This window comes from Nyctereutes procyonoides, unplaced genomic scaffold (genome assembly GCF_905146905.1).
Source record: "Nyctereutes procyonoides isolate TBG_1078 unplaced genomic scaffold, NYPRO_anot_genome, whole genome shotgun sequence".
NCBI classification, from domain to species: Eukaryota; Metazoa; Chordata; class Mammalia; order Carnivora; family Canidae; genus Nyctereutes; species Nyctereutes procyonoides.
This window is the reverse complement of record NW_026575125.1, coordinates 100,164,624-100,236,712: the sequence shown is the minus strand read 5'-3', so window position 1 is coordinate 100,236,712 and position 72,089 is coordinate 100,164,624. Positions and strand designations below refer to the sequence as shown.

At 41.5% G+C, this 72,089-nt stretch overlaps 1 protein-coding gene across 2 annotated transcripts; it reads right to left on the bottom strand.

The window, feature by feature from the left end:
- Positions 1-41,932: 41,932 nt before the first annotated feature.
- On the bottom strand, positions 41,933-71,816 carry ARHGAP36 (Rho GTPase activating protein 36). 2 transcript variants are annotated; one of them, XM_055338836.1, is made up of 12 exons: positions 71,759-71,816; positions 48,483-48,641; positions 47,223-47,288; positions 46,467-46,702; positions 46,021-46,213; positions 45,757-45,812; positions 45,470-45,620; positions 44,866-45,014; positions 44,473-44,649; positions 44,115-44,212; positions 43,872-43,978; positions 41,933-42,090 (listed from the first exon to the last, which is right to left on the bottom strand). In XM_055338836.1, the coding sequence occupies exons 1-12, from the start codon at positions 71,814-71,816 to the stop codon at positions 41,933-41,935; spliced, it is 1,608 nt and encodes a 535-aa protein (XP_055194811.1). The 2 variants fall into 2 exon arrangements, with proteins under 2 accessions (XP_055194811.1, XP_055194810.1); XM_055338835.1 differs by lacking the exon at positions 71,759-71,816 and having other exon boundaries at positions 48,483-48,735.
- Positions 71,817-72,089: the final 273 nt, after the last annotated feature.

The window sequence follows — 72,089 nt, the reverse complement described above, 5'->3', positions numbered from 1 at the left end:
AGGAGGAAACACACTCCCTGTGAGTTCCTTCAATAGTATCCAGATCTGTACAGAGGAGGACAAAATTAAAGAAGCCTTGGAAATATGTGAGCAAAGGCATTTCAAATTCTGATTGGATGCAACTCCTTCAGGGATTTAGCCTGTGTTCAGGGTACTCAGTTTGTGACCATTTTCATAGGCTCAGTATATGGCCAGGGTCTAGAGGACCATTGAATCAGACAACCCCCATATTATTCTATAATCTTTTCTCCCAGAAAGCCAACCTTGAGAAGGCAAGAGACAGATAAATCTACAGTTGTGACTGCTCCTTGACTTATCCAATTATCCACAAGTACAAGTACTCTTCACTGTCACACTGCTAGTCTATCTTATCTCTCTGGTTATCAGTGTCTTCCTCATCCTCCTCATCTGCCTTAATCAACTGCACAGTCGTCTGCATGTTTTCCTTAGCAATCTCTCCTTCCTGGTCACTTGCTACTGCAATAGCAGCAGCTCACACATACTAGTCAATGGCCTGACTTTTATGCTGACTCCCTTGTGACCCACTACTTTCCCCAGATAATAAATTCCCCTTCCTTCAGCATCATGGAGAGCTCCCACCTGGATGTCATGACCTATATCTGGGCTATAACCATCTTTTATGCTCTATGTTACCCACTTATGTAGACAGTTTCTGCATGGGCTGGTAGCCAGCTACTAGATGACAGCAAACACTTTCATATCCATCATGACTCTACTGTGCCTCCAATGTCTCCAACTATTTTTTTTATAAATTAATTTTTATTGGTGTTCAATTTACCAACATACAGAATAACACCCAGTGCTCATCCCGTCAAGTGTCCCCCTCCGTGCCCGTCACCCATTCACCCCCACCCCCCGCCCTCCTCCCCTTCCACCACCCCTAGTTCATTTCCCAGAGTTAGAAGTCTTTATGTTCTGTGTCCCTTTCTGATATCTCCCACACATTTCTTCTCCCTTCCCTTATATTCCCCTTCACTATTATTCATATTCCCCAAATGAGTGAGAACATACACTGTCCTTCTCCGATTGACTTACTTCACTCAGCATAATACCCTCCAGTTCCATCCATGTTGAAGCAAATGGTGGGTATTTGTCGTTTCTAATGGCTGAGTAATATTCCATTGTATACATAAACCACATCTTCTTTATCCATTCATCTTTCGATGGGCACCGAGGCTCCTTCCACAGTTTGGCTATTGTGGACATGGCTGCTAGAAACATCGGGGTGCAGGTGCCCCGGCGTTTCATTGCATCTGAATCTTCGGGGTAAATCCCTAACAGTGCAATTGCTGGGTCGTAGGGCAGGTCTATTTTTAATTCTTTAAGGAACCTCCACACAGTTTTCCAGAGTGGCTGCACCAGTTCACATTCCCACCAACAGTGTAAGAGTGTTCCCTTTTCTCCGCATCCTCTCCAACATTTGTTGTTTCCTGCCTTTAATTAATTTTCCCCATTCTCACTGGTGTGAGGACACATAGACCAATGGAACAGAATAGAGAACCCAGAAATGGACCCTGAACTTTATGGTCAACTAATATTCGACAAAGGAGGAAAGACGATCCACTGGAAGAAAGACAGTCTCTTCAATAAATGGTGCTGGGAAAATTGGTCATCCACATGCAGAAGAATGAAACTAGACCACTCTCTTGCACCATACACAAAGATAAACTCAAAATGGATGAAAGATTTAAATGTGAGACAAGACTCCATCAAAATCCTAGAGGAGAACACAGGCAACACCCTTTTTGAACTTGGCCACAGTAACTTCTTGCAAGATACATCCACGAAGGCTAAAGAAACAAAAGCAAAAATGAACTATTGGGACTTCATCAAGATAAGAAGCTTTTGCACAGCAAAGGATACAGTCAACAAAACTCAAGGACAACCTACAGAATGGGAGAAGATATTTGCAAATAACATATCAGATAAAGGGCTAGTTTCCAAAATCTATAAAGAACTTCTTAAACTCAACACCAAAGAAACAAACAATCCAATCATGAAATGGGCAAAAGACATGAAGAGAAATCTCACAGAGGAAGACATAGACATGGCCAACATGCACATGAGAAAATGCTCTGCATCACTTGCCATCAGGGAAATACAAATCAAAACCACAATGAGATACCACCTCCAACTATTTCATCTATAAGATCCACACTACTAAATCTGGCATTCTCTTATGCCAGCTTCAGTGGACTGGTGCTGGTAGGCAGCAGTACCATGAGACTGCTTTGGCCCTTTAGCTTCATCTTCACCTCTTGATTGCCTCCTTGTCCTTCACTGTGCACCTTGCCATTTCAAAGTCCTTTCCATCTATGGCTCCCATTTTGTTCTGGCGGCCATCGTCTTGGGCACAGCCATATCTATATACCGAAAACTTCATTCACAGGTGTTCCAAGATGAAAGCAAGCTCATTGCTATCTTCTTTGGCATCATTATGTACATGCTCTACACCATCATCTATAGCCTCCAGAAAGTAAGTAGGGGAAAGTAACTTAGATTCATGGACCAAGACTTACTGCATGACATATATGTACATCTGGGGAACCAAGCATCAAATAATTCATTTCTATACAAATAGATACCTATAACTTCTAAGTATCATGCCAAATGACTTCAGATATGGTCCTAGCTCTTAAGGGAGTTGCAACCTGGTTGGGGTAGTGGAGAAAAGATAAGGAACAAAAATATAAGAGCAAAAATATAAGCAAGACATAGTAATGCTGCAAAAGGTCTAAGTCAAGACCATGGCATCCTGAAAAGGATGAGAGAGTTCACTTCACATTGTTTAGATGGGTTCATATTATTAAGCTTTGTGATGGAGGTGGCAACATCTGAACTTCCATTTTGCGTATGAGGAGAGTTTAGATGTGGGAAAATAAAGCAATGGGGAGAGCATCCCAGGCAAATGTAACAGGAGAATGAGGATGGTAAAGAGAATGATACAGAAATGGGGAGAGATCCTCTATGATTGGAGGGAAAGTAATGTGAAGATGAGTGAGAGAAGAGGATGGAGAATTTGGCACTTAATCCCAGAAAGGAATTATCATTTTGGGGGCTCTAGAGTCAGGCTTCCTGGATTCCAATCCTAGTTCTGCCTTACAGCTGTGCAACCTTAAGCAAATTGTGTGATCTTCTTGCGCCTCTGTTCATTAACCATAAAATGGGGGAAATAATAGCACTTACACTTCATAGGGTTATTTTGAGGATTAAAAAAAGGTTAAACCATGGTAAGTTGCTGGAACAATGTAAGTACTCACCAAATGTTGGTTATTATCATTGTTATCCTTGGTTTCCCACTGGAGTAAGAAGTTCTTCAAGTACTCCCCATTTCTGATTTGCTTCTATTTACACTTACAAATTGTTTTGGACACATACTATGAGATCAACCCATGTTTGAAGCATCGTTGTATATATAAGTGATGGAATGAGTGAATGAGGAATGAATGAATTAATTGCACTGTGAATCTTTTATATTAGAGTCCCCAATGTATGATTTGTTATAAAGTCAAGATTCCTCCATGCAGCACGTACTTCTAGATATCTATATGTCATCTTATGCTGCCTTTGGACGTCTGCATTTTCATTTGTCCAGCCTTTGGAGGGTGGTATGAGGGCTAAATATGTCAAGTTTGATCTATAGTAGGGACAGAGACACTAAGCACACCAAAGCAGGCAGAGTAAGGATATTCTGGGAGATATGCACATACTGTTGACAGTTGATAACAGGGACCACTTTCCGATGATTCTCTCTAACAGAGCCACCGGCATGCTAGAGCTCAGAGCTATTTGTGTCAGCACTGTGCCTGCTATGCCTCCAGCCTCTAATTTTCTCAGTACTTGGCAGGCAATAGGGGATCAATAAATGTTTGTTGAATTGATTTCAGTTACAGATCCACTCCTCCACCACTCATACCATTCTCTGTTGCAGTCTCTATCTCCTCTCAGCCTGCCCCCTGCCCCATTTATATATTCATTCATTCAACAAATACTACCTATCTACTGAGAGCCAGGCCCTCTGCTAGGTTTTGACAAACATTACTGTACTGGAAATTACCTTCTCATTCTGATTCTAGTCTCATTCTGTCTGTCTTACTTTCTCTCTCATTCTCTTGATTTCTTATATTATTGCTCTGATTTTATATCTGCTTTTATCCTCTCCCAGTTTCTCTATCTCCCTCTACCCCAGTCAGTAACTGACTAACCCACCTCAGTGCTGCTCTGCCCTCACATCCGGAGATCCTAGCCCCTTATTCCCTCTCTGAGATCCACCTAGTTCCCAGAGACAACTCCATTCCTGGAAAACTTGGCATAGACATCCTAACATCAGGTCTGCCCAATGAGTTATCCCCTGTATCACCAGTGAGGGGTCCTAGCTGGTTATGTGCTCTGTATGTGAAAGCCAGACTAGGCATGTTCAAGATGAGACCTCCCTAAAGCCCTTCCTCAAGATCATCACTTAAAATTCTAGGATCTCTAAGGAGTTGTGAGAAAATTCCAGAAAGGTTCTTCCTACTCCCATTCTTCACTCATGCCTCAGACATGGCCTATCTGACTTGCAGCCTCCTATTTTGTGTTCCCTTGTGCTTCGGGGAGGTGCTCAAATTAATCCATTCACAGTCCTACTCAACCCAAATTTTGTAAGTACTTACTTATCTCAAGGTTTTTTTTCCTATGCAATAAATAATTTAATCCTTAACCCCATGAGGTATTTATATTGTCCCCATTTACCAATGAGGAAATCTAGGTTCAGGGAGATGGCACAACTAGCCTAAGGTCCTACGGTTAATAAGTGGCAGAGCAGATTCAGAAATGTGAATCTTCTCCTTACTAAGTTTCTCTCCTTTCCAACCCCTACCCATCAGTGGGCAGTACATTATGAAACTAAGTAACAGGCACACAGTGATTAGTGGCTGAAGAAACAATGTCAGCTTTTATATAGACCTAATTTGCATTTACAAATACCAATCTGACATCTATTGAATGTCTCACAAAAATCTCAAATTCAGAGGCACTTGGGTGGCTCAGTGGTTGAGCATCTGCCTTTGGCTTGGTCATGATCCTGGGGTCCTGGGATTGAGTCCTGCATCAGGCTCTCCCCATGGAGTCTGCTTCTGCCTATGTCTCTGCCTCTCTGTGTCTCTCATGAATAAATAAATAAAATAATATCAAACTCATATGTCCCAAACTGAATTCAACATCTTCCTGACTACTCCTACTTCCCTATGCTCAAACCAGTTCTCCTCTCCCCTGTTATTGTCCCTGGTATTAGTTAATGGCACCACCATCTACCAAGTTGTCTGAGCCGGAATCATGCCAAGGAGGTCTCCTGTGCCCTTCTCTTTCCCTATTCACTTCCACTCCACCCCCATGCCTAATCCTGATGATTTTATTTCCATAATGCCTTGCTAAATGATGACCCTATTTCTACATCCTGTCAGGACTGTAATTTAAAGCCTCATTACTTTTTGCCTTTACTTTTGCAAAAATCACCACTTGTTATTTCTTTCAAGTCTCTTATTGGTTTCTTCTCATTAATCCAAATGTTTAATATTGGAGCACCTCAGAGCTCAATCCATAGACCATGTCTCTATCTTCAGTTACTCCCTTGGGATCTCATCCAGTCTCATCATGCTAAATGTCCTCTATGTGTCACCAACTCCCTAATTATTAGCACTAGAATGGATATTTCCTCTAAATTACAGATCCATGTATCCAACTGTCCATTGGATACTTGGTTGGCTAAAAACATCTTAAACTTAGCATTCCCTAAACCAAACTCCAGATCTTCCATAAAGATTAAGCTTATTCCAATCTTAGGCTTCCTCATTTTGGTAAATGGTGACTCCATTCTTCCTGTTGCTTAGGCCTTTCTGATCCAAGGACATAGCAAGCATACTCTTGCCAAAGAGCCTTGCTATCTTCTCCATCTGAAACATTTTTCCACTGAATACATATTTGACTCTAGGTCTTTGCTTGAATGACATCTTAGGATAGATGACTTCCCTGACCACTCTATTAAGATAGCAGAACCTCTTCTCCATCACTCGTTATCCCCTTATTCTGCTTTTCTCTTCTAACACATTTATTATTACTTAACAAATAACATGTTTATTTACTTTTTTGGTTTATAATCTATCCTAGCTCTCTAGAATGCAAGCTCTACAAGGGCAGAGAATTTGTCCTGTTCACTGCTATATCCAAAGCACTTGGTAGGATTCCTGAACATTGTAGGTGCTCGATGAAAATTTTCTAAATTAATGGATAAATGATATAAATAAAGTAATGCTTGTATTAATAACTCTATGTATACCCTGCATTGCATTTTTGGCCTCCAATCAGTAGCTTATGTTGTTCCATCTGCCTAGAATACCCATGGAAATCTTACTTACTATCCTATGTTCCACCTCACATATTGCTTCTTCTATAAAGCTCTATCCAATTCCCCTCTTCATAAGGGAGAATCAATCTTCCCCTTAAGTACCCTAGCATATAGCTCTCTACAGCACTCATCACTTTCTGCCTTAAATTGGCGTTATCTATGTATAAGGCTGATCCCACAACAAAACATTGAGCTTCTTAAGGTATGGTATTCCCTGAAGTGTCTAGGATAGTGCTTGGAATATTGTTAAATTGAATGGAAAGGAACTAAATGCTTATTATCAAAGTAGACAACTCCAATTAAGGATAATTAGCCTTGATAATGGCAGGGTTACCAACAACTCAATTAATGAACTCTAATTGCTCTTCCCAGACATGCTATTCAGCTTTGGGCTGCAACATTTTGGATCTCTTCATTGTTAACTTTCAGTCTGGGAGTTAATGCTGCTGCTTAGGCAGTGCTTTCTATGCTCCCTCCTCAGAGCTATGGGTATAAGCAATAGGAAGCCCAGGGAAGCATATCTTTCCTATTATACTGGGGGAGGCTCCCTGATGCATACTGATGCCCTTCTCTTCAGCTGAGGGCTACAATGGACAATGTTTCCCTAGTCAGACTGGGAGCTGTCTAGAGTAAGGAGACCATTGTTTCTCCATTGCCATGAGAATACACCAGAGTAACAACAGTTTCTTCCAACAGATGATCCTCCTCAGAGTGAAGATCATCTGCTAAAAGTTGAAGACCTCTTAAAATAAAGAAATTTTGTCTCCCCTGTTTAATTGGAGCTCTATCATGCAAGGGACTGAATGGTTTATATGGGGAAAAACATATTTTGATGATCTCAACCAGTCTCATGGCTTTAAATATCAATCTCATGGCTCTAAATATTATCTATATGCTAAAGACTTCTAATTAGCATCTCCTTTCCAATATCTCTCTTCCAAGCTCCAGACTCCTATACCCACCCATCTAATCTCTCTATTGGATTATTAAAAAGAGCTTCTAATTGATCTCCCTGCTTCCATTCTTGCCACCTACCTAACTGTCCCTTCTCAACAAAGCAGACAGAATGATCTTTTAAAAATATAAATCAGGGATCCCTGGGTGGTGCAGCAGTTTGGCGCCTGCCTTTGGCCCAGGGCGCGATCCTGGAGACCTGGGATCGAATCCCACATCGGGCTCCTGGTGCATGGAGCCTGCTTCTCCCTCTGCCTATGTCTCTGCCTCTCTCTCTCTCTCTGTGACTATCATAAATAAATAAATTTAAAATATATATATATATATATATAAATCAGATCATGACATTCTTTTGTTCAAAGCACTTCTTTGGATCTAAATAGTTTTGCATTGTGGTAGAATACATAATAACATAAAATTTATCATTAGACATATTTAGCACATTCACATTAATCATTACCACTATCTAGTTATAGAACATTTTCATCATTCTCAAAGAAAACCCCATATCCATTAAATATTCACTTATATGCTCTAACCACCCCTTGGCAATCACTAATCTGCTCTCTGTGCCTATGGATTTACCTAGTCTAAATATTTCATATAAATGGAACCATATAATATGTAGCCTCTTGTGTTGGGCTTCTTTCACCTAGCATGATGCTTTCAAGGTTCATCCATATTGTAGCATGGATCAATACTTCATTCCTTTTTTATGGCTGAATAACATTCCATTGACTGGCTATACCATATTTGTTTATCCAGTCATCTGTTTAAGTTGTTTCTACTTTTTGGCCTTTAAAAAAAAAGATTTTATTTATTCATGAGAAACAGAGGGAGAAGGGGGAGGGAGAGAGAAGCAGGCGCTATGCAGGGAGCCTGATGTGGGACTTGATCCCGGGACTCCAGGATCACTCCCTGGGCTGAAGGCAGGCTCTAAACCACTGAGCCACCCAGGGATCCCCACTTTTTGGCCTTTTAAATAATGCTTCCATGAATATTCATATATAAACATCTGTTTGAGTCTCTGTTTCCAATTATTTTGAGTATATACTTAGGAATAGAATTGTTAAATCATATGGCAATTCTATATTTAACTTGTTGAGGAAATGACATATTTTGCTTACATATCATCTTACTTCTCTAGGTAAAATTGTAACCCTAGTCCTACCCCAGCACTCCTTATCCCCTCTTTCCTGCTATATGTGTCCCTGCAGTCTGCTAAGGCTGCCATAGACTGAGTAGATTAAACAACCAAAATTTCTGGAGGGTAGAAGTCTGAGATCACACAAGGTTTATTTCTTCTGGAGCCTCTCCCCTTGGCTTATAGATGGTCATCTTCCTCCTGTGTTTTCACATCACTTTCCCTTTGTATGTGTTTGTGTCCAAATTTCTTCTTATAAAGACACCTACCATATTGAATTAGGGAGGGCCTACCCCAATGGCCTGAATTTAATTACCTTTTTGAAGACCCTGTCTCCAAATAAAACCATATTCTGAGGCACTTGGGGTTGGGACTTCAACATATGAATTGAGTAGGGGGACACAATTATGTTCATAACAACAGCTTTATATTTTCCTTAGCACTTATTCCTGTCCGACATACTATATATTTTACTTGTATATTAAATGTATTCTTTATTGTCTTTCTCCTACACTCATATGTAAGCTCAGTTATATCAACCACATCTATTTTCCTGACAACATATCCCCAGTGCCTTGAACAATGCCTGGAACACAGTAGGTTCCCAATAGGTATTTTGGGATGAAGGAATATTACCTTCATCAGATTGGAGAATCCTGAAGACTGGAACTCACTAGAAATGAAAACTATCTCTCATCATCCAGGCTTTTCCTCATGGTCAGGAACCATATCTTCTCCTGACTAAGCTGTGATTCTTCTCTCATTAAATACCAAAAGTAGTGTTTTGCTTTATATGAAATCATTCATTGCAAGTCCAATGCTAAAAGAAAAAAATCAATGCCTAGTGAATAAATTCTCTTTAATGTGAGTCATGTTAACAAAACTACAGATTTATGACCCAGCCATCTACCCTCCCTACTTTGATATTGGGCTTTTGATGTTAATTTGATTCATTTATCTCTTACCAAAGTACAAAACTGCTGAGCAAAGGAACTTTTTGGTGCCATGGAAAATGTATTAAATAAAAACTAAATAAAAAATGAGTCCTGGCTCCCCATTTGTCCCTAATTTTTTTGTTCAACCCTGGCCACACCTCTTCCCCTTCAAGGGACTCCATTTCCTCACATTAAAAATGAGACGACAGGAAAAAATTATTCTATGTTCCCAATCTTACCAAATGCCACCATCGTTTACTCAATTGCTTAAACCAAAATTCTTATTATAATCCTGGATTTGTCTCTTCCTCATCCTTTATATTCAATCCATCTACAAGCTCTGTCTTGTCCTATCCGTTCTGTCTCCTAAATATATCTTCTGTCAGATATATACTCTTCATTTCCACTACTACTACCCTAAGGTAAGCCAACATCATCTCCACCTGGACTACTGCAATAATCTCTTATCTTGGTGTACCTATTTGAGTCTTTTTAAATAGTATATCTGGTTTTTTTTAAGTTTCTATTTAAATTACAGTTAGCATAAAGTGTAATATCAGTTTCAGGTGTACAATATAGTGATTCAACAGTTCCATACATCACCCTGGTGCTCATCACAAGTGCACTCCTTAATCCCCATTGCTTATTTCACCCATCCCCCACCTACCTCCCTTCTGGTAACCGTCAGTTTGTTTTCTATAGTTAAGAGTCTGTTTTGTGGTTTGCCTATCTCTCTCTCTTTTTTTCTCCTTTGCTTGTTTTTTTTTTTTGTTTCTTAAATTCCACATATGAGTGAAATCATATGGTATTTGTCTTTCTCTGACTGACTTATTTTGCTCAGTATAATACTCTCTAGCCCATCCACATTGTTGCAAATGGCAAGATTTCATTCATCTAACTATGTTATTCTCCTATTTAAAACCAATAGACTCCCCTCATTATTCTCAGGATAAAGGTCTATAACCTGGTGTCTAAAACTTTTATAACCTGGTCTCTGCCGAACCCATTCACTTGATCTCCAGCCTCATTCCTCATTTTCAATCTTTAAGTATTCTTCACATTGGGATATTACTTGCTCCAGATTCTTAACCTAGATGTGAACCTTGTCTACAATCCCCACCAGCTATACACTCAGATTCTTCCCCTTCATCAAACCACTCTCACTCATCTGACAAGACTCACCTCAGGTGATTTCTCAGGCAGGAATTTTCCCCTTTATCCCCACTTTGAACAAATTGTCTCTCATTTGTGCTTCCACAAAGTTTTGCCTCCACTTATAACAACATTATATCATTGTATTGTAATTATCTATTTAGCCACCATTCTCCTCCATGTGACAATGAACTCCTTGATAGCAAGAGTAATATCTTATTCATCTTGATATCTCCAGTGCTAAGACCCAGTTTCTCACAACTAGTAAATACTCAGAAGCTGAGTTGAAAATGAAGCGAAAGTTCCTTTCTAGGATAAGTTGGAAAGAGTCATGAACCAAGTCATAAAACTTGTTCAGGGGTGCCTGGGTAGCTCAGTTGGTTAAGCAACTGCCTTCAGCTCAAGTCATGATCACAGGGTCCTGAGATTGATCCCTGCGTCATCAGGCTCCCTGCTGAGCAGGGAGTCTGCTTCTCCCTTTCCTTCTGCCCCTCCCCACCCAACTCGTGCTCCCTCTCATGCTCTCTCTCTCTTTCAAATGAATAAATAAATAAAATCTTAAAAAAAAAAACACTTGTTCAAGTCCCTACTCAGTCTCCTACTAACTGTATGACTGAAGTGTATCTGTGTGAAATAGATGCTAACCAATAACATTTAATGAGCTTATACTATGTGCTAGGCACTGTGCTAAGTGCTTTACCTAGAAAAATCTCACTTAATTCTTGCAAACAACCCTCAAAAATAGTATTATTATTATGACTGTTTTAGAGATGAATAAAGAGACTTCATGATGGTAAGTGAACTGATTAAGGTCATAGAAGTTGAGATATGGAGTACTGTGGACTCTACAAAGAAGCAAGAAAGCACAAAATCTTCTTGCCTCTAGGTTGAGGACAGTGGTGAGGAGAGACAATAATAAATCATGACCTTCTCTGGGGAAGAGGGGGGCAGTGTACAACAGGCTTGAGGCCAGCAGCCCCTATACTGCAAGGAGAAACCTTGTTATCACTTCAAGGAAAGTGGTAGGGTGGGCAAAGGAAAGCAGGAATGAAGCTTTATATTCCCATTGGAGCTTATTTTGTGACCAACAGCTGTAGATATTGAGAGACAAGTAATCAGCTTCTAGCTTTGCCTCCTTTCTTTTTTTTCCCTTAAAAAGAGGTGTGTGTGTGTGTGTGTGTGTGTGTGTGTGTGTGTGTGTACATGTACTTGGGGGGTGGTTGAGTCTAATTAAGTAAAAAATACATACATGGAGCATGGTGGCATTATTTTTCTTTTATTAGCTACTGACTGCCTCTCTCCCTACCCCTTCTTTGGCTCCCTTGAGTGACTACATTTCTCAGGCACCCTGTTCTCCAAAGCCATAAGGGTCCCCCAAAGATAACATCTCTAGTTTGTCCTTCTTCTGAATGTCTCAGAGTTTCTAGGGGGAAAAAAGGGCCATTAACTCTAGGTCTTGGCATAGAGTCACAGGAAAAGTGTTCAACTGGCATCTGATTTGGATCTGAAACTATCTTGGAGGGTCATTCCTCATTGTACTCTAAGATGATGCTCTCAGACAGAGGGAAAATAATGGAGGGACTGGGTCATCTGATAATAAGAACTTATAGAATAAAATGCATTCTCTATAAAGCTGGAAAATTTATTTTTAAAATGGGCAGAGGAACCGAATAGCCATTTTTTTCAAAGAAGTCATGTAAAGAGACAATAGGCACATGAAAGCATGTTCAACATTACTATTCATCAGAAAAGTACAAATCAGAACCACGTTGAAATATCACCTCACGTATTATTCTGAGTGAAGTAAGTCAATTGGAGAAGGACAAACAGTGTATGTTCTCATTCATTTGGGGAATATAAATAATAGTGAAAGGGAATATAAGGGAAGGGAGAAGAAATGTGTGGGAAATAGCAGAAAGGGAGACAGAACATAAAGACTCCTAACTCTGGGAAACGAACTAGGGGTGGTGGAAGGGGAGGAGGGCGGGGGGTGGGGATGAGTGGGTGACGGGCACTGAGGGGGACACTTGATGGGATGAGCACTGGTTGTTATTCTGTATGTTGGTGAATTGAACACCAATAAAAAATTTATTTAAAAAAAGAAATATCACCTCACATCTATTAAAATGATCATTACCAAAAGACAAGAAATAACATGCATTGGCAAGGACACGAAGAAAAAAAAACTCTTGTGCACTGTTGCTGGGAATGTAAATTGGTGCAGCCACTTTGGAAAACAGCATGGAGTTTCCTCAAAAAAATAAAAACTAGACATAGAAGTGCATATATCTTTTCAAATTAGCACCAGTGTTTTCTTTGGATAAATACCCAATAGTGGAATATGCAAGCAACTCAAGCATCCATCAACAGGTGATTGGATAAAAAAATGTGGTGTGTATAAAGATACAGTGGAATATTGCTCAGCCACAAAAAAGGATGAGATCTTGCCATTTGTGACAATATGAGTGGACCCTGAGGGTATTATGCTAAATGAAATAAGTCAGAAAAGACACATTATTTTCACCTTTATGTGGAATCTAAAAAAACAAAACAAAACATGAATAAACAAACAAAAAGCAACAACATATCCATAAATACAGAGAATGAACTAATGGTTGCTAGAGGAGAAAGGCATGGAGGGATGGGCTAAGGGGGTAAAGGGGAGTGAGAAATATAGGCTTCCAATTATGGAATAAAAAATTCATGGGGAAAAAATAATTCATGGGGATAAAAGGTACAGCATAGGGAATATAGTTAATGGTATTGTGATGGTGTTGTATGGTGACAGTAGCTACACTTATGTAAGCAAACTGTAACATATAGACGTATTGAATCAATACATTGTAGACCTGAAACTAACGTAACATTATGTGTCAACTATACTTCAATAATATATTATATATAGTATATAATAAAAATAATAAGTAGAACTGACAATAATCTAGTAATTCCACTTCTGAGTATTTATCTCAAGAAGATGAAAATACTAACTCAAAAAGATAAGTCAGAAAGAGAAAGACAAATACTGTTTGATAAGACATATATGTGGAATCTAAAAAGCCAAATTTGTGAAAAAAGAGGGTAGGATGGTAGTTACCATGGGCCAGGAGGTGAGGGAATTGAGATGTTGGTCAAAGGGCACAAACCTGCATTTAGAAGATGAATAAGTTCTGGGGATCCAAGGCACAGCATTGTGGTTATAATTTACAATACCATATTATATATTTGAAAGTTGCTAAGAGACTAGATTTTAAATGTTCTCATTGCAAAAAAGAAATGATAATTATGTAACCTGATGGATGTGTTAGCTAATTCTACAGTGGTAATCATATTGCAATATGTAAGTGTACCAAATCAACATACTGTATACCTGAAAGTTACACAATGTTGCATGTCAATTATATCTCAATAATAAAATGAAATATTTATGGATATATGTATACACAGTGATTAAATTTACACAGTTATTTCTTTTTAGTCTGTAAGATGAGAACCCCTAGAAGCAATGTAACAATCAACAAGTATACCTAGCACCCAGATCCGGTTTCCTTTTTTTTTTTTTTTCTATTGTGCATGAGATTTATTTTTTTATTTTTTTTATATAAATTAATTTTTATTGGTGTTCAATTTACCAACATACAGAATAACACCCAGTGCTCATCCCGTCAAGTGTCCCCCTCAGTGCCCGTCACCCATTCACCCCCACCCCCCGCCCTCCTCCCCCTCCACCACCCCTAGTTCATTTCCCAGAGTTAGAAGTCTTTATGTTTTGTCTCCCTTTCTGATATTTCTCACACATTTCTTCTCCCTTCCCTTATATTCCCTTTCACTATTATTCATATTCCCCAAATGAATGAGAACATACACTGTTTGTCCTTCTCTGGTTACTGTGGCCAAGTTCAAAAAGGGTGTTGCCTGAGTTCTCCTCTGGGATTTTGATGGAATCTTGTCTCACATTTAGATCTTTCATCTATTTTGAGTTTATCTTTGTGTATGGTGCAAGAGAGTGGTCCAGTTTCATTCTTCTGCATGTGGATGTCCAATTTTCCCAGCACCATTTATTGAAGAGACTGTCTTTCTTCCAGTGGATCGTCTTTCCTCCTTTATCGTATATTAGTTGACCATAAAGTTCAGGGTCCACTTCTGGGTTCTCTATTCTGTTCTATTGATCTATATGTCTGTTTTTGTGCCAGTACCACACTGTCTTGATGAACACAGCTTTGTAGTACAACCTGAAATCTGGCATTGTGATGCCCCCAGATATGGTTTTCTTTTTTAAAATTCCCCTGGCTGTTTGGGGTCTTTTCTGATTCCACACAAATCTTAAAATAATTTGTTCTAAGCCTCTGAAGAAAGTCCATGGTATTTTGATAGGGATTGCATTATACGTGTAAATTGCCCTGGGTAACATTGACATTTTCACAATATTAATTCTGCCAATCCATGAGATCTGGTTTCTATTGCCGTTCTCTGATAAAAGAAACCAGGGCTTCTTGAAGAAATGGCTGATTCTAGCACTGGAGCAGGAATTGTACATGACTACTTTGGAATATCTTATAATATCAGAAATAAAAATGATAGTAAATAAAATGGGACTATGTGAAAGGAATACAGGAGCCAATTGAAATGGCTTCTAATGACCAAAGCTGGAACAATTTGAATAACAAAACAAATAAAACAGTACAAGTTTATAACCCAGAAACACAAAATAAATATCCATGAGTCCTTCCTGATATAAATAAATTACTAAATAAATAAATAAGGAAAAAAGGCAAATCTTGGGTGCAGAAAAATCCCAAATAATTTATACAGATTCTGCACCCTTAAGGAGGTAAAGGATGACTCCCCACTCCCTAAGTGTGGGCTACACATAGCGACTTTCTTACAAAGAGTACAATATGGAAAGAAAAAAATAGTAACTTTATAATAGAACCTGACAAACATTACTTCAAACCTAGTGATCTAGGTCGACATATATTGATAACATACTTTCGATACATTGTGATGAGAATGGCACTTTACCTCTGAGGTCTTCCTCCCCAAAACACATTACCCCAGTCTAATTATGAGGAAAAAAATGAAAAAATTGAAATCCATTGTACTGAATCCCTGACCAGTAATCCTTAAAACTGTCAAGGTCATCAAAAACTAGGGAAGTCTGAAAAGCTGTCAGAACCCAGAAGAGCCTAAAGAGATGTGGCATCTGAATGTAATGTGATATCCTGGATGGAATACTGTGGAACAGAAAAGAGACATTAGGAAAACCTGAGGAAATCTGGACAAAGTGGGGACTTAAATAATAAAGTACAAATATTGGTTCATTAATTATGAAAAATGTACCATACTAATTTAAGATGTTAATAATAGAGGAAAGTGGATGTGCAGTATGTAAGGACTCTGTACTATCTCTGCAATAATTCTGTAAATCTAAAACTGTTCTAACATTAAAAAGTTTATTTAAAACAAATTGACTACATATACATAGTCAAAGGGAGATAGTGTAAATATCTTACAATGTGATAAGGATATAACTGAGTTGTATCCTTGGAGCATAAAATAAGAGCAATTGAATTTGCAGTGGAACAGAAGAACCAGAGACAGTTTCATAGAAGAAGTGGCTTTCGAGCTGGGTTCATTTCATTCTTCCTTTTCCTTATTGCTAGAGATACAACAATGAGCAGTACAAACATGACCCCTGCTCTCTTGGGTTTTATATTCTAGTTAGGTGTAACTCAAATAAACATAAGCAAAAAATTAAAGTTGTCTTTAATTATGAAAAAAGAGGGATGGTGAAAACAAAGGAAACATTGCAAAGGCACAGAGGTGTAAAGGTACCTCGTGTGTTTAGGGACACAGAGTCTATCATGAGTGGTTCCTGCTATATAAGCAGGATTGGGACTAGGGTAAGCTGAATGAAACACCCAGGGCACAAAAATCCAAGGAGACATTCACTCTTAGATTTATGCCCTAGGTATCTCACCCTATTCCCACCTTTGAACACAAGGTTTGCAATGGGGTGTTGGGAGAAATTAGATCAAGAGACCAGACTGGAACCATATCATGTAAGGTCTTGTATGCATTAATAAAAAGTTGAGGCTTTAGTTGGTAGTTGGTGGGAAATCATAGGAGATTTTTAAGCTAAAATGAAAATGAGCCAAATCTGTGCTTTAGAAAGGTCATCTTACAAACTGTGGAAAAAATGAGTGAAGGCAGTGGAAAACAGGAGACTAGATGGACATTAAGAGGACAACTGGTTTTCTCTATATAGGACACTCATGTCTATTTTTGAGGGCCAAGAGAAAGAAGAGAGTAGGGAAGAAAGGATCCAAGAATTGAACCGAGTGAGCTCCACGAGGATAAGAACATTACTGTCTTATTCTCAATTGTAAATCCCAAAACCTTGGACAGTACATGGAAAGTAGGAATATTTTTAATAACTCTTTGTGAATAGATACATGAACAAGTGGAAAATATAGAATCAAGGTCCTTCAGGACCTAGAAGAGAAGAGATTTTAGGGCAGGAATTTGTCTTGTAAAGGAGAAGTACTTCTCCTTTTCTTGGGAGAAGAAGCTAACATGCAAGTGATAAATCTTCCAGGAAAGTTCCACTTTGAAGACAGTTGTGATGCCTGTGGTCTTCTTAGGGATTGTAGAGGACAGTAATAAGACTGAGGATTGCAAGACAGTAAGGCAAGGTATGCATGGTCATTGGTCAGTTGCAGGATGACTTGTAAGTAATGACCACTAAAAGACATTCATGGCCTACAAGGGTTTTCCATGGGCCAGGAAAGCTTCCAAGCTGTTGAACTGTGATTTTCACAGAAGCTAAAGCAACTATATCTATAAATCTCCAATATCACCCTCCTCATACACAGGAACCAGAACCTTCTTATGATGGTAAGGAATGCATTTCCCTGAGGATTGTTAATGCCAAGTTTGAATAAAAGCAATTCAATAGTGCAACTCAAAAAGTTACATATTCAGGGATGCCTGGGTGGCTTAGCGGTTGAGCATCTGCCTTTGGCTCAGGGCATGATCCCGGGTTTTGGGGATGGAGTCCCACATCAGGCTCCCTGAAAGGAGCCTGCTTCTCCCTCTGTTTCTGCCTCTTTCTGTGTGTCTGGTGAATAAATAAATATTTTTTAATTTAAAAATTTAAAAAAAGTTACCTATTCTATCCAAGGAAAATAACCAAACAGAACTAAAGAGCTACAGTGGGACTAACAATTTTAAAAAATAACTTCATTCTTACAGGAAAAAAATAGGCAGGCCAGATAACCTGGTATTCCCAAAGGATATATTGTTCTGTAAAGTCATCAAGGGTACTCAGATACTCTGGGATGAAACAACACTGGACAGACCAAAGGTTAGACTGAGGAGTTGGTTCTTGGATGGCATAGTCATGCCAAGCTATTAACTCAAACCCTTCTTGCCCTTTATAACTGTCGTGCACTGGAAAGTTGATGTCTGAAGCTGGTTATGAGTCATTTTGTAGATAGTGTCCAAAATACACCCTTCAAAAAAAACCCAAAATACACCCTTCAGCAGGATGTTAATAGATGTGCCATGAAAAATAGGTTCTATAGTCAAATGAATGTAGAAAATTCTGGGCTATATACAGTTAAACTCATGCTTTATTGCAGTGTGTTTTGAAACCTTTAACATAGTAAATGAGTACTATAATTACTCAAGAAGGGATAAAGTTTGCAGTGTTCCCAGTTACTTAACCTGGAATACCTGACTAGTGTTTCACAGACCACTATTTGGGATACATTGTTCTAAAGCATTATTTCTGTAATTCCATTTTTAAAATGCAAATAGAATACTTGGGAAAAAGTAATTTACTATTAGCACCCACTTACATATTTGATGGCAACATGTTCCTGGAGAGATAAATTATCAGAAATATACATTGATCTTAAGAAGTTCAGAGTCTACAAGTGGGACACAAGAAATAATAAAATATGCAATAAATATTATGTAAGAAATTACATATGCTGTAAAATGGTGTGGTGTTTTGGATGAGAATGGTGGCGGTGAAAATGGAAAGAAATAGACAGCTATGGGATATATCTTAGAGGCAAGATCAATAGGACTTAATAAAGGTTGAAGGATATAGGATGAAGGAAAGGAGAAAGTTAAAAAATGACCTGAAGGTGTTTGATTTTGCATCTACATGGATGGTGATGCCACTCATTGTGACGCAGAATGGAAAAAGAGTAGGTTATGGGAAGAGGAGTTTAACCTATGGGATTTCTAAAGACAAATATTCTCAAAATCATTTTACATGGCTATTATTACTCTCTCCGCTCTGCTACATGGTAAGGTGAAGAACCAGTTCTCATGAGAGATGTCACGTTAAAGATTCTGTCTAAATCATTTATCCACGGGGATCCCTGGGTGGCGCAGTGGTTTGGCGCCTGCCTTTGGCCCAGGGCGCGATCCTGGAGACCCGGGATCGAATCCCACGTCGGGCTCCCGGTGCATGGAGCCTGCTTCTCCCTCTTCCTATGTCTCTGCCTCTCTCTCTCTCTCTCTCTGTGTGTGACTATCATAAATAAAAATAAATAAATAAATAAATCATTTATCCTTTCACTTATTCCTATGGTAGTTTAATTGATTAACTGAAATACCAGACATAGCCTACAGCAGTTAGGATTTCATAGAACAGGGCTATTTCACAGAATAAGGTTGTTTCTGATCAAATATAGAAGATAACCAGATTATTAGATTAAGATTGTTAAAATTTATAAGATTTCAACATTAAAGGAGTTAAAACATAGCAAGTTGTATATAGTTTTAAACTTTTTCCATTTACTCAATCAAACAGTATTTATTAAAAAAAATTTTAAAAAACAGTATTTATTGTCTGTCTAGTAATTGCCAAGTTCGATATTGAATTATTCAAAGATGAACCAGTCAATACTCTTTATAGTAAATTGTTTGGTTTTGGGGTACGTGGGTGTCACAAAAATGTAAAATTAAGTCAAATAGTTTCAGAAGTTTTGTGATGGAAGGCCATATTGCACTTAATAAGAAAACAATGCTGGAAGTATTCCATATTAGTGGAGGGTGGGCAAAGAACTTGACACTTGAACTCATTCTTGCAGAATATAAATTTTCCAAGTAAACAAAAGGGTGAAATAGAATACAGATATGATGTTCCAGTAAAAAAGAACATACTGCAAAGACTTAGATATTTGAAATGTATCTTGCGGTAGTATGAAGCAATTTAAGGATTTTAAGAAGTAATAAGTCACATTTATGATTTATAAGGATAACCTTGGCAGTTACATGGAGGGCAAATTGTGAGAGTAAGATTCTTTCTGAGGGCAAGAAAGTCAGTTAAAATCTTCCAAAAGAGTTCAAACAGAAGATAATGGAGCAGAATCTGTGAGCTTGAGGAGATTGATCAGAGACATGTCAAAAAGGTAGAATCTAAGAAGCTATTGACTTTCTGTATGTGCAATGGATATCAAGAATGGAGTCTAGGGGTGCCTGAGTGGCTCAGTCTTTTAAGCATCTGGCTCTTGATTTTGGCTCAGGTCATGATCCAGGCCTGAATCAGGCTCCATGCTGGATATAGAGACGGCTTAAGATTTTCTCTCCCTCTCCCTCTGCCCCTCCTCACCACCTCTGACTATCTCTCTATCTCCCCCTCCCTCTCTCTCTCTCTAAAAAAAGAATGGAATCTAAAGATAATGCTCTTATTTTTTTCTACACAACTTAATGGTACTATTTTACTTATTTTTATCAACAAACATTTAAATTGAAAAGGAAATTTAGTAACATTATGATACAGTTCTGTGTCCACTTAGCTAGCTATAGTCCCCAATTATTCAAACACTTATCTAGATGTTGCTGTGAATGTATTTTGTAGATGTGATAAGCATGTATAATCAGTTGACTTGAAGTAAAGAAGAGTATCCTAAATATGAGTGGGCATAACTGAGTCCACTGAATGGCCACAAGAGCAGAAATGAGGTTTCTCTGAAGAAGATATTATACCTTTGGTCTGCAAATTCGGCTTGTGCTGAAGAGTTCCAGTCTGCCTGTCAGTCTGCCTTATAGATTGCAGACTTCCTAGCCCCCACATTCATACATATATGGTTCCTCTTCTCTAGTGGAACCCTGACTGATAAAGATATTTCTTGAAATAGATCTGATGACAGATGCAAAAGACCTTTATACTGAAACTTAAAATCATGTTTTGAAAAAAATTCTAAAGACATAAATAAATGGAGAGATAGACTATATTATGGGTCAAAAGACTAAATATTGTTAAGATGTAAAAATCTCTCTAATGAATATAGAGATTCAACACAATCTTAATGAAAATCCAATATGTTTTTGGAGAATTTACTAGATGATCCTAAAATTCATAAGGAAAAACAAAAGGGAAGAACAATGGAGATTTTGTAGAAGAGGAGCAAAGAAGATAAATTCACTACCAGAGAAGAATACCTATTATAAACAGATAGTAATTAAGAAAGTGTAAGTTTGGCAAAAGGATAAGCAAATTAATTAATGGAACAAAACTTAGAATCTAGAATCAGACACACACACATAAAAGCTGATCGTATTTATGAAAAGGAAACTCTGTAATACTTTGGAGAAAGAATGGTCTGTTTAGTAAATACTTCTAGGTCAAGTGAATATCCATATGAAAAAATATATTTTGGATAGAATTCCAGAATGATAATTTGAGAAGTACAGAGTATACTACCTCCAGGAAGGCAACCATTTAAATACTATAAATTATTTTTGGAAAAAAATTTTAAATCTCTGTAAATTTCATAAGTGCCTAAAGCAAATGGTGAAAAATCTAATCAAGAAAATCATCTAAATCTCAATAAGAACAATGGGAGTTTGTGGCATGTGAGCCTTGACATGTTTATATCTCCACCACTACCAGCTCAGTGGGATGGAAACTTTACTCCAGTCATCTGCAGTCAAGAACATGGGCTCCCTCTCCACCTAGCTCCCAGTCTATGACCAGTTTTATCCTGACAGGGGCTGACAACCAGCATCACTTAACAGCCCAAGCTCCATATTGCAGAAATTCTATTCTAGGTAGTTACAGTGAACCAGTCTTCATTCCCTCCACCAGGCTCTACTCATAGAATTGAAACTGTTTCAAACATGGAAGACAGAGTATGTTTGACCCTGAACAAACCTGACCCAACTTTCTAGAAGGTCAGAGGTTATACATTAAAAGGGTCAAGCAGAGAGCATCAGAGCCCTCTCTGTTTTGATGCTCAGAACTTTGAACTTTGTTCCTTGATCCCTTGCATTGGCACATAAGTTCTTCCCAGGAGAAAAGACAGGCAGAAGAACAAAAAGCTACACAGATCAGACTAAGGGGACCAACTATTTTGAAGAGTATAGGGAAGTTCAAGCACAAGGACATTGTTGAAAACAACTCAATCTTTACCAATGACCAATTAAGAGAAACCTGGTAGCTCTGTGATACCTACAACAACAAGCTAAAAGATAGACCAACTAGAAGTTTATTAAAGAAACCAGGAAAAGATATAAGAAGAGTCCCCATCAGGTCCTACAGCAAATAAGTTAGCTGTGGATTTTAGTAGATGCCCTTTATCAGATTGAAAAACTTGCCTTCTATTCACTGCTTGTCAAATGTTTTTTCAGCAACTATAGAAATGGTCATGTGATTTTATCCTTTATTCAATTAATATGCTGTATTATATTGGTTGATTTTTGCATGTTAAACAAAGCTAGAATTCCTGGAATAAATTTCACTTGATCAAAATGTATAATACTTTTTTTAAAATTTTTTTATTTATTTATGATAGTCACACACAGAGAGAGAGAGAGAGGCAGAGACATAGGCAGAGGGAGAAGCAGGCTCCATGCACCGGGAGCCCGACGTGGGATTCAATCCCGGGTCTCCAGGATCGTGCCCTGGGCCAAAGGCAGGCGCCAAACCGCTGCGCCACCCAGGGATCCCCAATACTTTTTCTATGTTACTGGATGCACTGCTACCATTTTGTTGAGGATTGTTGGTCTACATTCACAAGGAATATTGATCCATAGTTTTATTTTCTTATACTTTCTTTTTTAATTTAATTTTTATTTTTTTATAAATTCAATTTACCAACATATAGTATAAGACCCAGTGCTCATCCCATCAAGTGTTCTCCTCAGTGACCTTCACCCAGTTACCCCATTATTTTCTTATACTTTCTTTTTCTGGTTTTGGTATCAAGGTAATATTGATTTCAGATAATTAGTTGGGAGTGTCCTCTTCTATTTTTTGAAAGAGTTTATAAAGGATAATATTTAAAGTGTCCAGTTTTCAATAAAAAATTTCAAGGCATATAAAGAAACAAGAAATTACAGCTTACTTAAAAGGAAAAATTAAGAGAAGCTGTCCTTGAGGAAGCACAGACAAGAAACTTCCTAGACAAATATTTTATTTTATTATTTTATTTTATTTTATTTTTTTAGACAAATATTTTAAATCAAATGTATTAAATGTCACATTTAAAAATGGATAAACACTTAGAAAGAAGATCAGTAAGGAAGTAGTGTATTTGTACAACATTATAAACTAACTAGATACGTATAGAACACTGCATCCATCAAAAACAGAAAACACATTCTTTTCAAGTGCATGCAGAACATTTTATATGATAGGTCCTATGTTAGGCCATAAAACCAGGTTCAAAAATTTTTGAAGTTTGAAATCTTACAATGTGTCTTCTCTGGAAACAAGTAAATAAAGCTAGAAATCAATAACAGATGAAAGACTAGAAAATTCACAAATTCATGGAAATGAAATAACACACTCTTAGCCAGTTGGTCAAAGGACTAATCAAAACGGGAATTAGAAAACATTTTGAGATAAATGAATATAGCATACCATATACCATATAAAACATACCAAAACTTCTAGTAAGCAATCTTAGAAGAGAATGTTTAACTGCAAATGCCTACAATGAAAAGAAGTAGCTTATCGAAAGATAAATGGATAAAGAAGATGTGGTCTATGTATACAGTGGAATATTCCTCAGCCATTAGAAACGACAAATACCTACCATTTGCTTCAACATGGATGGAACTGGAGGGTATCATGCTGAGTGAAATAAGTCAATCAGAGAAGGACAAACATTATATGCTCTCATTCATTTGGGGAATATAAAAAATAGTGAAAGGGAATAAAGGGAAAGGAGAGAAAATGAGTGGGAAATATCAGAGAAGGAGACAGAACATGAGAGACTCCTAACTCTGGGAAACGAACAAGGGGTGGTGGAAAGGGAGGTGGGCGGGGGTTGGGGGTGACTGGGTGACGGGCACTGAGGGGGGCACTTGATGGTATGGCACTGGGTGTTATGCTATATGTTGGAAAATTGAACTTCAGTAAAAAAATAAAAAATAAATAAAAGAAGTAGCTTAAATAATTTAACTTTTCACTTTAAGGGACTAGAAAAATAAGTGAAAATTAAACAAAAGTTGGTAGAAGGAGATAATAAACATTAAAGAAGAGATAAGTTAAATAGAGAATATAAAAAGCAATATGTAACTCAACCAACACCTGGTATTTTGAAAACATCAACAAAATTAACAAAACTTTAGCTTGACTGAGAAAAAAAGGTACAGATGCAATCAGAAATGAAAGTGGGACATTACTAATCATATTACAGAAATAAAAGATTATAAGAAAATATTATGAACAACAGTAAACTAACAAATTAAATAACCTAGATAAAATGAGAAAATTTCTAGAAACACACAAACTACCAAGAGTGACTCAAGAAGATATAGAAAATCTGACCAAAGGAAACAATCAACAAAACTAAAAGGCAACCTTCAGAATGGGAAAAAGATATTTGCAAATGACTTGCTTGATAAAGTATCCAAAATCTATAAAGAACTTATCAAACTCAACACCCAAAAAACCAAATAATCCAGTTAAGAAATGGGCAGAAGACATAAATAGACATTTTCCAAAGATATCCAGAGGGCTAACAGACCATGAAAGGATGCTCAGCATTACTCATCATCAGGGAAATACAAATCAAATATCAAATCAAACGTGTGAGGTATCACCTCACATCTTTCAGAATGGCTAAATTTAACAACACAAGAAACAATAGGTATTGGTGAGGATGTAGAGAAAGAGGAACATTCTGGCAGTATTGGTGAGAATGCAAACTCATTCAGCCAATGTGGAAAGCAGTATGAAGTTTCCTAGAAAAGTTAAAAATAGAACTACCCTACAATACAGCAATTGCACTACTGGTATTTATCCAAAGGATACAAAAATACAGATTCAAAGGGCTGCATGAACCCTGATGTCTACAGCAGAATTATCAACAATAGCCAAAATATGAAGAGAGCCCAAATATCCATTGACTGATGAATAGATAAGGATGTTATATATGTTATTGATGTTAATGGAATATTATTTGGCCATCAAAAGAATGAAATCTTGCCATTTGCAATGACATGGGTGGAGCTAGGGTGTATTATGTTGAGCAAGTCAGATAGAGAAAGACAATTGCCAAGTGATTTCAGTCATAAGTGGTATTTAACAAACAAACCAGGGATCCCTGGGTGGCGCAGCGGTTTGGCGCCTGCCTTTGGCTCAGGGCGCGATCTGGGAGACCCTGGATCGAATCCCACGTCGGGCTCCCGGTGCATGGAGCCTGCTTATCCCTCTGCCTGTGTCTCTGCCTCTCTCTCTCTGTGTGTGTGTGTGTGTGACTATCATAAATAAATGTAAAAAAAAAAAACAAACAGATGAACAGAAGGAAGGGGAAGGGGGAAAAGAGAGAGGAAAACAAACCGTAAGAGTCTCTTAAAGATAGAGAACAAACTGAGGGTTGATAGAGGGAGGTGGGTAGGTGATGGGCTAGATGAATGATGGGTATAAAGGAGGGCACTTGTTGTGATGAGAACTGAGTGCTGTATATATGTGATGAATCACTGAATTCTACCCCAGAAACCAATATTGCTTTGTATGTTAACTAACTAGAATTTAAATAAAACTTTAAAAAGAAAAAAGTGGGGCACCTGGGTAGCCCAATTGATTAAATGTCTGCCTTCTGTTCAAGCCATGATCCCAGGGTCCTGGGATCAGACTCCCTCATCGTGCACCCTGCTCAGTGGGGAGTCTGTTTCTCCCTCTGCCTTTCTCCCCACTCATGCGCTTTCTCTCTCTCCCTCTCTCTCTCCCTCTCTCACTTTCTCTCTCACAAATAAATAAAATATTTTTGAAAAAGGAAATCTGAACACACCGACAACAAGTAAAGAGATTGAGTCAATAATCAAATATTTCTCTAAAAAAAGAAAACCCAGGACCAGATGGCTTTACTGATGAACAGTATGGGGGTTCTGCAAATAAAAATAAAAATAAAAATAAAAAATAGAAATATCATCCAGTAATTCCACTACTGAATATTTACCCAAAGGAAACAAAACACCAATTCAAAAAGACATATGAACCCTTATGTTTATTGCAGCATTATTTATAATAGCCAAGATACAGAAGGAATGTAAGTGTTCACTGATAGATGAATGGATTAAAAATATGATATATACACACAATGGGATATTACAAAATTATATTATTTTTGTTTATATTATATTTATTTATGTTATAAAAGCGTGATCTTGCCATTTGCAACAACATAGATGGATCTAGAGGGCATTATGCTAAGAAAATAAATCAGGCAAAGACAAATACTATATGACTTCACTTATATGTGAAATCTAAAAAACAAACCAAGTGAACAAACAAATAAACTAATAGAGACAGAATCATAAATACAGAGAACAAACTGGTGGTTGCCAGAGGGGAAGGGACTGGGGAATGATCAAAACAGGTGAAGTGGATTAAGAGGTACCAATGTCCAGTTATAAGATAAATAAGTCACAGGGATTAAAAGTACAGCATAGAGAATATGGTCAATGATATTGTAATAACATTGTATGATGATAGATGGTAATAACACTTACTGTGATGAGCACAGCATAATGTATAAAATTGTCAAATCACTGTGTCACACACCTGAAACTAATATAACATTGTACATCAAGTACAATTCAATTAGAAAATAATTCATTTGAAAAAATAAAGGAGAATCATTACCAATTTTTCTCAAACTATTCCAAAATATAGAATAATAAGACACACCCCTAACTTATTTTGTAAGACCAGCATTAGCCTGCTACCAAATGCAGACAAAGACATCACAATAAAATAAAACCACACACCAATACTCCTGATGAATATAGATGTAAAACTCCCTCAACAAAACACTGGTAAATTGAATCAGCCACATATTACAAAGATTAACACCAAGACAAAGTGGGATTTATCTGTAATGCAAGGGTGGTTTAACATATGAAAAACAGCCAATGTAATACAGTGCATTAATAGAATAAAGGAAGAAAATATATTATTTCAGTTGATGCAGAAAAGCACTTGGCAAAATCCAACATAAAGGTCAGTAGATCCTACATTTAGGATTACAATGTAAAAAATCACAAAAGACCATTGCTCCCACCCTATGAATGAGACCAAGCTACATGACATTAAAAAGTATGGTGTTTTCCCAATACCATCAGAAAGTTGAGGCTGCAAAATAACAAAAATGAACTATTTTCCAGAAAAAGATAAGCCATTCCTGAGAGACCCATGGCCATTTCATCCCTAGAAGAATGTCATGGATAGAGAAGTAAGATGAAATCTGCTGAACTTCTTAAGGAAACATTAAATATCTTATATTGATTGATGTGACATTTTAGATTCCCAAGGAGTTTCATTCAATAAGTTAATTTGTACCGATTCACCAACTACTTCCCAAAGTCTTCCTAAGTGCATGGAGGTAATAGAGCAAAATCTGATAACAGGGTTAAAGCTGACAGATATCCCACCCCAAGTTGTGTTGTGCAGGAGAACTGAGCAAAACTGTTACGAGAACTGCAGGTCTTCTATGAGTACAAGTCAGAGGCTGATGAAGGCTAATAATAGTTGAAAGACAACTCTTCACAACACTCCAAATCTTGAGCTAGTTAGTACAAGATAGCAGCTAAAGTAGTCCTCTAAAGACTGGGGGCAGAGCATTAATGTGATGTAACATCTTTTGAAACACAAAGAACTAGAGGCAGGACTGGAGAGCTAAGAAAACGTATCAAAGAACTGAGATGTTCTCCAAGCTCTGAAACAAAAAGAAATTCTCCATAGTTTTTAAAGTGGGCAGCATGTTGTAATGCACATAAAAAATATCTTCACAGTTCCATCTGTGCTCAGATCCTCTGCTCTCATATAAGGAAAGCCTGCACACAAATGTTTATAGCAGCTTTGTTCATAATTGTCAAAACTTGGAAGCAACCAAAATGCCCTTCATGAGGCAAATGAATAAACACACTGTAGTATATCCTTACTATGGAATAATGTTAAACAGTGTTAAAAAAGAAATGAGCTGTCAAGCCACAAAAAGACATGGAGGAAACTTAAATGCACATTACTAAGTGAAAGAAGCCAATCTGAAAAAGCTATATACTGTATGATTCCAAATATGTGACATTCTGAAAGGCAAATTTATGGAGACAGTGAAAAGACCAATAGTTGACAGGAGTTCTGTAGGAGGTAGGAAGGGATGAATAAGAGAAGCATTATAATGGGATTTTTAGGGCAATAAAACTATTATTATGTATGATATTATAATGATAAATACATGTCATTATATATTTGTCAAAATGCACATAATTTATAACAAAGAATAAACTATCATGAATTATGGACTTTATTTAATAATAACGTATCAATATTGGATCATCAATTGTAACAAATGTATCACAGTAATGCAAAATATTAAATATAGGGGAGTGGTGCCTGGGTGGCCCAGTCACTTGGGCCTCCCATTCTTGGTTTCAGCTGGGGTCATGATCTCGAGGTGGTGAGTTCAAGCCCTGAGTCAGGCTCCAAACTCAGCATGGAATTTGCTGAGGTTTCTCTCTCCCTCTCCCTCTGCCCCCCACCTCATCCTGCGCTTTCTCTCTCTCTCTCTCTCTCTCTCTATCTATCTATCTATCTATCTCTATCTCTGTCTCTATCTCTCTCTCTTTCACAAATAAATAAATCTTAAAAAAACAAATATAGAGGAAATGGGGAGTGGTTTGTGAGGTAAATGGAATGTCTATTTTTTTCCTATTTTTTTCTTGTAAACTTAAACTGCTAAAAAGAAGTCATAAAGACTATCAATTAAAAACATTTAAAATGCACTGAAAGTAGTTCTTAGAGGGAAAATTGAGAGGTATAAAATGTACAATGAAAAGAAGAAAAATATCAAATGAACAACCTAAGCTTCCACCTTCAGACACTGAAAAAAGAGGCAAATAAAAGGAAAAGATAAATAAAGATTGGGGCAGAAAGTAATTATTAATAGAAAAACAAAACCAAAGTGTTATATTTTTTGTAAAGATCAACAAAACTTACACACATTTAGGTAGAATGACCAAGATAAAAAGCTAGAAGGCTCAAATTACTAAAGAATAAGAGATGGGATTTACTACCTACCTTACAGAAATAAAAGGGTTTATAAGAGAATACCATGAACAGTGGTATGCTAAGAAACTAGATAAATAAGATGAACAAATATCTAGAAAAATACAAACTATTGAAAATGACACAATAAGAAATAGAAAATATATATAGACACATAAGAGTAAAGAGATTGAATTAGTGATCAATAACTTCATATAAATAAAAGCCCAAGACCAAATGGTATCACTGGTGAATGCCATCAAACTACTTTAAAGTTAAAATATATATATATTTTTTTTTAAAGAGCCAACAGCAGTCCTTTTCAAACTCTTCCAAAAAATGGAGAAGCATTTCTTTACAACTAATATTAAGACCAGTAGTATTATCATACCAAAACGATAAAAACACAGCATAAGAAAAGAAACTACAGACCAATATCCTCTATGAATGTGGGTAAAAATTCTTCAACAAAGTGCTAGCAAACTGAATCCAGAAACATATAAAAAATACACAACATTCGGTATAAGTTGGATTTATCCTAGAAATGCAAGCTTAGTTCAGATTCCAAAATTGAATCAATGCAATATACCATATTTACAGAATAAAAGACAAAAACCACACAGTCACCTCAATAGATGAACAAAAAGCATTAGACAAAATTCCACATTCGTTCAATGCTAACAGCATTAAGAAAAAACTAAGAACAGAAAGGAACTTCCTCAGCCTGATAAAGGATATCAACGAAAAACGCCAACTAAAACTTCACTTAATGGTAAAAGACTCTAAGTTTCATCCTAAGATCAGGAACAACACAGAATGTCCATTCTTACACATCTATACAACATTGTACTGAGATACAATCTAGGACAATTAGATAAGGAAATGAAATCAAATTCATCCGGATTAGAAAGTAAGAAGTAAAGCTATATATACTTGTAGATGACATAATATTATACATATGAAGCCCTACAAAATACACAAAAAAACTCTTGAAATGAATAAATTAGTTGTCAGATCACAAGCAAAAGATAAAAAATTCTATTTCAATTGTATTTCAATTACAATTTTCAATTGTATTGCACACAAATAATGAAAAATCTAATAATTAAATTAAGAAATAAGTTCCATCTACAATAGTGCCAAAAGTAAGAAAATATATAGGAATAAATTTTAACAAAATACATGCAAGACATAAGCTTTTTATTTATTTTTTTAATTTTTATTTATTTATGATAGTTACACACACACACACACACACACAGAGAGAGAGAGAGAGAGAGAGAGAGAGAGAGAGAGAGAGGCAGAGACATAGGCAGAGGGAGAAGCAGGCTCCATGCACCGGGAGCCCGATGTGGGATTCAATCCTGGGTCTCCAGGATCGCGCCCTGGGCCAAAGGCAGGTGCCAAACCGCTGTGCCACCCAGGGATCCCAAGACATAAGCTTTTTAAACTAGAAAACATTGCTGAAAAAATTAAAAGAAATCTAAATAAATGGAAAGATGTTCCATGTTCACAGATAAGAATACATAATTGTTATCAATATACAAATTCAACACAATCCCCATCAAAATTCAACTGGCTACTTTTTACAATTTTACAATCTCATCATAAAATTTAAATAGAAATGCAAGGAATCCAATACAGCCAAAACAATTTTGACAGAATAAAGTTGGACAACCCACAATTCCCACTTTCAAAGCATACTACAAAATTACACTAATTAAAAGAGTATGGTTCTTATATAAAGATAGACATATAAATCAATGAAAAAAATCAAAAGTCCAAAAATAAACTCTACACATATGGTCAATTGATTTTGATGAGGATTCCAAAACAAAGTAACAGACCTAGATAGTCTCTTAAAAAAATGCTACTGAAACAACCAAATATCCATGTGTAAAAGAATGAAATTAGGGGATCCCTGGGTGGCTCAGCGGTTTAGTGCCTGCCTTCAGCCCAGGGCGTGATCCTGGAGTCCCGGGATTGAGTCCCACAACAGGCTCCCTGAGTGGAGCCTGCTTCTCCCTCTGACTGGGTCTCTGCCTCTCTCTCTCTCTCTCTCTTTCTCTCTCTCTCTGTCTCTCTCTCTCTCTCTCTCTCTCTCTCTCTCTCTATATATATATATATATATATATATATATAATGAATAAATAAATAAAATATTTTTAAAAAGAATGAAATTAAACCACTACCTTACACCATACACAAAAATTAACTCAAATAGATCACATACATAAACATAAGTTAAAACTATGAAATTATTAGAAGAAAATTTAGGATTTAATTTTTATGGTTTTGGTGTTGACAAATGGTTTTTTTCCTGCTCTCTTATTTTATTATTTGTTTAATTTTCATTCCAGTACAGTTAACATACAGTGTTATATTAGTTTCAGGTGTACAATATAGTGGTTCAACAATTCTATACATTACTCAGTGCTCATCATGATAAATGTACTCTTAATCCCCATCAACAAGTGGTTTCTTTAATACAAAAATAAAGGGCAAGTAACAGAAGATAAAACAGACTTCATCAAAAACTAAAACCTTTTGTAGTGTGAAGTACATTATTATAGAAGTGAGAAGATAATTCACAAGTTGGGAAAAGCATATGAAAATTATATTTTTTAATAAATTTATTTTTTATTGGTGTTCAATTTGCCAACATACAGAATAGCACCCAGTGCTCATCCCGTCAAGTGCCCACCTCAGTGCCCGCCACCCAGTCACCCCCACCCCCCCACCTCCCCTTCCACCACCTCTAGTTCGTTTCCCAGAGTTAGGAGTCTTCCATGTTCTGTCTCCCTTTCTGAAATTTCCCACTTATGAAAATTATATTTTTGATAAATTACCTACATCTAGTATTTATAAAGAATAGTTATATGTCAATAATAAAAAGAGAAATAAAATAATATTAAAATATTCCATTGTATATATTCAACATCTTCTTTATCCATTTATGTGTCAATGAACATTTGGGCTCTTTCTATAATTTAGTTATTGTAGATAATACCATTATAAACATAGGGGTGCATGTATCCCTTTGAATCTCTATTTTTGTATCCTTTGGGTAAATATCTAGTAGTGCAATTGCTGGATTGTAGTGTAGTTCTAGTTTTAACTTTATGAGGATCCTTCGTACTGTTTTCCACAGTGGCTGCATCAGCTTGCATTCCCACTAATAGTGCAAGAGGGTTCCCCTTTCTCTGCATCTTAGCCAACATCTGTTGTTTCTTGTGTTGTTAAATTTAGCCATTCTGACAGTTGTGAGGTAACTTACTGTAGTTTTGATTTGTATTTCCCTGATGATAGTGATGTTGAGCATCTTTTCATGGTCTGTTAGCCACATGGATGTCTTCTTTGGATTAATGTCTATTCATGTCTTCTGCCCATTTCTTAACTGAACAATTGATTTTTTTGAGTGTTTGGTAAGTTTTTTTTTATAGATTTTGGATACTAACCCTTTATCAGGCATGTCATTTGCAAATATCTTCTCCCATTCTGAAGGTTGCTTTTTAGTTTTGTTGATTGTTTCTTTTTCTGTGCAAAAGCTTTTTACTATAACAAGGTCTCAATTGTTCATTTTTACTTTTGTTTCCCTTGCCTCTGGCAATTTGTTTAGTAAGAAGTTGCTATGACCCCATCAAAGAGGTTGCTGCCTGTGTTCTCTAGGATTTTGACATTTTCCTGTCTTGTATTTAGGTTTTTCATCCACTTTGTATTCATTCTTGTGTATGGTGGAAGGTGGTCTAGCTTCATTCTTCTACATGTGACTGTCCAGTTTTCCAACACCATTTGAAAGAAACCTTGCTATTTGCAACAATGTGGATGGAGCTAGAGTGTGTATTATGCTAAATGAAATAAGTCAATCAAAGAAAGACAAATATCATATGATTTCACTCATTTGTGGAATTTAAGAAACAAAACAGATGAACATAGGGAAAAGGGGAAAGAAGAAAGGCAAACCGTAAAATAGACTCTTAGCTATAGAGAACAAACTCAGGGTTGCCAAGGAGATAGAGAGGAAGTTGGATGGGAAGGTGGACTAAATGGGTGATGGGAATTAAAGAGGGACTTGTGATGAGCACTGGGTATTGAATGTGATGAATCCATAAATTCTACTCTTGAAACTAATATTGCACTGTATGTTGACTGGTTAGAATTTAAATAAAAACTTGAAATAAAAATATATTTATATATAAATAGGCAGACTTTAAATAGACATTTCTTTAAAGAATATACATAAATGGCAAATAAACACACGAAAAGATGCTCAGTATTGTGAGTCATTAAGGAAACATAAGTCAAAAGCACAATCAAATGTCATTTTGTACCTACCACGATGGTTGTAATTTAAAAAGACGAAAAACTAACAATATTGGCAAAAATATGAAGAAATTGGAAACCTCATACATTGCAGGTGGAATGGGAAAATGATGCAGCTACTTTGGAAAACAGTGTGACATTTCCTCAAAGTATTAAACATAGAGTTTCTATTTGAATCCCAAATTCCTCTCCTATGTATTTATCCCAGAGAAATAAAAACATATGTGCACACAAAAATTTGTACTTAAATGTTCATAGTATCATTATTCATAGCAGTCAAAAGTGGAAACAACTCAAATACCTGTTAGCTAATGAAGGGATAAATAAAGTGTGGTATGTCCATGATATAGAATACTTACTGCCAATAAAAAATGAATCTAGTACTTACATATAATCCAATATGGGTCAACCTTGAAAACATTATGTGAAGTAAAAGAATACAGTCACCAAACGACACATATTATGTGGTTCCCTTTATAGAAAACGTTTGCAATATGTAACTTTATAGAGGCAGAGCTTAAGTTAGTAATTAATTGCCAAGAGCTGAAGACTAAAGAGAATGGGGAGTGACTGCAAATGTGTTTAAGTTTTCTTTTAGCAGGGAGATAAATGTTGCAAATGTGAAGTGCTTACAGATAACTCTGACAGGCAAGACTATTGAAAACTAAAAATATATCTATAATACATAAAAAACTAAAAATATATATAATGCACATAAAATTGTAAAGTATATTATATATGTATATATAATATACATAATTCAGCCATAAAAAGGAAGGAAATCCTGCCATTTGCAACAACACGGTTGCACCTTGAAGGCATTAAGCTAAGTGAAATAACTCAGACAGAGAAAGACAAATACTGTATGATCTCACTTAGACATGGAATCTAAAAACATCAAACTCATAGAAACAGAGAGTAGAATTGTGGTTGCCAGAGCTGAGGGGTGGGAAATAGAGAGGTATTGGTCAAAGGATACAAACTTTCAAATATAAAATGAGTAATTTCCAGGGATCTAATGCACAGCATGATGATGACAGTTTATAATACTGTATTATGTACTTGAAATTTGCTATGAGAGTAGAGCTTTAATGTTCTCACCACCACCACCACATAACAATAAAATGGTAAGTATGTGACATACAGGATATGTGAACTAACCTTATTGCAGTAAACACTTTGCACTATATATGTATCAAGTTATCACATTGTAAACCTTAAACTTACACAATGTTATATGTCAATTATATCTCAATAAAGCTGGAGGGAAAATTACAGCAATCAAGAGAGATAGTACTGGGACACCTGGGTGGCTCAGCGGTTAAGCATCTGCCTTTGGCTCAGGGCGATCCTGGAATCCCGGGATCAGATGGAGTCCCTCATCCAGCTCCCTGCATGGAGCCTGCTAATCTCTCTGTCTCTCTCTCTCTCTCTCTCTGTGTGTGTGTCCCTCATGATTAAATAAACAAATCTAAAGAGAGAGAGAGATGGTACTGACATAAAAGTAAACAAATAGAGCATCAGACAGAGTAAAAAATGCAGAAATATACACAAAATGAATGATCAATTGATTTTGGACAAAGTCGTATAGGCAATTAAACAGCAAACAGTCTTTTCAATAAATGTTGCTAGAAAATGTGGATACATGTGGAAGAAAAAAATGAACTTCAATTCATACTTCACACTATATACAAAATCAACTCAAAATACATTGTAGACAGAAAAAGAAAAACTAAAAATATAATTTTTATTTTTTATTTTCTTAATATGTATCACATTGATTAGCATCACTAGACTTTGGAGAAATGCAAATCAAAACCAGAATGAGAAACAATTCATACCACTAGCAAAGCCGTAATCAAAAAGATGTAATAAAAATGGCTGGCAAGGATGTAAAGAAATGGGAACTTTCATGCATCACTGGTAAGAATGTAAAATAGTATGCTCACTTTAAAAAAAACTGACACTTTCTCAAAAATGTTAAAAGTAGGGGATCCCTGGGTGGCACAGCGGTTTGGCGCCTGCCTTTGGCCCAGGGCGCGATCCTGGAGACCCGGGATCGAGTCCCACATCGGGCTCCCTGCGTGGAGTCTGCTTCTCCCTCTGCCTGTGTCTCTGCCTCTCTGTCTCTCTCTGTGTGACTATCATGAATAAATAAAAATTTTAAAAAAAATTTAAAAAAATAAAAAAAATATTAAAAAAATGTTAAAAGTAGAGTTGCCATATGACCCAGAAACTCCATTCCTAGGTACAGTACCTAAGAAATAAAACTATATCTTCACACAAAAACTTGTACACAAGTTTTATAGCAGCATTATTTATGATAAGAAAAAGGGGAAACAACTCACGTGGCTTTCAACTGATTATTGGATGAATAAAACTAGAAAACTTCTGGAATAAACATACCAGAAAACAGGAGGGGGCCTGGGATGCAAAATTGAAGGACCTCTTTGCTCTCAGGGACCTGCACAACCTTGCAAGTGAGATCCTCCTTAAGTTTTGTGCCCAAGGCTCCTCATCTTCTCACTGTAATGTAGACTTTGGGAGAAATGCTTAGTGATTTGGGGACAGGCAAAAATTCTTACAAAGGACACTAAAAGTAAGATCCTAAGATTTTTTAACATTATCATCAGAACTTTGTTAAAATTAAAAAAAAAAAAACTTCTGCTCTTTGAAAGATTCTGTTAAGAGAATGAAAGAGAAGTCACAGACTGGAAAAAATAATAATCCAGAATGTATAAAGAACTTTCAGTTGTCTCAAAAATCTGAGTTAAAATGAGGCAGAAGATTTGGACAGATACATAAACAAAGGCTGAGGTAAAGTATGAAAAATGCTCAGTATAATTATTGAGTAGGTACATGCAAGTTAAATATGGTACATTCATATATAAAATGTTTTTTGGTATTAAAAAGGAATGAAGTACTGATGCATGTTATCATATAGATGAAACTTGAAAATGATATGCTACATGAAAGAAGCCACTCACAATATATCACACATTCTATGACTCCATTTCCATGCAATGTCTAGAATAGAAAAACCTGCAGAGATAGAAAGTAGTTTAGTGGTTGCCTAAGCTTGGGGAAAGGAAGGATAGAGAGTGACTGTTAATTGGTATATGGTTGCTTTTTGGAGTGGTGAATATAGGATTAAATTAGGCTATGGCAATGGTTGCACAACTCTGTGAATACAATTAAAAATATCGAATTGTAAACTCTAAATTATAAATTCTATAATATGGAAATTATATCTAAATAAATTTTTTAAATATCCAGGAGACTTGTACTCAGGATAAGATCACATAGATCTTTTTTACCCAAGCTCCTCCCTACTAAATACAACTATAAACCCTGGAAATAACTGCAGAGCAAACCAAAAAAGAATTCTGAAAGATGAAAGAGGAAGAGGCACTGGCTTGAAATCCCAGGACTGGAGAAACAGCACAATATCAAGACATCCTATGACCTCTCACCCAACAGAAAAAAGTGACCCACGCCTGCCATTTCCTGAATTCCAGCTTCATTTTAGCAACACAAGGTGGTCCAGGTAGGCTCATTGTTCCTCTAGATCTAGGTGCTCAAGTCCCACCTACAACAGGTGAGCCAGACAGCAGTACAAATCAACAGCAGAAAGATAACAGAAAACTTTCAAAACTTGGAAATGAAACTAAACTTCTAAATAATCCATGCGTCAAAGAGAAAGTCTCAAGGGAAATAAAAAAATATATTAAGCAGAATGAAAATACAACATATCAAAACTTGTGGTACCCTGTGAAAGTACTGAGGCTTACATTAGAAAAGAGAAGACAGTAATGTAAGTTCCTACCTAAAGACACAAAAGAAGAAGATAAAATAAAACCAGAATAAAGCAGAAGAGAGGATGTATTTGAGGTGAGTTAGACTCAAAGGGCTGTTATTTGATGGGAATGAGGTAGAAATGGAATATAAATGAGAGGAGAATTAGAGAAGGAGATGACCTGGGGCATGTGAAAGGATTGCTGAGTGGCCTGAGGAACCATCTCAGGTTGGAAATTCTACCTATTAGATACATCAATGTGTGGAGTGCTACTCCTTTCTCTCACAATGAGCCATTATTTGATTGCAGAGATCAGATTTACAGAGGATCTCAAACCTGAGAATAACTAGCACAGATGTGGTATTTGGAGGGAAATAGGTTGAAGATGTAGTCAGTTCAAAATCAGTATTCCTGGACAGAAGTAAAGAGGAAAGGAAGGGCCAGCTACTGGATATCTCAATGAAGCTAAATAGTAAATCATGTATGTCCTAGCCACTGTTAGGAGATTCCAGTCACAGTGGAGTTGAGTCTTCAGAAGTCCAGTCATTCCCAGTGGTGCCAAGTGGCTTGAAGTGCTAAGTATTGAAAGGACAGGGTGGTGAAGTCAGGGTGTGTGGGATGGGTCTTCCATGCAGATATTGTTGAGGTCCACCTAGGGTGAGGAAAGCATTTGGAGTATTGGGGAAGAGTGAGGCTTAGAGTATGGGCAAGAGTGAGGCTAATGCCCACATCTACTCACCACCCTCAGCTCAAACTCCCTGGTTAGCAGTCAGCCCTGGGGAGGAACGTAAGGAAAACAATAAGTTGGGGGGGGGACCTGGTTTCAGGGAAGGCCAGGAAGTAAAAGGATTGTTTTGAAACAATCTACTTTCCTGCTTATTATCTGGCTTGTGTGTGGTTTTTAAACTGAGCAGGGAGAGCCAGGCAAACTCTTCTGGGGACACATTTTATTATTTTGGTCCTGTAAAGTTTTGGGAATGGCAGTCAGAAGGTTTGTCTGAGTATTAATCCAGATCTCTGACCTCAAACATGTTGTTTCCCAATAGAAGCCCTTGTGTGACCATTTATATAAGGTGAGAGTTGGAATGGATGACCTGTACATTTCCCACTGGCTTTAATCTCTATGGGCCCTAGATTCAACCGCTAGGGTCCACCTGAGATAGCAGGTGTCTAACACATTGTCCTATCTACACAGAAAGGACCTATGAGGAAAGAACATGAAACTTGCTTGTTGAAAGTGCAAATCCCATCCAAAAAAATTCCCAAAGATATCACCATGCATCTTCTTGTCTAGAGGAAGAATTCTAAAATGGATGGCCTAGCACGATCTAGTGGTTAAACCTCTAGCTTTGGAGACTGGCTGTTTTCCACTAACCAGATATGTCATTTGGGCAGATTATTTGACCTCTCTGTATTTCATTTTTTTCAAGGAAAAAAACGAGGATTACAGTAACATGTATCTCATAGAGTTGCGAATATTAAAAAAAATGCATGTAAAGCTTCAAATCCAGTGGCAGACACTTTGGAAAAACTCAATATGTGTCAACTATCATTATAATAATGATTATAATTTTAAAAAATAAAAAATAATGATTATAATTATTATGGGAGGGACCCGATATTACATTTCTGCTCTCTGTAAAACTCTATGTGAGGAAATATCCTAAAGCAAAGTGTGCAAAAATAAATAATACACAACATTTCACCTTCTGAGGCCCTGTCCCTGATACGGGAAATTTCCAAGCATGTCATGAAGTCTTAAGGTTGGAAGTGTCATCAATCAAACAGCTACATGTTCTTCTCTTACCCCTAAAAATCATAGATTTTTCAGATGCTTTCAGGTTTTCATTTTTCACCAGTCCAAGTGGGGAATTGAGACCATCTAGCGATCTCTCCCTTTATTCCCCTCCTTTCCCCATTGGAGGCCCTCCTCTTAAGCTTCATTCCTTTTCTTACTTCTCCTTTGTCCCTCCTCAACCATTTATTCTATTTTAACTGTTCCATTCTCTTTATTCAATCACAGCCTTTCCCATCTTCCATTTTACTCCTTTTTACTCCCTCTTCCTCTTTATCCCATATCCCCCCTCCTCTTTATTCCATGTCCCCAGCCCATCACCTCTGCCTCTTTATTCCCCATCAGTCTTGCTTTTTATCCCCCATAAACCGCCTTTTGTCCCCATCACCTCCATCCTTTCATCTCACACACTTTCCCCTTCATATTCCATCACTTTCTCCTCCTTATTCCCCACCAACCCTCCCTTTTATCCCATATCCATCCTCCCCTATATTCCCCATTATCCCTCCCTTTTATCCCATGTCCCCTATTTATTCCATGTCCCCCACATCTCTGTTTATTCCCCATCACCACCTCTTTATTCCCCATCACCCCTTTTTATTCCCCATACCCCCTTTTGTCCCCATAACATCCACCCCATTATCCCACATCACCTCCTCCCCTTTATCCCACAACACCTTACCCCTCCAAACTCCATCAGCTCTGCCCCCTTATTTCCCATTATCTCTCCCTTTTATCCCATTTATTCTAACTCTTCCTTTCTCTGTATTTAATTAAGCCTCTTCCCTTGTCTTACATTTTACTCCTTTTAACTCATCACCCTCTTCCTCTTTATCTCATGCCCCTTCTTTATTGAATGTCAACCACCCTCCCCTTTATTCCCCATCACTGCCTTATTCCCCACCACCCCTGCTTTTTATTCCCCATAAACCCCCTTTTCCCATCACTTCCACCCCTTTATCACACATTACCCTTCCCCTTCATACCACATCACCTCCTCCCCTTTATTTCCCACCACCCCTCTCTTTATGCCATTTATTCTACTTTAACTCTTCCATTCTCTTTATTCAACTACAGGTCTTCCCATCTTCCATTTTATTTTTACTCCTCATCACCCTCTTCCTCTTTATTCCAAGTCACCCACCCCTCCCACTTATTCATCACCCCTGTTTTTATCCCCCATAACTTCCCTTTTGTCCCCATCATATCCATCCCTTTATCCCATATCACCCTTCCACTTCATACCCCATCACCTCTTCCTCTTTATTCCCCATCACTCCTCCCCTTTTGTTCCTATTACCTCCACTCCTTTATTCCACATCATTCTTCTCCTTTTTTTTAAAAGATTTTTTATTTATTTATTCATGATAGTCACACAGAGAGAGACAGAGAGGCAGAGACACAGGCAGAGGGAGAGCAGGCTCCACGCAGGGAGCCCGATGTGGGACTCGATCCCGGGTCTCCAGGATCGCGCCCCGGGCCAAAGGCAGGCGCCAAACCGCTGCGCCACCCAGGGATCCCTCATTCTTCTTCTTTATTCATTATCCTCTCCCCTTTATTCATGTCATGTCTCCCCATTATTCCCCATAACCCTCCTCTTTATTCCACATGTCCCCCTCTGCTTTTTCCCCCTCTGCTTTATTCCATTCCTTTCCATCCCTTTAATCCATGTCAATGTCACCCTCGCTCCTTTATTCCTCTTCCCTATCTCTCTTTCCCTTTCAGCTCGTTTCCCAACTCATCAGCACAATTTTCAAAATAAACACACACACACACACACACACACACACACACACACACACGGTAAGCCATGAATATGCTGCTGTCACAATACAGATGTTTATTAATGATTAAATGCCAGAGAAGTTTTAACAATCACAAATCTTCGAGCTCTGTGGTTGTTACCCATTGTGTGATCAATTTCTATCCCTCAATACAATACATTCTTCATTCTATGGACCTTAGCAGTTGTTACCCATCAATATCAGCTATAATTTTGGATGTCATACATAACCCATATCTGTGTGTTACCAGAGCATGTCCCGCAAATTTGTACCGTCCTGCATAGAGGAACTACAGAGACGATAGGTAAGAACATTTTAATCAGGTGACTTTAACTACTTGGAACTATGTGTTTCTACCTAACTAGCTGTTTTGCTGACAACAGGGTGTGAAATCCAGCTGTCTGTAAAACAGATCTAGGTAATAAAATCAAATTTTTCCTCTAACTTTTGATCCCAGAAGGCTAGTTAGGCTTATATTTGAGGTTTCCCTGTTAGCATGACCTGAGCAAAACTGCACAGAATTTTGGGAGTGGCTGTTGGATGAGCCATTGGTCTAAATAATTTGGAGGGGAGAAAATCCTGAGGTGGTGGAGTTGCTGCGGGGACACGGCTATGAGTTGGTGTGACATGGTTTAGCATTAATTGTCAGCTGTCAGTACAGCTGACCTAACGTCCTAGCATGCCTCTTGAGGGCCTTTCCAATTGAGCTCTCGGGAGGAAGGAAGGAAAGTCAGGAAAAACATGCAATTCCCTTTTGGGGTGAGGGAAAGCACCTCGAGATTTGTGAGCTTCTCTGGGACAAGGTGTTACCACAAATGTCACATCAATTAATTGAAGGGCTGCAGTGTGGGAAAGCCAAGATCAGGGGTAAAAGAGAAAGGCAAGGTAGCACCAGGGAGCCTGGGCATGACACAGAAACATCTCTGCTTTTACTAGCTAAGGGGACCAAACATCCCCAGTGAAAGGGCTGGCTGTGTGTTTGGAATTCTCAGCCTGACCCGAGCATCAGGTGGAAATCCTTCTTACCCTCAGATCTTTACCTTCAACAGTCTCCTCAATGTTTCCTGTGACATCCCAGGTCTACCCCCACCCTTTTCCCCTGTCCGGCACCTTATAGAAGGAAAAACATCTAAGGAAAGAAGTAGCCGATGCCAGTTTTGGCCTCCTTCTCCCGGGGCACACGGAGCAATGGGCGGTCTTGCTCCAGAATGGGGGGGTTACCCGCTCCTTCCTCATCGTCATGGGAACGGGCAGTGCCGGGAGGCACAGCTGGCTCCTCAGAGGAACCTGGAAAATAGTAACAATGTTAACTCCTTATATTTCTAGACTTCATACTTTGCATAGCACCCAAGGTACTAAGACCTAATTTTGCCCTTCAAATGCAATATGAGGCAAGAAGTTAGGATAGGAATGACTATCCCCATTTGACATGTTAAGAAGACTGCGACCTGACGGTAGAACATAGATCTCTAAATCTAAGCCCACTGTGGAAGGTGGTGGGGTAGGGCTGAGTTAGAGAACAGAAAGAGTGAGACAGATACCCCCTGCTCAGAGCAAAAGGACAATACCACCAGGAAGGTGGGGAAGAGGGAGGCCTCCTAACAACCACCACCACCCTACAACCAGCCTGACTAATTTCACTAAGCAAATGAGTAACAAAGCTGGAGCTGGAAGCTTACAGCACTTCATGGAGGGGAGAAAGCAGGTGTCGGTCATCAATGACTCTGGGGAGGACTTGTGGTCCATGACTTGGCCAGGCCGAGATTTGTTTTTAAGGAGGGTGGTATCTACAGGAAATTTAACATCTGCATCTTCTGTATGGAACTGGATTGCCTTGGGACGCCAAGCTTCTTTAGAGTCAAGATCTTTAGGCATCGGGACAACTTCCATATTCATGATTTCTTCAAGACTGACAGCCAGGTCTGGCTGAGGGTCTGGAATTGTGTTGAGAATGGAGACCTCTTCAGGCTCTGTAGCCAAATTGGTAACTTCATCCTCTTCAGAAGTGTTGGCTTGGTCTTTTTGAGAACTGGGAATTTCATTGTGGACTTTAGCATCTCCAGGCTCTGGAACCACATTAAGAACTGAGTTGTTTTCAAGATTGGGGTTTTCTTTAGAGTCTTGGATTCCACTGACATCAGAAGCTTCTTTGTGCCCTGGGATTTCTTCAGCATCTGAGGCTTCTTCACTGTTTGGGACTCCACTCATAGCTAAGGATTCTTCCTGGTCTTGAATTTCATCAAACTCAGTCACATCTTCAGGGCTTGTTACCACATGGAGAGCTGGGACCTCCTCAGGGATGGAGTCTTCTTCAGAGCCAGCAATTCCATTGATTTCTAGAGTTTCTTCCTGATCTAGAATTGTATCAGCATTTGAGGATTCATCATCATCTGGGATTTCATCAAGAGCTGGGACCTCTTCGAGATTAGGATCTTCTTCAGAACCTGGGTTTTCATCATTACCTGAAGCATCTACATGGTCTGGGATTTCATGGGTGTCTGGGGCTTCTTCATTGGTTGGGATTACATGGAGATAGGAAATTTCTGCAAGGTCAAGATTTTGGTTGTCTTCACAATCTGGTCCTTCTTCAGGGTCGGGATTTGGGTTTTCTCCAGGATTTGGGATTTCTTGCACATCGGGGGCTCCTTCAGGGTCTGGGACCATATCAAAATATGGTATTTCTTCAAAGTCTGGGATTTCAGTGAGTTCAGGAACTTCATCATCAGGGTCTAGAATACCTTCAAGGGGAGGAAGATCATCAAAAATCAGGGTATCATCATTGTCGTGGTCATCATCATCATCTTCTTCATCAAGCTCTGGGATGCCTTTGAGATGTGGGCCTTGAATCTCAAGGTCATTTGGGATCTCAAGACCTTGAACTTCCCCAAAGACTACTCCTTGATTGAGATACTCAAATACTAGCTCTTCGTGGACTGACACATCTTCCTCAGAGGACTCAACTTCCTCAAGGGACTCATCTTCAGCAAGGACCTGGCCTTCACCAAGGGATTGACCTTCAGCAAGGGCCTGATCTCCAGCAAGGGCCTGACCTCCAGCAGGGAACTGACCTTCATCAAAGGGCTTGCTCTGACCTAGGACAGCAGCCCGGGCTTCAGCAGAATTTTCCACTGGATCAGAAAGTAAAGCATCCTCTTCCATCTTTATGCGTGCACTCCTGGATGGGAATGAATTTGAAAAAGCGAGTCAGTTTTTATCCTTAGTTTGTCTAACATGATGGTGGTCTGGGATTAGAAGCCCCCATAGGAAATTCTGCACTAGGCTAAGCTTAAACAAACCAAGAAAACACTCACTGTATCTTCCTCAAATTCCTGCGTCTGATAAAGTCCAGGGCTTCAGGACTGGATTTCCACACACGCTTAGCAACCTGCTTCTGAATATGGGGAGGCACCTGAGAGTAAAATGAGCAATGTTAGCCTTTATTACATGACATTTTTATTTATTTTTAATTTTTTTACGTGGCATTTTTAAATTTACACTCATCCTTATCAGGACTGAAGGCACCATGACCAGCTAATGTAGGAGGAATTTCTGGGAGATTTGGTAGCTACCTTCTTTGGCTACCCTCAGGGATATATGTATAACTCTCCCTTGCCTTGAGAGTAGGAGAGAGATAGCTGTGAAATAAGTTTGTCCAAAAGTTCCATTTACCTGGAAGAGGATATCCCAGTTATCAATCATGGCACGGACCACATTGACAGAAGCAACATAATGGTCAATCCCCAGTCTTGTCTTCCTGGACTCCCTCTTGGCAAATCTCCCCTTCTTCAGGAGAGCAGATCCAAATACCAGAGCCAAATTGGTGGAAGTCATACGGTTGCCTGAAACCTATGAAAAGGAAAGCAGAAAGTGATTGCCTCTGAGGTGCTGATGGAAATAACACCAATATAAATGTCTCATTTTGTTCTTGTTTCCCTCTCCCACTGTCTCTGTCTGTCTGTCTCTCTCTCTCTCATATACTCCAACAATGTCCCCTACTACTCTCTCATTGCCCTTTTCCAGAGTTGGGATTTTTGTTGTTGTTGTTGTTGTTGTTGTTGTTACCAACTGTCCATCAATGCCAATGGAGTCCTCGCAGTTCTCAGTAATTTTATGCAGGGCCTTCAGAAGACGCTCCAGGGTGTCACTATGGCAGGGTGGCATCAGGTAAACCAGCAGTTGCAGAGCAGAAAGCTGATCCTGCGGCTTTAGAGCTAGAAGAAGGAAAATAGGGGCTAGCTCAGGGGGCTATCCTTGGCAGCAGCCAGATACCAAGAGAGATGTGATTATGCTTGAAAACTGAGGAAATCTATGGAGAAAGTACCCAGGCATCTTGTCTTTGCCCATTCCCAAAGCATTTGAACTCAGGAACTCTAAAAGTAAGAAAGTGCTCCCATCAAAATCAGACCCCTTCTATAGAACCTAGGTTCTTCTTTGCCCTAAGAGGACACGTGCAGCTTCAAGAAACTCTAGAGAAATTTCCAAACAATAGATTTACGATGGAATATTAAGAGATACAGAGAAAGTAACCTGGATATGTGTTTTCATCTTCTGATGTTTCTTCTGTTTTAGTTCCTTGGGGTCCTGCAGCCAGAGCTCTGTCCTGATACCCCTATATCCCCCCTACTACTTCCTTTCCTTGCCTAAGAAGGGAGAGCAGAACACTCACTTGCTGTCAGAAGGAAGGACATGTACAGATCATCTGGCAGCAGCGAGTCCTTCATGTCACGGAAAAACTCCTTGAGGAGTGCAGCCACATCATGCACATTCTGAGTGTCATCCAGCACTACATCCAGACCTTGATCAAATTCTTCACGGAGCTAGAAAGAAGAGAGAGAATACATGGACCCTCTGCCCTGTCCACCTCAGGCCCCCACCAGACATGAACCCCCCCCCACACACACACACCTGTTTTTCCTCACTCAAGGAACAGAAGTATAAACATAACCAATTTACCTCCCGCACTCTCTCCTCCGAGTATTCCAGAGTGAAAATCCCCACTGTGCTTAAGCCTGAAAGAAAAAAACAGGGGATGCTAAGTATCTCTGGTCCCCCTCTCCCTGGCATTTCCCTTCTCCCCAGCTGAATCCCAACCCCAACTGGTGGCAGGGGAAGGTTCCCATCCTGGAACCCATTTCTCTCCCCATTTCTAGAACACCATTCTTCCCCTTTAATTACCTGCTACCTTGATTTAACCATCATTTTTTTCGGTCCCCTTACCATGTTTTTCAATGAAGCTGCAGCAAGCCTCAACAACCTGAGGTATTTGTTTAGCAATCGGATTGAGGCTCATTTTCCTTTTGGATCCCAGAAGTCGCTGGCCAATTGGAAAGGAAATCTTGGAAAGTTGCAGGGTCTGCAGCAGCAGGGCCCCATCCTCCAGTTCAGCCAGGCTGTCCACAGATACTGCACCCTGTAGAGAAACCCAGACTGCCTTAAAAATGGGGGCGGGAGCAGGAGTGTCCCTTTGGACCTTCCTGGTGATTCGATCACATTCATAATAGGAGACATTCTCTCTGTGGCAAGCCAGTTACACCCCTCCAACATGTCCCGCTCAGCTTACCCTCCGTCTGAGGACACAGGCCTTGACCCTCCCATCCCACTCACCCACATCCCTGGATGCCTCAGGAAGGGCCACTGCCTGAACCCTGGAGTGTTTAACTCACTCGACGTCCACGGCGAGTAAACTCCCGGGGCAAGGAGGGCTCATCCTGTCTACGACTGAAAAAGCGCCTGATGCGGCCAAACATCCTTTGCACCACGTTTCCCCGACGACGGCCAGCAGCCTGACCGGTGGATTCTTCAATCTCCATCGCGGCTATTAGTTCAAGATGCTTGCGGCGGGTAAGCTCATTCACCAGCACCTCTTCCAGACGAATGCCAAATGTCTTAAGTGATACAGCTGGGGAGCCAAAGAGAGAAAGAATGAGAAACGTCAAGGCTCCACAGCGCTTAAATCAGGAGGAACTGCAGGGGCTGTGGCACTTCTCTCAGCAGCCGCCGGCAGCCAACCCCACCCCTCCAGACTCGCAGCACCCCTTCCCGGGGAGTGAGCCAAAAAAGACCCTGCAGTGGTTTGGCGAAAAGACTCTGCTCCAGTCAAACTACCCCGACGGAGCTCAGGGTCCCTGCCTTAAGTTCTGCCAGGGGATGACAGTCTCGAAGCAGTGAGGGCAGTTTCTTCTGGGAGATCCGTCTGAGGTGGATGCACGGGGAAGGCTTAGGCAAATCAGTTGAGACCGCCCTGTGCCTGTAGCCAGTGGGCCATTTCCTGAAATCATCCCCGACGGGGTTGGGAGGGGGAGTGACTCCAGAAGCAGTGGGCATCGCCCAGCCTCCAGTAACCAGGGACACAATGGCGGGGGGGGGGGGGAAGTGCAGCGTCCCATTTAGTTCCTACGAAAAGTAAGAGAGCCCCTCACCCCTCTGCTGTCCTCTCAGAATCAGGAACCACTTCTCAAAGGTGTTTGGATGGTCAATAGGTAGAGCTATGGGAAGAGAAAAGAAATGACACGCACACTGACACAAATTGGATTTAATCAATGTCGAAAACATCTCAACGTATTGATCCACAGGGAGGGGGATAGCAAACAGCTTAGTCCAGGATGCTGAAAGTGTTGTGTTTGCTCCCAGCCTCAGTTTCCCCGTTTGACAACGGGACCAAGCCTATCTACCACACCTGAGACTCCCAAGAATTTAACCAGATCAGATGATCGGAGGCGCGGCGTGAGCAGCGCACACCGTATCAAGTAGGGCAGTAACTCCACTGAAGGCTTAAAGCATCAATTGCTGGCTCCAAGGCGCCCGGACGGTGCAACAGGCTAGGGGAGGGGCTCCGCCTGCGGCTGCAAGTAGGGGTCGCCAAGTTCCTACCGGTGCGCTCGCGCCTGGGCTGCCGTCGGCTCCCAGCGGCGCAGTCCGAGAAGCGGCGACTCGTGCGGTCCCGACGCTCAGACCCCCCGCAGCCAGGTCTCCACGACCCTCGCTTCTCTACCTCAGGCCACGCCCTCTGAATGCGCCTGGCGAGCCCGCCACCCCCACACTTCTCACTGCCGCAGGGGCACCCCTCGACCCGCGCGCCCCCTCCCTCCCGCCTCCCCTGGGCGGCCGAGTCCGCTCGCACTCCCGGCCCCCGCACGCTCAGACCCCATCCAGGGTTCCGTGCAGCTCGCTCACCCGCAGCTGGCTGAGGTGGGCAGCGCTCGCAGCGCACCTCCCGCCGACGCTCCCGCTCCGGCTCCAGAGCCCGCACCGCCCTCCCGCTCCGTGCAGGGATTGGCGCGTGTCTCTCCCAACTGTCTCGCTATCTCCCTGGATTCCCCATCTCTTGAGCACGCCGTCTCTGCGTCCCGGTCCTTTCTCGGAGTGTCCCTCTCGCTCTGACTTGTTCGCGCACCGCACCTGGTGCGTCTGTCTCTTCACCTGCCCTCTGTCGACCTGTCTGTCCCTGCCATTCGCCTGTCTGACCACCCCTCCAGCCCCCAGGTTTTGACCCAACTCAACTAATCTTGACCTCCCCCACAATTCAGCAAATACCCTTCAACCCCCGCTTCCTCAGTTGTCCCGGCACCAAGGGACCTGAGCGGGAGCCTCTCCTACCCTCCTGGACCCCCCACTCGGCCCGTCCCGCCTGGGGGTCCGCTCGCCCGAAGGAGGGGACGCCACGTTCCGGGCCAGCTCACCTCTGTCAGGTTTGAATTCAGAGAGGAAATGTCTGGCCACGAGTTCGTGGTAAGCAGTCTCCTGCAGCTTCAGACGCTCCAGCTCCGACAGACTGTGTATTGATATCATCTTCGTCCTGCGGTCCGGATTGTGTCCTGGGGCTCCTCCCAGGACGTTTACTAAAAAAATAAAGGCGGACAATAACAGCAAAGGGGGCATGATTCTGGGGCACAGTGTCCTTGCTGCCTTCAGAAAAGGAATGCAGCCACCCATTCTGGAATCGGATGATTATCAAGGCTGCATCATCCAATTGTCACTGGACCTGGTGGAAGGAGCTATGGGGGGGAGGGTGGCAAAGGGGGAGGGAAAACTGGGAGGCGGCTTCACCCTCAAGCAGAGCTGCCTCTGGTTGCTTATTTAAAAAAAAAAAAAAAACTTAAAAAAAATCAGCCCTGAACCGACAGTCCAGAAAACAGAAAGCCCAATTAGGCAAAAGGAAAAAAGGGGGATAAAAAAGAAAAAGAAAAAAGAAGGAAAAAAGATTAAAAGAAAACCAACCAACCTTACTCATAATTTTAAAATGTACACTGAGACAAGAATAAGGTAATATTGTCCATCAATATTGATGGAGTTCATTTTTATTTTTTAATGATACTACTCTATGCTGTCCAGGTTGGATGAAATGGGCACATCCATCTAGGTTAGGAGCACTGAAAATTTGTACAACTCTTCCAGAAAGCAAACTGGACACATAAGTATGGAGCCAAATATCATCCCCAAGCCCTTTGACCCAGTAATTCCCTTCTAGGAATCTATCCTAATGAAATCTTCCTTCAGACAGGAAAAACTATATGTACATGAGCCATAACAGGAAAACATTTAAGGGAAAAAAGCTAGCCCAGCAACAAGACTAGTTATATAAATTATGGAATGATCACAGTCCGGAAAATTATGTAATCATTAAACTGATGTTTACAAAGAGCTTTTAAATAGCAAATACAAAATATAGAATTGTATCAATCATGATTACAACCATGTGAAGGAAAATATGCACAAAAATAAAAGAAATGCACCCCAATACAAACAGCATCTGTATTAAGTGGTAGGATTTTATTTGCCTTATGCCTTTTCTCTATTTACCAAAAATTGTACAACTTGATTATATTTTTTTTCATGAACAAAACATCAGTTTGTACCAAAACAAACAAACATCATGTCCAGGCCATTTCTAATGAGACTCCCTACACAGGATTGGTGATCAGAGTGAAGTCTTAGTGTATTGGCAAACCTGTTCTATATGTCCCTTCTCCATGGTACCCATCTCAGGCTCCTCTGGGGCTTCATAGGATCCCCCAGTGGGGGAATCTCTCTGGACCCCATGCAGTATTCTTTCCTGCACATCCTGGCCTCTGTTACTCATTTGCTCTTTCATTCATTTTTTAAAAAATCGATATGAACTGCCCACTTTGTGCCAGATACTAAAAATTCAAATATGAGCAAGATAATGCTACTCTTTTCATAAAGGATCTAACAGCGAAGTGAAGGAAATACGCAAGGCGAAAACAATTTACAAAACCTTGTGATAAGTCAATGGCCAAGATATAAACAAAGTACTGTGAGAGCAGAACATCTAAGTCAGCCCTGGGCGGGGGGTGTGTGGAGAAATGAATGTCCAGAGAGAGAATAGCTTGTGCAAAGGCAGAGAGATGGGAGAGAGGTTGTTATATTCTTAAAACTGTCCAAAGGGGATGGAAGGAGATAAATCTGCATAGGCAGGGATGAACTCAGGAATGGCCCTGTAAGCCATGTTATGGAGCTGAACCTTCTCCTGAAGGCAGTAGACGACTACTGCAGGGTTTTCAATAGAGAGTGACAGAGTCAGAGCTGCAGTTGGAAAAAGCACAGGAAGCAGTGAAAACTGGGGTTTGGGTAGAGTCTGAAGCAGGTAGATGAGCCAAGAGGCAAAGAGATGCTGATACTAGCCATACTAGCCATTGTCACTGGGGCTGGGGCAGGGAATGGATTTTATGGGTAAAACTGATGGAACTGATGGAACTTAGAGGAATTGTGATAAAAAGGAAAGAATTTAGGACAGCTCCAAAGGTTATGGTTTGGGGTGAGTGAGTGGATGCTGGTTCTTGACAGAGAAGATAATTTGGGGAACTAAACCTTTTGATAAGAAGGGAAATGGTCACATGTCATTTTTTTTCTGAGCTCCCATTTGCCATGGAGTTTTATGGTAACATTCTATATATTATAGTTGAGTGGGGGGAGAGGGCTTAAATCCCAAAGATCAGGTACATATATGGCTTTGACAAAGGAAAAGTAAGTAGGAGTTTATAATTCAATAATCTAATACATGATCTCTGTCCGAAACAAACACAAGCAAACCCACAGACCCACAAAAATCCCACCCTTCTTTTGTTTCCAAAATTTTCTTTGCCCACTTCCTTGATGGCCAAAGTCATGCATATCAGTAATAAATTCTTGCCAGAAAACTAAGGTGCAGTATGAGAAAAGACCGGGAGTCTTTCTATGGCTTCAGAACTGAGCTAGCAGGAAAATCCTTAACATGGATTTTTTTAAAGCTACTTTGACTGCAAAGCACCATCCCCTGGACCCAAGGTGAATGCCTAAGCCCAACTACTAAACTGCATCCACAAAACTGATCATTTTAACCAAAGATTATGCACAGAACCCACCTCAGTCCTAGACTAAGTCTCTAGCAAGCCCCCATTCACAATAGCAGGTCCATAACCTATTAGTCCAGGGTCTCATCCTGACACACACAGCCTAGTTCCGGCTGAATTTTTCTGACATTACTCTCCCTTTCCCTCTTTTCTTCCTTTTCCCCTTGCCCCAATCCAGACATTTATGTACCTGTTTTGGAGTTGCAGCTGCTTCTTTTTCCAAGGCTTCCCAGATCTGGTCATCCAAAGAGTAGGCTGGTTCTTTTACCCAAAATCAAGATGAAAATCGATCCCTCTCTTTCCCCAAAATAAGGTAAGAACAAACAAGAAAACCTCAAAACAACACCAGCCAAAAGAGAGAGAGAGAGAGAAAGAGAGAGAGAGAAGCCTTTGAGAGATGAGTCAGCCTCGATGCTTACAATTACGAAGGAAATCAAAGGCCTTAGAATAAACCGTTTGTCATTGCCTCCTGCTCAAAGATAGAGGGCTAAACTTAAGAGCAATCATATGCTGCAGTTGTACCAGTAAAACTGACACTGTCTTGCTTGCCTTCAAGTCTCCCAAGGCACCAGGAGAATACAGGACAGAGCAGAGTTAGGGAGGCCAGTGTGCCCAAACAGGAAACAGATGGAAAAGGTGTGGAGGAGGGCAAGTAAGCCAACTTCTATGCCACCACAAGACAGAGAGGCAGGTAGCAGGTTTGTAAGATCGGAATACTTGTATTTAGGCCTGGTTTTCCAAGCTTCTCATAGGGAACAAGGTGCCAAGAGACCTCTGGCTCCAAAGTGTCTTCCATTTCCCCCTTCAGCATGGGGCTGGCCTGAAGTGACCACAACACCAAAAAATACACAAGCAGAAAGGGGAAAAGCAGGACCTATCAAGCAGGACCTATCAGTTTCAGCCTAGAATTGAAGACATTTGCAAAAATAATATCCTAAGACAAATATCTCTGGAGTTACAGCTAGGTAGAACCAAGTGCAAAGCCAAGCTTTACCATTTGTTACCTGTGTGACCTCAGGAAAATCAGTTGAATTCCCTGAGCCTCAGGGACTTCCTCTATAAAATGGGGAAATGATGCAATACCCACTTCAGCAGTTGTGTGAGAATTAAATGAATAATGTATGTGTGATATTTAGCATTGGTTTTTAATAAACATGTTGATCTTGAAGGTTCTTTGCAAAGGGCCCGAGTTTACCAGAAAATATCATGTTTCAAAAGTAATTATATACAATTAGAATTTGTATCAATGCATACAACATCTTACTCTGTTCAAGCTCTGCTAAATTTGAATTAAATTAAAACAGGTAAAGAGGGCAGCCCTGGTGGCTCATCAGTTTAGCACCTGCCTTTGGCCCAGGGCGTGGTCCTGGAGACCCGGGATTGAGTCCCACGTCAGGCTTCCTGCATGGAGCCTGCTTCTCCCTCTGCCTGTGTCTCTGCCTCTCTCTCTCTGTGTGTCTCTCATGAATAAATAAAATCTTTAAAATAAATAAATAAATAAATAAATAAATAAATAAATAAATAAATAAATAAATAAATAAAACAGGTAAAGAGATCTTGGGAGACAGTTGGGAATAGATCTTTCTTCTTCAATCTCCAATGGCATCAGGTCAAGTCTTTAAAAAAAATCTTACAAAATTTAGGAAAACTAACTATATAGCTCAATTTTTCAAATGCTAGTATTCATGTTAGTAAAATGCCTATATGTCTCAAAATTTGTTTTTCTTTTGAACCATCCAATTTTACATTGTCACTGGCAAAAGAAAGCATAGTTGTATCTAGATCAGTCAAGGGGCTAGGATATTAGCAGATGCCAAAAGAGAGAGCTTGAACAACGAGGAGCAGAGGGACACCCAAACCAAGTCTCCAGCAATACAAAAAGGGGAAATACACATAAGTGGTGTCAAGCTTGTTCCTCACCTCCTCCCGAAATGCATGGCACAGATGAGAAACAAATTAACGTCAGAAAGGTCACCCACTTCAACATTGTGAGGACAGAAATGCTTTCATCTGGGCATAAATTCACAGTCCTCACAATTTGGAGGACTCCATTGCCCCCATCAAATAGTTTGGGATAGCAGAGTGCTTACTAGTAAACAAGTATGAGAATAAAAGTGGGGGCTGCACTGATTCCATCATTTGAATCCTTATAAACTAGGCACTTTATGGCACCATCAGAATTTTGCTCCAAGCCTCTGATAGCTCCTCAGAGTTTGAGAAATTGATAGTGAATGAGGGTGAGTGGCCAGCAAGCATTGTGTCTACGTTATTCAAATGTCTACAGGCAGCGACAATGGATAAAGACATCCCCAAAAATATATCACTACATGGGAAAAAGACACAGGTCTCTAGATGAAAACATTTCGACACTAGTTTGGTCTGCTGGCACAATACCTCATCTATCCCTGAACATTACTGAGTTAGCCTCTAAGTTGTTATCCTGTAACCTGCATTTAGGCAAAGGCTGCAGTCATGTTGAACAAAATGGCTCATTTTATCCTATGCAGTAATTGTGCCCCAAGATAACTGAATTTGGGGACAGTGTTCTTCAATATGTAGAGTCAGCCTATCACACCATAGCCAAAACTCACAAACTGGAGGTAGTATTGTTAAAATATATTGAGAAAAGTTCAGGGTTCAGGAAAAAAGAATGTTTCAGGAACTGCCTAGTATATATTAGAAAGGATCAGAGAGAGAAGAGACCTTAGCCATCACCTAGTCCAAAGCTTCCCTGTTCCACAGTTCAGAAAATTGAGGCTCAGAGAAGGACAGAAGTTTGCCCAAAGGCACACAGCAACTTAACAGCAGAATCTAGAAAAGAACCCAGTTCTTCTCAGTCCTAGTGCTCTTTCCACTGCCCCATACACCTTTACTCTTAATAGCTGCCAAATAACACATAGCTAACTACTGATCAAAAGAATGGACACACAATCAAAGTTTGATTCCATAAGCCAGAAGAGGTCATATCTGAAGGTAGACAACCACCATGAATTACAATCTCTTTGTAAAATAAGAACAATCCTCATCCTATAGAATGTAGGATGCCCCTTTTAAATGTTATTGACTAAAGAAACAACTGGAGCCCAGGAAGGTGAAAGGCAATCTTTATGCTACAAACATCCCAAAGGATAGTGCAAACGAGGTGATGTGACACCTAATACAACGAGCTATAGATATTCTCACTATTATCTGCAGGATGTGTCAGAGTGCACAGTAGTGTTGGCATCAGCAAGCTGTGTAACAGTTTATCTGTTTTCCCCCTTAGGTTGTTGCTTTTATTATGCCATGGCAGAAAAAGTAAAAACTAAGATGTTTCATCAATAGGAGGGAACGTGTTTTTAAATGTCTACTTTGTCTCATACATCTCATTTTTCTCAAAAGCTTTCAATATGCCCATTATGTCTGGGTCCTAGCACACAGTAGGTGTGCAATAAGTGTTCCTTAAGTGAATCATAGGATTATAAACTTTGAGGGTTTTGAGAGAATATAAATGTCTTGTAATTAAAACAGAAACAGCTATTCATGATTCATGGATAAATGAATCATGCTATTTTATTCTCACAACAACGCCTGGGAAGGAGGGAGTTTGGGTATTATGTTTCCCCATTTTACAGATAATAACAAACTAGGGCTAGGGAGAGGTTGTGACTTACCTGTAGTTGCACAAAAAAGGCCATGGAGGAATCTGATCTGGGAACCAGCTGTCCCTATCTATCCTCAGGCCAGGCCTTTGCCTTTCCCACCAAATCATGGTATGTCTTGGTTGTTCACCTGCTGTCCGGAACTGGAACAGTCTGAATTGTGACTATCTTCTTTCCTAAGAAGGCAGCTGGATTTCTGAAGTCTTATTTATACACACTATTCTTGAGAAATGGGAATAGAGGTAGATTAGATAGATTGATCAATTGATAGATATGATAGGTAAATAAGATGATAATGAGAGAGAGAGCTGGCTCAGAAAAAAAAAGACTATTATGAAAGATAGAAGACAGGAGGAGATAGAGGAAAAAGGCATCAAAAGGCCTGTGTGTTCCTCCCACCACATCCCTCACCCTGGCCTGCCCCAAGCTGACATTGTGCCATCCTGAAAAAGTCCTGACATACGGACTGGAACTTGAGTTCAAATCTCAGCCCTGCCACATTTTTTTTTTTTTTAAAAAAAAAGCTATTTCTTTTTTTTTAAATTTTTATTCATTTATGATAGTCACAGAGAGAGATAGAGAGAGAGAGGCAGAGACACAAGCAGAGGAAGAAGCAGGCTCCATGCACCGGGAGCACGACGTGGGATTCGATCCCGGGTCTCCAGGATCGCGCCCTGGGCCAAAGGCAGGCGCCAAACCGCTGCGCCACCCAGAGATCCCAGCCCTGCCACATTTAAGCTCACACACTCACCAACCAAGTGACCTGTAGCAAATTATCTCACACTTCTGAGCCTCAAGTTCCATCACCTTACAAAATAAGAATCATGATACCTGTTAGGTGTGACAGTGGTAAAGATTAAATACAAGGCGGGGCAGAATGAAATAATCCTCCAAAGGGCACAGTGCTGTACCAAAATATCAGAAAGTGAAATCTGAGAGAAAGAGTGAGCAGAAGTGTTACTATCTGGAATGAGGCAGATAGTGTCCCTCTCTGGAGAGGGCCCTTGCACCATTCTTTGAAAGCAAAAATGGGTACTCACCCCCAGTCAGCAGGAAGCATACTTTTCAGAGGGGATGCATTAAACTGTTTCTTCACTGTGTCTTTCAATGATCAGAGATGCAAGGTAACTAACTGTGGGGAGGGGGGCAAGAATGGGCTTTTAACCTAGGCTGTGAAATGTAGACAAAAGGGAACTGGCTCACAAAAGGGACTTAGTCTCTCCCTTTGGCTTCCACAGCAGTGTGCAAGCCATCCATGTTAGAGATGGGGGAAGAAAGTAGGGAGACATATGGAGTGGAAAGCCCCAGTTTCTGCCCTGGGGCTCTTGCAGCCTAGTTGGAGGTCACACAAATGTCACAAGCCAGAATGCCTGTCAAGAAAGGCTCGTGGGTCTAATATCATTCTTCTCTGCACTAATTTAAATACATCTCCTCTGCTTTTTTCCTTTAAGGAATACTAAGGACCGACTATTTTCTCAGGTCTGCTAGCACTAGGAAGACCCTTACTCAGCTGTAGGTTTTCAGTAAACTCTGATTCATTTTTCCTATCTTCTCAACAACCCTGTCACCTCAAGCACCCTCTTTAAGACACACTCCCTTTCAGACACATGCATTGGCTCTCACAGACATCCATGCACACACACACATTCTCAAGCTCTCTCACATATGTATTTTTAGACAGAGAGAGAGAGAGAGAGAGAGAAAATGTATTCGCTACAATAGAGAAGGAGGGAAATGAGACTGCCATCAAGCATTTGTACCTGCAGACCACAGCTGGGGCTTCTACAGAGAGGGCATGAGACAGAAAAGACCAATGGAGACACTCCCCCAAACTATTTGGACAGACCCCTAGGAAGGAAACCTTTAGAATAAAGTTGTTCTCAGAAACTGTGGTGAGAGCTTCCTCTTTTCCCTTCTTTGTTTCCCCACCCCCACCTGCTTTTCTTCTCCTTTGATTGTCTCTTTCCCCCAACAGGCATCCAATTTGCTGCCAGTTTTCTTTTTCAAAATCCTGTCTGAGTGGCTGTCATAGAGAATTGGGGCTGTGGGAGATGTTTTCCCAGTCGATGTCATGCTAAGAATGGTATTTTAGAACTACATTAAAATAACCACATTTAAAAAAATATCAATGTCTGCCTAACTACCTATCTATCCCCTCTTCAAAATTAGACCACCGCTTTGGCTGTGATGCAGGGGGAAAAACCCACCAAAAACAAAAACAAAAGAAACCTAGACCAAGAATCAGGAGCCAAGTTACTAAGCAGCTGAGTAGCCTTGGGGAAGTCGGTGAGCATCTCCAAGCCAAAACACAACTGGGGTGTTTTATTATCAGCTTGTTTATCTAAGAGCAGGGCAGAAACACAGCTCTCAAGTCTGCAGAGTCTTTGATACTTCCACAGGACTTTGTCAACTCCATGACATGGGGTCACACTGCCTATGTCCTCATCCCTCCGCGGGCCTAAGGGTGCCAGAGAGCCAAGGGTCTAAGCACATCTCCCTGTCTCTCGCTCCTGGAGCCCCAGCTCAGGCTGGCTGCCCTTGACCACAGCTAGGTGACAGCGGAAGAGGCGGCAGGGATGAGAACCCTCCGTGGCGCGGACATTGCGCCCTCTGCCTGGGAGGTTGGTCCTGGGCCTCCGGCTGCCACCAAGCTGTGAGCACGGCCTTCGGGCTGGGGTGCGCCACAGGCGTCCCGCCCCTGTGTGGCTCGAGAGAGCGCAGAAGCTGCAAAGTTCAACAAAGCCCCGCGGCGCGCAAAGACCCCTCTCAGCTCCCACTCCCTGCCGGGAACTCAAAAAATGAAAATTTGCTTGCGAGAACTAGGGTTTAGAGCATTGAACGCAGAAATCTGGAACTTGTGTAGCACTTGCCGGCTTCCTCTCCCTCCCTCACGTCGGGTCCTCCACTTGGAGGGACCCTCACCTCCCACTCTAGCCCCTCAGTGGGCTGCACTCAGGTCCCAGGAGCCCTGCCCCTGCACTACCTCTTGGCGACTCTCCTGGTCCGGCCAGGGAATCAGTGGCTGCTGACCCGCTGGTCAGTCGTGCGGTTTGGCCACGGCCGTCCTGGGACGAGCTGCAGGCTCGGCGAGCGCTTAGCTCTGCCGCTCAGATTCCCCCACTCTGTATAAAGCTTTCCGCGGTGGGGCAGGGGCTGATTCATAGCAATTTTCCACGCAGCAGCCAGCTCAGTGCCTTACGCATACCTGTTTGCTAAATTCCCTGGGCTACTCCTACTGTTTCTCGCTGTACCCCACAATCTTCTCTCCCTTTATTCAAAGCTGATCTCTCCTTGGAGATTCAGCTCAGGAGTCCCTTCCTCTGAGTGCTCCAAATTTTCCCTCCCCTGGTCATGCCACACAATCTCACATTACAAGCAAAGGAAAGGCAGAAGTGGAGGTTTAGATGGCTAAGAAACTTACCAAAGGGCACAGAGCTAATTAGTGGCAGAGTCAAGAGGAAGACCCAAAACTCCTGGATTGAAGCTCAGCGCATTTTGCTACCCTTCATTGCTTCCCTTCTGCCCTGATTGGTATGGCATTGGAGGGCAGGGAACATCTCTTGTTGGCCCTTTGCACACAGGGACTGCACCAGCTATAACCTCCTCCCCTCCTTGCCTCACTCTTTCTGCTCCTTGTTTCCTGTTTTGTCCAGGGCCTCTGCTCTTGCAAACTCAGAGACAAAAAGGTCATTTTGTTCAAAGTCCCGTGCAAGAGCAAACAGAAGCTGACTTCGCAAAGTCCTCTACCCACCTGGATGAGGATGGTCTCAGTAACCTCCCTCCTGCAACACACACGCACACACAACTATAATCTTCATCATTCTTTTTGTAGCTTCTTGGCACCTTGTGAAATCAGAAGGCATCCACACCTGCCCAAACCATCTTACCTTCTAATACCTCTTCCCAAAACTGCTGCCCTTCCAATCTGCAGCTCAGCACTGGTATGTACAAATCACTCTTCAGTCAAGCAAAAATATATTATTCACAAGTACTAAATATTCTCATCTGATGCGATGAGGGTAACACGGGGTTATAAATGCAAGCTCTCAAGTGGGGAGATTTCAAATATGCAATTACACCCCCTCCCAACTGGATTTTTCTCCTCTCCTGGACAAAGTAAATGGACAAAGGGAGAAGGGTATTGTTGACACAGAGGGACAGGAATGGAAAAGAAAGAAGAGAGTCAAGAATGTCACAGAGACTATGGGTTATCCTGGCAAGAGGGAAGGAGTAGGAGGCAGAGCCTGGGCAATGTAGAGAAGGAATGAAAGGGAGGGGAGAGGAACGTGGGCTGCTGCTGACTTGAGGTGTACACGGATACTGGGGCAGCCCAGGGAGACATGGACTGCCTCCCCAAATGCTCAGGGAAGTGGCTCTCAGATCTCCTGGATTGGAAAATGAGATCCAGGAACCCCGTGGCAAGTCCCTTTTAACTACCCTAGCAAAAGGAGAGTTTCTGGCTCCAGCAGCCACGTGGGTGGCGCTCTTTGCACTTGAAGTACCACCTCGCCACCATCAGGATCAGGAAGATGCCCTCTTTTCCTCCTCCTTCCTCCCACCCCTCCCCCCACAGTAATTCAATAAATCTTACCCAACACAGGAATGTAATTTGAATGCTCAGGGCAGTTTTCCTTTCCATTGAAGAAGAGGATCTTTCCCTCTCCTCCTGCTGCAAATGGGCTGGGTGCTGCCCCTTTATACATTCTAGAGCACCAGATCAGGAGAGGGGGAGAAAGGGAGGGAGCAGCAGTTTGAGGCTGGTCCAAATTGTCCCTGGCATCTCTCTCTCTCTCTCTCTCTCTCTCTCTCTCTCTCTCTCTCTCGTTGGATTTTTTTCTGTAGCCCCTCCTTCTGGCCCTGGCAGCTCTGCTCCCCTTCCTCACTGCAGCATCCTGCAGCCAATTTCCCCACCTTTGTGATAATGGGACTGATATTGGGGAGCATCCTTCTGGTGATGTTTGTTTTATAATGTGGGATCTTAGACTGATATACCAGGGAAGGATTTTAGTTGGGAGTGGGTGGGTGTCAAGAAGATGAAACAAGAAACCCATTCAGGTAGCCAACTGCCTTGTCAGGAAAGTAACACAAGTTGGTGTTAGGGGCAGTTGGGAGACATGATTTGAACCCCAGTGCACAGAGAGTCAATTTAGGCAGAAGAATGGCAGGTTGTCGGCTTGAGTTATAGTGATCGCCTTGGTAACATAAATACTGCACAGTATAATAGTGAAAAGGTAGATCACTGAATATCACTCAGCCTCAGTTTTCTCAACTGCAAAATAGGGGAATAAATGCTCACCCCATAGCACCATGGGGAAGAACATGTGAAATAGCATCAATATGGCACATATGGCCTGGCACAGAGGCCCTTGACCCCTGGACTACCTTCTGGTGTTGGGCACAGGAAGGAAAAGAGGTTTCCCAAGGTCACATAGCAAGTAGCAGAATCAGGATTGGAATCTAGGTACCCCAAACACCCCCCCCAAGAAGGGTGCTTTCCACCTCACCTCCTACTCTAAGAAGGCTGCCAGCGCTATCCTTGGGGACCTGGCTGGAGTGGAAGGGGGTGGGTGGGTTAAGAGCTGATTCTCTGAAGTTGTATACAGAGACTCTACCACTTAGCCCCAGCCCAAGGGCTCAGGCTTATGCTTCATCCCCCTGCTCATCATCACTCGGGTAATCTTCCCATGCCATCTTGGACGGATTCACTGCCACTTTAGTGCCACCTCTGCTGCTCAACTCTGAGACAGTGACTCACCCTCTAGCTGGCCAGGGCCTCTGCCCTCCAGGAAAGAGGCTTTCTTCTTAATTGACTGCAGAAGCCTCAGCCGCAGTGGAACAACGCCCTTCCAGGCAGGATTCAGGATGGAGGGCTTTGAGGAGGAAAGGAATAGCTCCCTACCCCAAAGCTACCACCTGTCTTCCCCACAGCAACTGGGGCGGCACTACTGGAGTCCTCTCTCTAGATTCCTTATGATAACTCCTTAAGTGTCCTCAAGTCTCAGCATTTCCAAAAGATTTCACTCAGGACATCTCTTGGCTGCATGTAATCCAGCCACAGTGTTGGACACAGTGTGTGGCACTGTGCTGGACACCCACAAGACATAAAGTAAGAGGAGATGTCCCTGGCCCCCAATGAGTGTTCATTACAAATTAAAAAAAAATTAACTTGGCAATTTGGAAAGGAGGAGAACACAGGGAGAAATAAATTAGTAAGTACCTGTGAGTAATGGAGGTGATGGACAGATGGTCCTCACTGGAGTCCCAAGGACTGGGGCTGTAACCTGGAATGTCTTGTAACTATCAAGTGGCATCACTAAAATCATTGGTGCAAGCATTTCCCTTAAACACAGAACATCGCTTAAGGAATTGAATGCTAACTGAACCCCTGTCTGTCCTTGCTTAGGGGCATCGTCTGGTGGCCATTTATCCCTCCCTCTGATTCTCCAATTCCCCCAAACTTTCAAATCTTTATATCTGATTAGGGTTGGAGAGAGGAGGAAGGGCTGGAAAGGAACGGAGTTCTTCCAGATCTTAACTGGGATAAGCACTTTGCATGTGTTTCCTCCTTTCAACTTCACAACCACCCCGCCAACATACCTCAGTGACTTGCTAAGCTAGTCACCTACAAAGCCACAGAACAGGGATTCGAAGTAGAACGACTCTAAAGCCTTCAGCACGGCGCTTTACACAATGCACCTCAGGAGGCAGATGTCCTCTTCCTCCACCTCTCGTACCCCCGCTGTCCATCTCAACAGAAAGGAGGAAAGCAGACGACCGGAGCCAGACGGTCATCTGGCTGCAGAGCCTTCTGGAGTAACCCCTGTAGCAGGTAGCCCGTACCTCAGAGTTTCCTGCGGGGGCTACCTCGCGCTGCAAAGCACCTTTGGCAACTCTACCGCCCCCTGCCACCGGTGGCTCCACAGCCTTGGCCGCAGTTCTCGAGAGAGAGCTTGTGTGCTAAGAAAACAAAACAAAACAAAAAAAAAAAAAAAAAACTCACCGGTTGCCCAAGAGCTGTCACAGGCTGGTGCGGGCTGCAGATAGCTCTACCAGATTTGGTGACATAAGCGGGAGGGAGGAACATATATGACGCCCTACTATGTGTCCAGCGCGGGGTCAGTGATTTTTATGCAGAAAATTAGTTGCTTTGCAAAATAGTGAGTTCTCCATGAAGAGAAGTCTTCAAGCTAGGTTAGGACAGGTTTCGCAAAAAGCTTCTCTGCAGATCTAAACTCCTTACTTCTTGAAACCAATAATGCCCTCCACCCTTAAGAGTTGTCCACTCTCCCAAAGATAGGAGGAAAAACACCCCCTGGGGGCAAAGGTCAAGGCGCTGAAGGGTCTGGGGGAGGGTAGTAGGAGGAGTCTCCCGGGGGGTCGATTATACGGGGAAGCAGGGTCCCTGCGGAGCCCTAGCGCTTGCCACCCGCCGGCGGATTCCCCCAACCTTCCAGCTTTCCTAGGTTGCAACTGGCCCCCCGCCTAGACCGAATTCAATCCCTTTACTTGGGGCTGGAGAACAGGCGTTAAGGGGGCAACACCTCAGGTCAAAGGGAAGATAGCGTCTGTGCCTTCACCGCCTCGCTGGCCCATCCCCCCTCCTTCTTTCCCCTCCTCCCCTCCTCGCCCCCTTCTCTTCCGCCCAGAGGGAAGGAGGGGGCGGGCTGTGTGTGTGTGTATGTATGTATGCATGTACGCGTGTGTGCGCGCGCGCGGGTGCGGTTTGTCTATGCGTGCGTTCGGTGTGTGGCTGGGTGTGGGGTGTGGAGTATATTTGGTTTGCGCTGGACGTGGAGCGTGTGTTTTGCGCAGTGTTTGTGTGTGCATGCTTGTAAGTTGTACATTTCTGCCCGATTATAGTGTGACTATGTGGGTGCGATCTGGATGTGGGTGTGTTCCATGTATGGTTTCTGCCGGGTTCGTGGTCGTGCTGTGGTGAGTGTGTATATGTGTGCAGTGTGCATATGTGTTATGCTCATTGAACTTTGTGTGCATAGGTGTGTTTGTGTGTTTACCCTTGGATGTGCTATGCTTGTGTGAGTTTATGGGTGATGTTTGTTGGGGTGTATAGTGTGTGAGTGAGTTCATGAGCAAAATGTCTTTATGTGAGCCTACTTAAGCTGTGTGTGTTAAAAGGTTCATGTGCATGAAGGTATGGAGTGTGTGTGTGTATTTGGGTGTGATGTGTTCATGTGTGTGTGGGGATGCATGTGGCCAGTGTATGGGCTCAGATGGAGGGCTGGAGACCATGTGTATTTTGGAGTGGGGTCGCTGCCTGAGTGGACTGGTATGGTGTGTGAGAGAACTGGGTTGTTAAGAGAATCCATGTGACTGCGCTTGGTGGGTGTTTTCTTTTAATTGGGGGAGGGGCGTTGCCCAAGGACTGGGACGAAAAAGGAGGTAGGGACCGGAGACTCTGGCAGGGTCTCCGCTGGCTTGACCTGCTGTGTCTGGGTCCTCCTGCCCTTGGCTGGTGCGTCATCGCAAGGCCTGCTGGGGCAGGGTGTGAGCTTACCTGGCTGCTTAGAGGAAAGAAGAGGAGGGCGCTGCACGTGATTGGCCAGGTAGGGCACCTAGGGGCGCGGTGCAGGGGCTGGTGGGAGTAAGCTGGAGAGATTCTTGGTCACTGGCCCAACACCCCTCCCCCGCAGGAGATCCCCGTCCTTGCCTAGCTAAGCCCAACTATTTGCTCAGGGCCTTGCTGTTTCACATCTCCTTGGCTTTTGTGTGGGCAGATCCAGTTGCCTGGAATCCCTTTTCCCCTGGGCCTCGTGACAAACTCCTACTTATTTTTCTAAGACCTAACTTAAGAGTCACAAAAGTTTCTCTGCTTTTCTCCCTCCCATTTGAAGGCTCCCTCCTTTGAGCCACCATAATTACACTCTTCATACTTCTCATGACATGATCATACATAACTGGATACATAACTACAATTATTGGTCTCTCCTTTTAAACTCTGAGCTCCTGTAGAGAACGTCTGGTATATAGTAAGAGTAATGGTAGTGATCATCATAATAACGTAACCATTTATTAAGTACTTGCTGTGCACCAGGCATTGGGCTAAGTGCTCTTACAATCATTACCTCTTCGAGTCCTCACAATGACCCTATGAGATAGGTGGAGCTATGATTATCGTTATTTTATACATCACACATCAAGCTCAGAGTAGTAAAGTAACTACTCCAAGATCACACAGCCAGAAGGAGGTGGAGCTAGTATTTAAATACAGGTTTGCTTTGTTCCCTAAATCTTTCTTCTATACCAGGCAGCCTCACCCAGAGTCTCCTGATTCCTGCTAGGCATTGAAGTCTCTATCAAACAGTATCATTTCTCAACAAATCTTTCTTTTGAGTTTACTGACAGCACCAAGAGTGCTCAGCATAATTACTTTCTTTGTCTCTCAGATAGCTGATACCTTCTCCACCTAATTACCTGCTTTGTTGACACCTCAAAATCTTTAATTACTCTAGGCTCATAAGCACCTCACCAGCTCCTGTTCTGGGAGCTCTCCTTAGGCTGGTGCTGAAAGATCAGAGAATGAGCATTGTCTAGCCATAGGGTCAGGGGAATTGGGTATGGAGAATGATGGAGGCAAGGGGTCAGAATGGAGTGAGGGAATGATTTCACAGTTCCCCCAGGCCTGTTTTTACAACATTACCACCAGAAGTTGGTATGCAGTAAATTTCAAGCAGGACAGTCATCTCCATATCAAGCTGCACACTGAAAAACAAGCAGATCCCCCCCCCCCCGAAAAAATTCCTGAATGGCCCTATTTTGTATTATTCATGTTTGGTGGGGGCAGGGGGGAGCACTGTGCTTGTCTAATGGGGCTCATGCTGCTCTAATGCCTTCCAAGCAGCCTCATATGAGAAATCCAAATTAAAACAATACATGGGGGGAACACATTTATGGCGGGGTGTCAGGCCAGTCACAGCTCAGCCCCTAGGGAACCAGCTTAGACTGCTACAAAGAGGTCAGGGGGTGGAGAGAGAGGGACAATTCAACTGTGGTGAGTCACTTCACCACTTTTCAGGGGGGAAAGCGAGAAGCACGATTTAAATTGCTACAGTTATTGTGCCCTCTCAACTGGCACAAATAAGCCTGGTGTGTGGCTGAAAAGCAGCTGGATCATCCATAAAACTTCCCTGAAGCTGGGCCTGGGTCAGCACCTCATCCTGGGTGGGCAGGAAAAGCATTGCCTAAACTAATATGTAGCCAGAAAGTCTCCTTTTGAAAAAAAAATGGTGCGGGGTGATAGAGAGGCCAGTCTCAGTCACTCAGGGTACAGACTAGCTGAAGCCCTTGGTAAGTCCATACAAAGAGTTCATCAGACTTTCATTTCTCCTAGCATCTAGTCTCAGGCATTTGGCTTTCCTGCAGCTGTGGGTCAGTCTGACACCTCTTCTGAATATACCAGCTTCTCTTCCACTTCCTCAAAGTCACTCTTGTGAGCCCTCTCCCTCTTCTAAGTTTCTCTTCCTGCCTCCCATCCCAACACACACACACACACACACACACACACACACACAAACACTACTTGGAGCTTAAAATCTGCACTATGCCTTTTTCTCTTTGGAGTTTATAACATGAGGATTATAAATTATATGGAGAATTGTAAAGGTGGAAAATGCCTTAATAACTCCCATTACTCTCAACTGTAAAACAGAAATTCGCTTGTTTTCATACTAAAAACAACCTGTTAGGGGCAAGGTACAGATGTGAATTTTTTTATTGAGGAGAGAGATCTTGGTTTCACCATGAGAGTAAAGCCCTTTAAAGATGAGAATCTTTGACTTTTCCATAGGGGCAGAGGAGCTGTGGAGTGAGAAAGCTTTGAGTTATATCCCTGGCTCCATCGCTTCCTTGCTGTGTGATCTTGGGAAGGTTACTTCATCTCTCTGAATCTCACTTTTTTTCTTATGTAAATTGGAGATATTAACACCTGCCTTAGAAATGCTCAGAGGACTGAAAGGGGTAGAATATGGAAAGCACCAGCCAAATGCCTAACGTGAATAGAGAACATTCAAGAAAAGGTTAATTCCCTCCCTCACTGTACTCCCCTCCACCTTTACAGTATACCCCAGTGTCACAACCACTTTGTTCAGCGACTGAAGCCGACTGACTGAGTTGTCAATTTTCCTCATTACTGATGTGTCTGACACTCTTCAAATAACTCCTCTTCTTTTAGGACAATGTTTTGATCAGCCTAATGCAGCCCGGGAAGAACTGGACCCTTAGTCCAATTCTCACTCTGCAGTTTCTCCTGGCAGTGTTAATGAGACCAAGGTTTCAGTGGTAATACTCCATGCAGGAAAGTTTCAAACTACCTGCCCAGTATCTAGACTCCCCCGCCCAGTTATGAACTGAACTCCCCAACCCTCACTGAAGGCCCATTCCGGACCCTGTCTCCTATATATACATGCTGTGCCATGGTACTCAAGGGAATGACAGCATGACTATTTCCTGGTGAAACTGCTCCCCCGTACTCCTGCTTGGTGTTCTTTATTCACTGCCACCTAAAAATTAAAAAGGGTTTCAAAGGCCACCCTTTTTCTAGCAGCCACCAAGGTTGGGAGGCAGATAGGGTGATGAGAGAGATGATGGATATTTTTCTGATATCTATTTTACAGCACTTAAAATACAGCTCCAGTTAGTTGTTTATCTGTTTGCAATTAAAGGAAAGTAAAATCTACCCTTAGCCTAAAATGGTCAAGTGAGAGAAGACCCCTATCTATGCCCTTCCCTCCCTGATGCTGTTGCCTCCCTCTAGAGACAAAAGTAAGTCACTACAAACAAAGGCTGCATTTAAGAAGGAAGTGGTAGGAGGTTAAAAAGTTGAGCATAGGGGTTCCATAGAATCCCCTAAATTGAGATTTGAGTTCGGAAAAAGCTCTGAGAGGCTGGTATCCAGGTGTTCCAAGTCTTTGGAAGATGCCTTCACCTTCTCCTTTTCCCTCACCCCTCTTATTAATCTTGCATGCTACCCCTCACTGACCCCAGACTCCAGCATGCAACATTATCTCTTCGGGAGTCCTTCTGAGGATTTTGGAATTTAGAAAAACTTTCCAGCGCCTACCCATCTCTGCTTCTGAGGAGGCCTATAGCCTCCGCTTTGAGGAGGGAAGAAGGAGGGGTAGCAATGAAGGGTCAGGTGAAGCAGGGGTTTAGAATAGGCTCTGGCCATTTAATAAGCTTCCCTGAGTGCAGGGACCTACTGGTGGCTGGGTATTGGGTGCCCATCCTGAGGAAGCTGTGTGGTTTCTCAAGAGGTGTATCTGAGATATAACAGTAGCTGCCAAGGCTCATCAAACATGCCATCTACCTACTTCTGCTGATACATGTGAGAACAAATGATACTGCCAGAAAGAAACAGAAAGCATTTCCTAGTGACTCAGAGGGCCAGCAATGAGGACACAGGTGGTACTTGCACTGCATCTTCCAGTTGAAATGTGCACTTTTTCTCAGAAAGGAATCTATAAGTAATCAAATAGATCAAAGATCAGAATTTGGATCTGGGCAAGGGAACAGCACCAACATCATATTGACTACCTAGCAACTGTCTGTTGTATATCAGCATAGGGCTAGGAGCTTTGCAAATGTGATCTCTTTTAATATCATTCAAGCTTTGAAATCACACCAAGCCAGGTCAGAATCCTTGCTCAGCCACTGTGTGGCAGTGGACAAGTTACTTAACTTCTCTGAGCTTTTGTCTTTTTGTTTTTGTTTTTGAGCTTTTGTCTTTAAAATAAAGATAAGAATACTTACCTCGGAGACAGTTGTCATGAATGTTAAATGAGATCATTTATGTAAAGTGACTGGTCCATAGTAAATCTTTGGAGAAGGAAAAAAACACATCTTTTGATACCTGAGCCATAGAGAGTATTTAATGTAATTGATATACCATATGAATATGATTATTCTTACTTATAACCTGGAAATGTAGGCATTATTATATCATTTGAAGAGAGGTTAAATAACTTGCTCCCCGCAACACAGGGCAAAAACAGACCTAGATCTCAAACCAGTTCTGCCTCTTCTCACCCAGTTTTAGAGGACATTTTATGGTCATTGAGGAGAGGCTGACCTGATCTAGTCATTACATTTAAACCACAATTTGAAGGGGGAAAAAAAGCCCTTAGATTAAACACTGTATAGTGGGATTCTAGATAATCATCTGATTTATTTGCATATCACAGGCCCTGTATTATCCTTTTTAAAACATTTTTAAATTATAAGAGTAATATAAAAACAAACTTGATAAAGGTTTTAAGAAACAGAAATAACAATTATGGCACCCACTTAATAGAATCTCTTACTTTACCTTGTTGCTGAATTTTCTTCCGGTCTTTCAAAAATGCATACTTGACACAATTATAATCATACCATTTCCCACATTGCCACATATTCTTCATGAACACCGTATTTATGGCTGTAGACTAGTCTAACAAGTGGTACATTGTAGAGTCTGTTTAACCATTCCACTAGTGTTGTATGTTTAGGTTGTCTTGGTAGATGAGCATGAATAAAGGAATGATGTTGCTTGCACCATTGCCATAATCACCCTCAGGGACCTGGTGTCCTGTTTTATCAATGCCCAATATGCTTTTTGTCATTCGATATTTAAGTTTGATGAATGTCAGCTCTACTACTGGAGCCTGAGGTACATTCTGCAAGAGTATTATTTTCTGCCAGTTTTCATCGCAAAAATTCTGTCTTTAAGCCTCATGGTGGGTAAAGTGGCTAATCTGAGAGCTGTCACATTTTTTCCTTTGGGAAAATGTCTTTTGAGGTGCAAACAAATGATTTACAAAGGAATTTGGGGAAGTCCTACCATTGGTGAATGGGGGTGCTCATCTGATAGCATGACAAGGGGAGTGGGATGTCGCACTGGCAAACTTGCCCCAGGTCTGAAAAAATAATTCTGTTACAGCTGAATTGGGCCTGGTCTTAGCAAATTCATTGGGTCCCAACTCCAAGAAAAGATCAAATTTGTATGTAAAGTGGGCCCCGGGGTCCCTTCAGCTTTAGAGTTTTGGCTGCTTTACAGAAGTTCAACTGTCTGAGGCTAAATCCAATGCCAAGAGCAAACTGGAAGAGAGAATTTCAAGTGGGTCAATCGTGCTGTCCCTTTTCCCTGGGTAAAAAGACCTTTCTGGGCCACTATTCTTCCCAAATCTCCATGATGCCTCGTCCAGATGTCTTCATATGGTTGTCCATTGTCCACTACCACTGTCAAAAGATTACTCTGATATACCAACTGTCTTCTGGGAAAGTTGGAGGTGGGTGGGTGAGAGACATTTAAAATACTTCTCCCTACTCTATCCAGCCAGTGGCCAGCTACTTCCCTCCACCTCTGACTCCAGAGGATTTCAGGAAGATATCTGAAGGGAGGCACCCATGGCAAATTATAGCCCTACAGAATATCAATAGTTATGTCATACAATCACATGAATAGTTATTATTCATATTGCACAGCATTGGTCAGGGAAGAGAGTAATGAATGGGTTCTTACCTGGTCAAAAAAAAAAACTGTACCCAAAGACTGACTATTGCAGAGTGCTGTCCTGTGACTTAAATGAGATCATACATGTAAAGGAGTGAGCCTTGGGCCCAGCACCTGGGAAGGGCTTCACATATATTGGCTGCTATTATGAGTAATGGAGCTGGTGTGGGCAGTGATGTGCTACTGGCATATGTGGGGGGACAGGTCTCACTAGAATAGACATTCAGTAGCAAATCTAAGATTTCACACTTGGGTTCAAACACCAACTAAATACAGAACGCAGACACTGAAAAGAACTTGGCTTGACTGTAAAAAAAAAAAAAAAAGGTAGCTTCAATTGAAAGTACTTCCAATGTGAATAAACCATTTGTGTGAACTGTGTGGTATGTACGTGAGATTTGTGTGTAGGATGTGCACGTGTGATATGGGTATATTGTACTGTGTGTGAAAAGCACACGATGAGAGTGAAGCATATGTGTTTGTGCATCCGTGATTTGAATGTGGGCATGTGTGGGTGTGGGAATGTGTACGTATGTGCGTATTTATGACTAAGTATCTGTGTACCATGAGTGTCATGTAGGCCTCCAAAAGAGGGAAAGTCAGCTATCCAGGACTATATTTACAGGGGCGCAGCTGGAAATCCTCTTTTGGCCAGGTCATTAGGCATTCACAACTTGGAACATGTTCAAAGAAGAGCAGCTAGATGCGGGTAGGAGACTTGCAGCCATGTCACACGTCCAACAGATGAAGAAACTGAGGAGGTTTGGCCTGCATAAGAATAGGGGTGAGTGGGGGTGGGGGAATGGGGAGGGCTGGCACTCTTCCATTGTGAAAGGATCATGAAGGTCAGTGCCAGGGCCAGAAGGACATAGATTTGGGTTCCATTTAAGGAAAAGTCTTCAAATTTAAATAGACATGGATGTCTTTAGATAGGGATGGGCTTTCTTGTGTGATATTAACCCAGTCCCAATGGGGTTATTCCTAAAGGAAACTTCCTATCCGTGATCTCATTGGAGTCACACACAACCTTGTAGGCCAGGTGGGGGTGGAATAGTTCCCCTCCCTCCTTTTCTCCAACAGGGGGCCTGGGCCATTAAGGCCGTAAAAGGCATTCATAAAACTCCCTCACCTTTTTTTCCAATTTACTAGGATCGCATAAATTTGAACAAATATACAGAACAAAAAGTTAAACTCTGTGTGTATGCAGATATCTTTCCTTCTCAGAGATCTCAGGCTTGCCAGAGACTATACTCGAATTTGCTAACCACGCTGCAATCCCTCAGCAGTAGTCAGACTCCTGGGATGGTTCTCAGCAGGGTGCTGAGGCTGACAAGAACTGAAAACAAGTTTTTGCTGAAATAAGTTGTTGAGGCCCACCCTCTCCCTGCCTCTCCTCCCCCGCCTGTGAGGGGGCAGAGGAAAGAGGAGACAGCCCCAGGTTTTGTCTATGGCTGGTGACCAATGACGCACTCTCACCAATATAGATTTTGGAGGTGGAGACTATGGAAAAACAGGTGGCAGTGGGGGCAGGTGGCAGCCTGGAAGGGGTGGGGCCTCCCAAGGGGGAGTGAAGGACAGTATGGGTAGGGGTCCCGGGAAATCTCAAAAAGAAACGAACAGTCCTCTGAAACTTTAAGGAGGAAAAAAAATCGGTTTTCAAAAATGTGCTTTATAGAAGCAGTTCCAGGAAAGGGGTGAAATGCCACCCACATATTTTGATCCGTGCTGTGATCTTTGCACATCTGTGGCCTCAACTCCACAGGGAAAGGGGAACCTAGAATTGATTTCAAGCACCCAAGTAAAGACCCAGGCTAAAGACCCCAAGCCTCCGCCCCTGGGCAGTTTGGGGCAGTGGGCAGTTGGCAGGGCTTCAACAGAACCAGATTTGCTGCCGACTCCTTGTATGACCTTGAGCAGGCCTTTTGCCATCTCTGGGCTTCAATGTCGCCATGTCTTAAATGAAGGGGTTGAATTCGACGACTCTAAGAGGCCCACGGTTTAGAGGCCCACGGTGATATTCCGTAGTTAAGATTGGGATGCTAGGGACAAGATTCGGGCAAAAGGACCTCCCTCCCCCCTCACCTTCACCGTCCCTGGGCCCTGGCCACGCAGCCTGGAACATTCCCCCTCGGGGCTTTAGGGCCTTTGGGTTGCGGGGTGGCGCGGCGGGCCCCAGGCCTCCGCCGTCACCCCGCCGGGTGAGCCAGCGGCTCCGCCCCCACGCTCACCCCGCGTCCCGCCGGGCCATTAGCGCGATTGCTCGCGGTTCCCGGCAAAGCTGGTGATTTATGCGGGGCCTCGACGGGGCAGTCCCTGGAGCCAGGAACAATTAGCTAAAAGCCAGCGGGAAGGGAGGCGAGGGGGCGGCGAGCCAAGCCCCAGGGCGCCCAGCTGGGGCTGTGGCCCGCGGGCTGCCCCGGGCCGGAGCGCCCCAGCCCCCAGACTCGGCGGGCCCAACTCACCACGGCGGGGGCGGGGCTCAAAGGCCGAGGCGAAAAGGCAGTCCAGGATCCACGCCATGACCCGCGCCGAGTGCCGGCCGCCTTGCCGCTGGCTTCCGCGCCGTCCCCGCACAGGGCCGCCCTAAGTAGCCCCCGGTGACCACGCCCTGAGCCGCACCCTGCACCCAGCTCGCAGTGTCTTGGTCACCGGACACCTCGGGCTTGTCACGAAGGGGGCAGGGCCTCAGGGGAGCGCCCCCCTCCCTCCGGAGGAGAGGCCGCTGGTCCCGTAGCCCCTTCCCCCACCCGGAGGGAGACCAAGATGCAGCTCCTGTCCCGGGGAGCTCACTCT

Coding starts and splice junctions, on each gene's coding strand:
- ARHGAP36 (XM_055338835.1), bottom strand. CDS start 48,735: ATGGGTGGCTGCATTCCTTTTCTGAAGGCAGCAAGGACACTGTGCCCC. Junction 45,813..46,020: donor CAGCTTCATTGAAAAACATG/GTAAGGGGACCG, acceptor TTTTTCTTTCAG/GCTTAAGCACAGTGGGGATT. Junction 44,650..44,865: donor TTGGCATTGATGGACAGTTG/GTAACAACAACA, acceptor TCCTTTTCATAG/GTTTCAGGCAACCGTATGAC.